A 72,089-nucleotide genomic window follows, 5' to 3' on the forward strand; every position below is an offset into this window, starting at 1 on the left:
CCACAGATGCTCCAGTTTCCAAAATGCATACCAAGCAAGCGCCTTCCGTCGGGAGAGGTCACTGGTGCTAGAGCCCATCATGGAACCAAGATATTTGTGTCCATACAACACCATTTAAAGACTGGAATCATGAAGTTTTGCGATGCCAGATGACGACAGCTTTGGAATTACAACCGGAAGCTTACTGTGACCTCTCTAGCGAAGAGGAATTAAACCATATGGGTTGTTCACACGGTAGTAGCCCTTTGGATAAATTTGGGGACAAACTTGGGGATTGAAATCCTCAAGACAGGTTCACACGGCAGATTTCCCCAAGTTTTTTGTTTGAGAATTGTGTTGCTTAACCCTAACCCCCTAAGGAAGAAAGGAAAGAATAAAGAGAGAAAAGAAGGAAAGAAGTTGTTTGCTCTGGGTGGGATTCGAACCCGAGACCCCTCGCATGCCAAGCACTCGGTTGGCGACACTTTGCCACGGGTCTTGGGCTTCGCTGGCCAGCGAAACCGTGCCTATATATCACTTAGGGCGATTGCGTCATCACACCACATGGGATGCAGGCACGAACAGCGCATATATCAAGTAGTATTTTGTAGTATACAGGCGGGTTAGGGTTAAGCTAAAAACCCTCCATGTGTACGTGCCTATTATCTGCTATAGTCTTGTGACTTTAGGTTATCGTGGCATGCCATCTGCCTGCCTATAGATGAGATATAATGGGTAATCCACACACAGTAAAAAAGGTCCACATTAATGTGAATCAATCAGTGGGAGCAGATGTACAGACTTTCTGCATGTTTACACTGAGCACTCTGTATTTTTACCTGGTATTACCTGGTAACCCACAATCCGATTCAGACAACAACCAGCACGTTTCTACTGATGCTTAAAATAAGGTATGTGGTGTGTACCGGAAGTACTGAAACTGTTTTCCTGACCTCCAAGCTGCTTTTAAGGTCACGATGTGATACATAAAATGTACATAAAAGAAGTTCAACACCCAGCAACCGTTAACCGGTGTGTTTCCACTGGCAGAAATACCGGGTGTCACACCACATGGTCTACCTCATGAGGTGGATCACGGTTGCCCGGTGTCCACACCGCATCACTCTGAACCGATCTGTTTCCACTGAGCACATTAACCGGTAACACTCTAAACTAAACCTCATTACCTGCCAACCATTCCCCAGTAGAAACACACAGTTTGTCATATAAATTCTGTGGGTCAGAAATTGTCCCAAAACACCTCACTACAAACTCCAACAGTATCATGAATATACTGCGCCAAAATAATATCCTTACACTTGGAAGAAAAATCCTAATATTAAAACTAAACCATATTTGGGTAAATTTATTTCACTATCTATTCCTGCACATTATGACACCACATTGAATCCAATGTGACTTCAAGAAGCAAAGTTACAAGTATTTGATTAGACAAAGGTCTCGGTTTAAAAGTGACAAACTGGCCTATTCAAAACTCCACGGACTAGACATCTGGTTTGACGAGTGGTGAATGGCTAATTTATGTGTGCCTTAAATTTAAAACAAAATGAACAAAAGAAAACTGAAACAAAAGAACTGACAAATTAAATGAAAGTTATGAAAAGTACAGAAGTAAAAACTGAAATAAAAACTGCTTTAAATAAAGCTTCATGAAGAAACTGTGTTGTCTCTTTGTTGCGCTTGTTGGAATCTTTTTATGCCTTGTATAGGCCAATTTGTCACTTTTGGGACCTTCGTCTATTCAATAGAGACTGTCAGCCTTTTCCGCGGGATCTGCCATCTTGTGGGTACTACCGTTCTGCATGTCATGCGTTAGACATTACGCCCCCGATTATGTGGAAGTCGCAGCGCGTGACGCACCTCTTCAGTCAAGCATCAACGCGGGTGATCTTAGCAACAAGGCACTCCGTACCCACAAGATGCCGGAGTTGACATCACAATGACTACCTCTATTGCCTGTAACTTTAATTCTTGAGGTCATATTGGATTCACATTGGATTTGTAGCTATGATCTCAATATGGCTGAGGTCATATTGGCTGCTGAGGTCATATTGGATTCACATTGGATTTGTAGCTATGATCTCAATATGGCTGAGGTCATATTGGATTCACATTGGATTTGTAGCTATGATCTCAATATGGCTGAGGTCATATTGGATTCACATTGGATTTGTAGCTATGATCTCAATATGGCTGAGGTCATATTGGATTCACATTGGATTTGTAGCTATGATCTCAATATGGCTGAGGTCATATTGGATTCACATTGGATTTGTAGCTATGATCTCAATATGGCTGAGGTCATATTGGATTCACATTGGCTTTGTAGCTATGATCTCAATATGGCTGAGGTCATATTGGATTCACATTGATTTGTAGCTATGATCTCAATATGGCTGAGGTCATATTGGATTCACATTGGATTTGTAGCTATGATCTCAATATGGCTGAGGTCATATTGGATTCACATTGGATTTGTAGCTATGATCTCAATATGGCTGATGTCATTCCACATTTCAGGTGTGATAAATTTGATTCACTATAAACAACACTTATTATTATTACTGTCCTCAACGATGTGCTCAAAACACTGTATATTTACTATAAACATGTAAATTGTGTACTTCCGTCACCTACATGTGTCTGTGAAGGTTCACCACAATGTAGACTGCATTGTGCGGTAAATACCATACATCGTGGAAGGACGGAGGATACATCTTCCCCTAAATTTTTCCTGGGGGGATGTCCCCCTAAAAATCTGAATAGACAAAAAATAAAGCAATAGTTACCTTGTGCATCTTCCCTTTTAGCGCAAAACAAAACATTTTTGGCCAAAATAAGACAAAATTGCACAATTTTGCATGCTTTGCATTATGAAAATATACCTCAATTTTGGGGAAAAATAGTCTGATATTGAATTTTTTCGCACGCAAAATGTTCTAATAAAAATATCACAAAATATACTTGTCCCCACTAAATGTTAATGCTTCAGCTGCCACTGTGAATGCAGAAAGGCAACGCTCTCCCATTGTAACTTTTACTGCATGTTAAAAATGGTTGCTCCTTGCAAAGGCACACTTGTGTGCTGATGGGACCAGTCTCAACTTTGTAATGCAACACTAAACAAGGGTGTTCCTGTTACACATTGTATGACATGCATTGTACATGCTCTGTACACGCTATAGCATTTCTCATATGTATCAAAATGAATGGAGAAGGGAGTAAGTGGGAAATTAGCTTTTCATGAATGCGCTCTCGTTCTATAGAATTACCTGGCATTTTTGACATAATTAGCCCGTAGCTGCATCACTGTGTGAAATTGGTGGTGTGTAGAATGACGGTCCCAAAGCATAGGCCTGCTATGCAAGTCCATAATTGATCTGGATTTCTATTCCATATGGGAGATCCCAAGGCTCATTATAATGGAAAAGTTTTCCTATGAAAGTCTCTTTAAATAAATTATACTCGACTCCAGTGTGCGCACGCTGTGTGTACAGAGGCATTCGAGGTCAATGCACAATGCATACATTACACACTAAGCAGGGCTGTACGGAAGAGGGTATGGTATTTCCTACGGAACGACGGCATTTTGTAACCAATCAGATTCCTTTTTAGAGAGTAGAATCTGGCAAAGTATTTCTAGGAAATATCGTTTGAGCCAAGTCAATCGGACTGACTATTATCAAGTGAGGGCTGTCTATAGCACGCTACTTTAATGACACGGGGTACTTTAATGACACGGGGTGCATGTCAGTGTATTTCGCCGTAAATCGAGTGAGATTTTGGGAATGCCTTGCGGTGTTTAGTACTCCTGTACGACGAGGTCTTTCATCAGATTTCCTTGAAAATCGGGGAAAGTAAAGTTTAATATATACATGAGACAATTAAGAGTGAGCCAAAAATTAAAAGACTTTCCCTTCATAATAATTGAAGTTGAAAGTGAAAAAAGACAATTTTCTCCCATTGCTTAACTGTGAGACCCCTTTTATTTGAGCAAAAGAGACTACTTTTCCATATGAATTCGGTAAGCTCCTTTCCAGGAAATGTTGGTGTTTAGAGGGAAATACTGGTATTTGGAGGGAAATTGTTTTTTTTTTGTATATGAAAACATGCTATAAATTTTGGGAAATTTAGCTTGCTCCCCGGGAAATTAACATTTTTTTAATCCTTGGAAGTCAGTTTCAGTTGTTGTTTTACTCACCCTGTAAAAGGTAATAATTATAGTTACTCAAGTTTCAAAAAATGACTCCCATGTAGCAGATTGTGTCATCATGTAAAATTATTGGCATTTTGTAACAAATTTTATCTTTGCTTTATCCTTTATACTTGTACCATTGTGAGATTGATAATATGCTGAATAAACTCAAATAAGATAACCTCACAGTAACTTGCAAAGCATAGATGTAGATCGGGGGGTGGGGATGGGATGGGGGATAACCCCACTAATATTTTGCCAGGGGGATAGTCCATACAATCATCCTCCCAATGTTGAGTCCTGTATGTGGGTTTCTGACCAAATTAACCTTTTAGCCCCAAACATGCACATTTTTGTGCACTTCGCTCAAATTTATTCCATTTATGCACCATATTTCATCAGTTTAGCTTCAAAATGGTAAAAATTTTCATGTGCTTATGTACTAAAAACTCATTATGTAGCCAAAAAGTGCTGGATTCACTAAACTTTTAAAAAAAATTTCCAACCCCATCTCCCAATGTCAAAAAGAAATCTATACCACTGTTGAACCTTGTGCAACCTTTTACTGTGTGATGTCTAAGCTTATGTGGAAAATGTCTAGACTGATCAACAAATTGCAGCACAACAAGATTCCCATTAATTAACCTAAAAAGTTAAGTGTCAGTCTGCCCGTCCACTGTGTCCAGAGTCTGCATCCGTTATCCTTGCATGAACATGTAAGCCCCCAGTACAAGCCATCCACTTGATTTAATTGTTGAAATTGTTGAAAGCTTACAATTTTGTCTGTGCATGCTGTGTACATGTTGCTTAAAGGAGTATTTCGTGATCCTAGCATCCTCTTTTTATGACATTTTTCAGTAGAAAACCACGAAAAAAGCTTTCAGTTGATTCCGATTTTGCGTTTGCGAGTTATGCATGAGTATGCGTATTACACTGCTCCATCAAAGACAATGTGTTGTAATTTCGTTCTGGTATACCAGAACGAAATTCAAACTTAATGATATCTTTGCTAAACAAATTAATCTGCAAGAAATTTTTTGTATATAAACATTATGTAGCCAGAGGTTTCCAGTGATATAAAAATCTCAACTTTTTTTGAGAAAAGTGGGGGGATGATGCTGTGGATCACGAAATGCCCTTCTAAGTCCCATTAATTTGCAAGTGTGTCTCAAAATCGAATGCAGAATGTGTTTTTTTTCTCTTTATTTTCTTTCATTTTAGATATAATTTATGACTGATGGGAACCCATTTTTTGTAATATTGCATATAATGCTACCCAAAATAAATCACAGATACAACATGCACGATTTGAATCTTTTGTTCTTCATTGTATGCTGTCGGGACATACAATCATTTAGCTAACTTTATAATATTCAGAAATTGTATCTGTCGACTGCAAAACACAGCATTCTTTCATGCTTTCAACGACAGTTTAGGCATGACTAACACGCACACATTTTCTAATGTGTGCAGGAGCTTTGAGACAAACTTTTAAATGAATGTATTACAGTGACACATTCAGGTGTGTCAATTGCGTCACATTCAGATGTGACATCAACTTGACTTCACACCTATAAAACACACAAGTATCTATAAATAAGAATCAAATAAATAAATCCATAAATAATCCTGTTAATTTTGAATGTTGGCCACTAAGGACCAGTAAATAATTTTACATTTGAGTGCATTTTTATTTTTTCATAAATGTGCCACAGCGAAAAAAACAAACATTGAGAAGATAATATCATTTATCAGAAAATTTGGCTATTCCAGTTGAAATCCACATCCCTCATGGAATACATAGTCTTAATCTCCCACACAGGGAGCGTGAATCCAAATAGAGGTTTTAATTACCTGATTGGGCAACTCCATTTGAAATCTACACCCCCTATGTGGGAGATGACAGTCATGCCTTCCATAGGGGGTGTATGGATGTCAACTGGAATAGCCTATTGCAGCAGAGAATGGAAAGACAAGATACAACAATATCGGATAATACTAGCTATCACTACAAACTATTATTATTATTAGTCAGTAGCATTTGTGCCGTAGCCAAAACCCATGTTTATACACCTTGCAATATTGCGTTATTCCAGTTGAAATCCATACTCCCCCTATGGAAGACATGACCTTAATCTGCCCAAAAGGGAGTGTAATATCAAATGGATTCAGGTAACCCCATTTGAAATTCAAACTCCCTGTGTGGAAGATTAGCAATGTCATGTCTTCCATAGGGGTGTCTGTATTCAACTGAAAAAGCCCACTTTGAGCCGGTTATTGCAGCTGTCCTATAATGGACTATTCCATTTAAAATCTGTGGAAGATTTTGGAAATATCTTACACAGGGGGAGTAGGAATTTCAAATGGAGTTAACACATTAGCGGTTTCATTTGAAACTCACTCTCCCTCAGTGGAAGATTCTGGTTGAATCTTTCTCAGAGGGTCTATGAAATTCAGATGGAGCTGCCTAATGTGTTCATTCCATTTGAAATTCATACTCCCCTGTGGCAGATATTTCCAAAATCTTCCACAGGGGTAGTGTGGATTTTAAATGGAATAGCCCAAAGTATGTCTGCAAAGGGTTAACTGAGATGGGATACCTGTATCATTGAATAACTGTTTCCACCAGTTACTTAATGTCAGTGTCCTCATCATGAGTATAGTCTGCAGCGGAAGGCCACCGTCTCAAGATTTGACCATACGGACGTCTTGTTGTCATAGATCCAGGCTATATAGGTAAGATAGAACAAACAGCTTGTAAACTACAGTATTATGCCCAAATTTGAGACTAAGATGTATTATTTTAATTTTATTATCTCGGGATAATTTTAATTCCTCAAAATAATTTTATTATCCCGGGATAATTTTATTATCTCGAGATAATTTCCCAAAAAATATTTTTAACATCAAATTTTTTTTTTTTTTTTTTAACATGTCACTTCAGGGGCTCCGTAGATATCAGTAAGCGGGTGTAAACAATGCAAATACCACTCGGATTTTTAAATTATTTTGCTTTTTGGTGCACTAAAAGTCTAGGGAAGGTTTCTCATTTTTATAAATATTTTTCAATATTTCAAAAAAATGAGACCAATTTTTTACACCAATGCACCTCCCTGGCTATATGGCTTCTGATTGCATAACAGCCTTTTAAACAGATGTTGCCATATTGTGCATGTAGGTTTACATGTTCCTTACACATGCTTTTTGAAGACTTAATTAATATACAAATATATACTGCCATGAGAGGTTCTGGTTAAAACTATGGGCCCGAGGTGAGATCAATAGTATTAATTGATCTCAACGAGGGACCATAGTTTTAACCAGAACTTCGAATAAAGGCAGTTTATATTTGAAAGTAAATTAAATTAAACTTCAACACTACTTGTTTATTTTCGCTTACCGGGAGCGCTTTCGAGGAACTTCCTCGTCGTCAGCCGATGTGAGATCTGACAATGAGGAAGTTCCTCGAAAGCACTCCCGCTAAGCGAAAATAAACAAGTAGTTGAAGTTTAATTTAATTTACTTTCATTTTATTACCACTACGTATGAATCTGCAATTCTATACAGTATATATTTGTTTTATATACTTCATTAATATGTTCTTTGTTCATTGATTGGTTAAAAGAAAATTATTTGACGTTTTGAGTTTTGACTCTCCAGCTTGAGTGAACAGCACGACCAATTTAAGCACAACTTATATTTTGCCCTTCAAAAAAATCGAATAGGCTGAAGTCGGGCTAACCAATTACAGCAGCGAAATCACGCTATGGCAGTTTAGCATGCGTGAACTGTTCCGTCGCATCGAATCGCGCGCATACGCTTGGAAGGCATGGTCAAAAGTACTATTTACGGCTTGGAGGTACTATTTACGGCTCATCCGGGACATTGAAAATACTATTTACGGCTTAGAAGTACTATTTACGTATAGGAGTACTGATGGTAGAACTATTTTTGGTCATGTGATCCACTTTTAACCAATCAATGAACAAGAATATATTGATGAAGTATATAATAATCAACTATTGCCAGGTTATAGTCAAATGGGGGGGGGCAAGGGAAATTGGGGGCTAAAATCTGAACATTTTGCATTTTTTCTCTCAAATTGTGGGAGTTTCAGTAATTTTTTGCTCTGAGGGTGGAACCAGTGGGCAACTGGGGGGTCAGCCAGGTGGCTAAGACCAAGTTCTTTTTTTGGGCAGGGACAAATGTCTCCCATGCCACTAATGGTGAAATGACGACTACTGTTAAAAAACTACCCACTACTGGTAACCTTGATTATAATCACCATTTACTTTTTTACCAATGTTGTAAATTGTCAGGAGCAGCGAACCTTCTCCGCTTTGTCTTTGTCCATTTGCCATGAATTCAATACTGCATTATCTCTTGTTGAAAACCCATTACAATAATTGTTGTCTGCGCAGGCCCACGATGATCATGGTCGACTGCATGCAGATAAAATGACAAAGTGATTAGAGTGCTTTCTTGAAGACATTGCAACATCACAACCCCCGTCCCTTCATAGCGTTATGATTGTTCTAAATATCACAGAAAAGGCATGTTTTTAAGCATGAGTGCAGACTGCAAAATCATCAAAATAAATCATCATAAAATTCAGAAAAGAGGTATTTTGGGAAAATCTGTTCATCATTTGGAGTAACTATAGAATACCCCAGGGGTGTCGAGTATCGTAAATTGGTAGCTGGTTGTACGGATTCTTGACTTGCGTAGGTGCGAGGGTTATTTTGTTTCAATATAGAGTTATCTGTACATTTACTGGTGTGTGGTGGGGTACGATTTTTTTTTTCAAACTGTGGATATGGATATAAAATGTAGATTTTAGTTTTTATTTTGGCGCAGTCGGCGTAGACGCAGTTGAAAATAGAGTACAGGTCTTGGTTTTACGTTGATGCAGTCGGCATAGACACAGTTCAAAATCCACAGTATCCCTTGTAGGACATGGATGTGGTTGATCAATTCAAGATTCAGCACTCTCTATAATCTAAAATTGTTAATTACTTTAACAACCGTGAAGTAATTGAGGATGGTGCTATAAGGATTGAAGAAAATGGGTGTGTGTCGGGAGGTATGTGTAGAAATAGCTATACCCATCATTATTTTACTGACAAATTACTACATAACTAAAGCGTTGTTCACGTGCGATTTCTCACCCTCGCGATCCTGGTGGTTAGTGATCATCCGCCCTATGGACAAAGTTTGGATTACTCCAAGTTTGTGATCAATGGGGTGATTGGAGGCAAAATATATTGATCAGTGTGTGTGCTTTTATATTGTAACTTTGGTGGATCTATCTAGTTGGATAACGGTGAGAGTATCTGGGAAGGCTTAGACCTTGAAATATCTTTTGAGGCTGTACCCGCACAATATTCCTGGTTTCAAAAGCAAAACATTCTAGGGAGAACACATCCAGGTTCAATGAGAAATACAACAATCGGAGTCACGTGACTACACTACACCAGAATTCTGCATACATAATTGCATGCATCCAACACACATTTATTCTATGTTAACAATAACAATAAATACCGTATTTAGTCAAATAGTCGCCCCCCCCTCAAATAAACGCCCCCACCACTTTTTTCAACCAAGATGTTTCAAAAATGCCGATATTTCCATGCTATTTTGTGTAGTAAGCTTACCAAGTTGCGCACATGGTCGATAATAAGCGTAAATAATTGGCGAAAATCTGGATCAGAAACCGAAGTGAGCCAGAAGTCAGTGTTTCTAGTTCATAGTTCGTCATTTTAGCGTGTGTTTTTAGTTTACCTAATGATTTTAACGGGAATTATCGTTCTAAAATTGACCTTGAATAAACACCCCCCCCTTGGGAAAATGTAACGCCCCCGGGGGCATTTATTTGACGAAATACGGTATTCAGCTTCTCTGGATTAATCAAACACAACACAATACAAACACACAAAAAGTTCAATCCGCATAACATTCTATTAGCAAAAAATGTGGTTTATTTTGAGTCAGTTTGCCACTTGAAGCACTTCAATGAACATGTCAGAATGTATTAGCAATGTCACCGATAGGAACCAACATATCTGACAGGACTATTACATACTAAGAATTGATGCCTTTTTCACAAGTTTATGTATTTTGATCATTAGCAGAATGCAGCACCATTAGTCCCCCTACATGGTACTAATAGTAGAAATCATTTATGGAGGGGTATTGGAAAGAAGCATAATTGTATAGGATTTTTTTACTGGAATGTGCCGGCAATTTAGAACTTAGTTCTGTGCATGGAGACAAAAGTGCTTCCATAGTTTTCATTGTCTTCAATGAAGCAATTTAGCAAACAAATGAACATCACTTTTCAAAGTCCTTTATGAAAACTTTCTAAAACACACACAAAAAATGCAAGCAACATTTCAAAGGCAAGGCCCATGCATGAAAGTTGATTATATGGGCCTGTCACAGATTTTGTGAAGTTGATGAGGTCAGTTTAGACAGCAGAATATCCTTTGGGGCTGTCCCTCATGATATTCCTTGGTATTAAAAGCAAATAAAATGTTTAGGGAAAACTCATATCCAGGTTCATTAAGAAATATTAAAAGCAAAATGTTTAGGGAAAACTCATATCCAGGTTCATTAAAAAATACAAGTGAAGTTTCATGACTACATCAGAATCCTTCATACATAATTACATGCATCCAAACAAATAAAAACACACATTTATTCTATATGTTAATAATAAAACTGAATTCAGCTTCTCTGGATTAATCAAACACAACACAAACACACAAAAAGTTCAATCCGCATAACATTCTATTAGCAAAAAAACAATGTGGTTTATTTTGAGTCAGTTTGCCATGCAGCACTTCAATGAACATGTCAGAATGTATTAGCAATGTCACCGATAGGAACCAACAGATCTGACAGGACTATTACATACTAAGAATTGATGCCTTTTTCATGAGTTTATGTATTTTGATCATTAGCAGAATACAGTGCCATTAGTCCCCCTATATGGTTCTAATAGTATAAATCATTTAATAGAAGGTATTTAGAAATATAATTGCATAGGATTTTTTTACTGGAATGTGCCGTCAATTTAGAACATAGTTAGCATGGTGCATGGAGACAAAAGTGTCTCCATATATTTTCATGGTTGGTTATCTTCAATGAAGCGAACAAATGAACATCATTTCAAAGACCTTTGTGACCCGGCAGCACAAACGAGCCGTAAATTCCCTAAATTGTATTCTGTGTTACGGTGTAAAATGTGTACGAAGGTCGTATTCATCGATAACTTAAGCTGGCCCGACATCCGTCTTATTTTTATAGTCAAAAACTAATCAATAATCCTATTGTTGAAGTGGATAATAAGCTTCTACCTTAGATGGCTATAGAACTTTTAATAGCTCTGGTCTTTGTTTGCTTTTGCTAAATCCTGTTCAAGTGGTGGGTTACCAGGCATTGTATTTTGTACAGGTATGCATAACCAACAATTAACAATGAGAGAACTTTCTTAAACCTCGTTGACTTGGGGATGATTTGAAATGACCGCCAATTATGACTGTTTGATATATATTGCGGCAATGTGGAAAAAGAGACACATGTAAAAGCGTAAAAGCTATAATTTTGTTGAAGGAGCAAAGTTTAACAAACCATAACCCTGCTTCTGGATATCGTTTGAAGTCAAATGATATACCATTTTAAAGTTTATGATGTTTATTTTTAAACACGAAATAAAACAAAATTGACCGGGGGAGGAATTTACGGCTCATTCGCCGTGGACGGTCACCTCTATGAAAACTATCTAAAACACACACGATAATGCAAGCAACATTTCCAAAGGCAAGGCCGGTGGAAGTTGATTATAATTATATATGGTTCCTGTCAAAGATTTTAAAATTGATGAGGTCTCTTTTTATTAATTCACTATTTCACACCATTCATTATTTTTATATAGTTAGTGATAGGCTTAGTCCAATGACCTCTCTGAATCATGCATAGACATGACAAGCAGGTTTTCATATTTCAAAATAAACAAATCACATGGATGATATTCTGCATTCTTCTTCTCTTCAAGTACCATGTCCAAGGTGGATGTCAGTGATCATGGCATTCCATAAAACACGGTTGCGGGTGGCGAGAAGCATCTCTGGCACACTCATGTGATGACCTTCAACAATGCATTTCTTTAGCATTTGTCTTTTTTTCGTCCCTTACTTTTTGTACCGTTGATCTTTCCTGTCATTATGGGTTTTTCAAGACTGTCCTTTCTTAATTTATGCCCGATGAAATACCTCTGTCTGTATAGAGGCCGTCAGCGTGACTTCATATGCCGCCATCATGTGGGTACACGCTGCGATGGACGTTCGATCTCCATGCGTGAACAGCAAAATCACCGCGTTGATCCGCGATAACAGCTGCGTGGCAAGCTGCGCCCTGCGCGTAGTGTCCGACGCATGACCACACAGATCATTTGTACCTACAAGATGGCGAAAGGCTGACGGCCTCTATTGTATTTGATACCAGGTGATTCTTTTGGTGTTTGAAAGCTGGAGTACTTCCTCATTAAAAATGTGGTCGGTCTAAGATATTGTTAAGATTGTGCACAGAAATCATATTTCTGCAGGTTCCAGTCTCTTCACTGCCTTGGAAATAGTCCAGCATCCTGATTAATATAGCATGATGGGTTGAACGTAGCCCGGAGTACTCAAGTCTGGATTTGGTAGGGACGTGCCGCTGAGAATTTGAAAGTGGACCCATAAATATACTTATTTTTCAAGAAATTTGGACCCATTTATATACCAAAAGTCAAAATTTTCGGCCGAATTTAACCCAAATTGTCTTAGTTTTTACAAATTTTCCCCAAATTAGATTAAGGAAAACTTGGGCTATTTTCCGAAAAAATTGAGAAAATTTTGAAAAAACGACCCATTCATATACCAAAATAGGCTTTGAAAAAGGGGTCATTGATATACCAAAAGGCTGAAAATGCTACCCAAATTTGCGGCACGTCCCCGTATGGTCATTTGTACTGAGTAGTCCCCCCCTGGAATGTAGCATGAGCACTGGTAACCTTTAGTCTAGAGACAGTATGCTGTTTGTCATGATGTTCTTCACGTTTGTGAATGCTTCTTTTGCCATTCCTATTCTGCTCTTCATGTCTGGCATCCAAAGTTTTTTGTGTTTTTAATATGCAAAGTTATTGTGTTTTGGGCATCAGCACACCCAGATTACCATTTAAATTGAACACCGGAAGGTACCAATTCAAAGGGAGTAGAAACATCCTAAGCTTAATTTCAATATGCATATTTGCATTGCAACTAAAATCTGTCAAATTCTCTCTATATTTGCATACTCTAATAATTGGTTTACCCAACAGTTTTTATTATACAGACACCTGCACCCATATGCTGTCCCATGTTTTATGTATACATGTTTGTTTTTCTCAGAAATATTAAACCTCATCCGGTTATGATTGCATATCAGGTTATGATTACATCACAATAACATTTTTCGCTGTGTTTAAACTGCAGCTTAAAATTCTCTATAGATTTCATTGACTGGGGAATGTAATTTTCATTTTAATATGTGTGTGCCTACGAAAGTTGAATTTATACTTGAACGGATGAAAGCATATTGGACACATTGCTCAGTGTGCTAAACTAACATTGTTTTTTGCACAATGAGCATGTGTGCAATTGCTGTTCTGTCAAGTATAAATTCAGCTTCCGTTTAAAAAAATAGGGTATTAATGGAAATCTGTACCATAAACTAATCAATGGCTAATATAGTTATATACCCCTAAATTAAACATATCAGACGGTCTATATGAATTTCGGAATATTCCTAACAAAGAAAAAGCACCTTTAATCCTTCGTTTCTGCGATTCAAGGAAGCCTCCATGATAGCTGCTTGCGAATCCTTTCCCCCAAGTGGTAGTGTAACCTTTCACACAGACCCACTGTGGTTCGTTGACGGGCAAATCAATCGTGTGATGCTGTGTGCCATTCGCGACCCCCACAGCGAATTTTGGTTTTTAGTGCTGTTTTTACACGTTTTGTTCTCAAAAGACATTGTTGCTCATAAATATTACTTAAAATACATTTTTTTATGTTCATCTGTAGTTTTATGGGTAAAAATTGTTGCATTTTCTTTTGAACGAATGTTGAATCTGAACTTTGGTAGTATTCGCTTTGTGTCACCAAAGTTCATGAGGGACGAGGCTTGTGGCACAGATTTTGCTGGTTTCAAAATCGGGGTACCGTTACAGCGTAATAAAAAATACATCGGGTATCAATATGGCAGCCACCATGGATTGCAAACTGACCGCTGATCATCGTAAGGAATTAAGAATTTCTCCTTATTTGGATGTATATAAGATTGGGACTTTTACTGTTTGTCGTTTTTATTCTTACTGCAACTATATAGCCATTGATTAGTTTATGGTACAGATTTCCTTTAAGAAGGATGAAAGAAAAAAAAAATTTTGGAGCCAAATAAATAACAAATTGGATGAAACAGACTGAGAAAACAATAATGAAGCTACTAAGTTGCATTAAGGGTACATGACGTATTGTTGGTCGAAGCAGATTTTCATTATTTACATCAATATATTATTGAAAAATAACACTTTGATGTTTTGCAAAAGTTCATTCTACAAATCATATACTTTGAAAACGTGCTTGATTTATTGTTGTTAATGAGTTATGTACGTTTTACAAAAGTGTTGTTGTTTTAGCCCTAAGCAACATAACTCAAGAACCACAGGACCTACAAAAGTATATCTGTGATATTTGAATTCTTCTACACGCTTGCTATGATAGGCTAGCTCACATCACACACTATAGGTGGCACTATTCGTCCATAGGGAAATGGAATGTGCATACACGGTCCAAAAATGGCTTTACTGTGGGGCTCAATGGAGAAAATCACTCAAAATTAATTTTGACAACCAAAACCTAAGTGATGTTGACTTATGTTGGTACTGGCATGATACTGGATTCATAAACTATCACATAGTGCAATCCATGTTCCACCAAGTCGACGCTCGATTTAGCTCAAAAGCAATTTGTGTGTAAATCAAGACCATCCAAAACAGCTTTCTTATACAGTAAAGAATAGGAGGTCATCTGGTGTCACATACAGTAGTGTGCATTGTACATGTGCCTGCTGTCACAATTTCACACACAAAATTTTGGGCAATTAGATGACACTATTTTTGTCTGTAACTTCAAAAGTATATGCACTAGAAACATGATTGACCCCTTATTGTTTAGGTAATTTTTCAGCTAAAAATATTGAACTTCAAAATTTTATGAACATCAATGCAATTTTGCCAAAGCTCACTACCATTCGCAAGATGCTGTGAACTACCAAATCACAATAGTTTAAAAAAGTTGCTAACCTTAAAAACATGCATGTTTTGTTTGTCCATGAATTATTTTGTTATCATGGGAATATTTGACAAAATCCTCTTGATCTCATGCTAAACTTTAAAAAATAAATACCAAGAATGTACTTGCTGATACAATAATTACATACAACATATTTTCTAGAGAATGTGCCCATTGAGATCGCACCAACTAAACCTCCATTTTAAGTAATTAAAAGGAGTGTGGCCCAATTTTTTCATCTTCTGTTTTCTATTAAATTTATGCTTATCATTAAAACAAAATGTTTCCAATTTGTTTACGGCAAATGCAACTCTATTGGCCATTCTGAGAGTGCCTGAGAGGAGGTACTACTGGGAGTCAATGTACTTTTTGCAAAAATACTGTCAAAATTGCCTAAAAATCATCAACAAGTTTTGACATCACTCAAACATTCTTACTCCAAGTTTTGAGATAACTTACTCAAACACATTTATTCATGAAGTTATCCACCTTGAATATTGTATGCCTCCTGAGAGGTCACTGAATAATATGTGACGTGTCATGTCAAAAGGAGACACTTTTGGGCAGGATCGTACATGGAGAAATAGCCAAAAATCTGTCCGGGGTGATTTTTTTCACAATTTGGGTTTGTTCTTGAATTTGTGATGTTATTAATGTTTAAAATATTGTCTGATAGTTTCAGACCGGAATATAACTGGCATCTTGTATTTTTTGAGACATTTTTCAAGGTAATTCCTACTCTCAACATTGTTAACAATATTTTTAATGGCCGATATCTCAATTTCCAATTTTATAATACCATAATTTACTAACTCAATATCTTCGCTTAGGAATGGCCGATTTCATTGGGGAAAACGGTGTTGTGGAGCAAAATATCTCTATATTTAAGATATGTAAAAACCTTAAAATTCATATCCTGCCCAAAAGTGTCTCCTTTTGACATGACACGTCACATATTCTTGTGTCTTCATATTGTTATGATGCAACATGCTAGCTCTGCATCAATATCATCTTATTAAAGTATCATAAACAGGTATGAAGATGCAGAGACATGAATATTGTTCAGCTTCTCACATTTGTACAACCTAGCACCACTGACCTCCTGCCTTTCATGTGTGACTATTCATTAAACAGTTTGTCATGGGTATGTTACAATTCCTGGCAGAGAAGATCGGCACTTGTTTACATTTTGAGAGCTTATGCAGTGTAAACACAGAAGTGGTGTTCTGATTGGCCAATTCAATCATCTGACAATCATAACAACAGACAGGTAATTTGATTGGCCGATTATACGTCAAAGTAGCAATTGGCGCAGACCAGCGTTCATCAAAGCCTACGATAAGTCGCTCATTAACAGGGTGTGTGCGTCAATCAGAGCAAGAGAATGCTGTACTTCTCTGGAAGCTAATGCAGGTAGGTAAAACCTATTTTCAGAGGAAGCATTAGGATATCAATATCAGGTTTCAAATTCCAAGCATTACTCATAATTTACATCAGTAAGCTTTGGCAATACTTTCTATTTCTATCAGAGCTGTTGCATTATTATTATCAGAGCTATGATCAGAAGTAGTTAAACGGTAGCTATTATCAAAGATTGTTCAGCAGTGACAATGATTGCAAGTATAGCTGAACACTTACAGTAGCCACATGTTATTATAGGTTCAGCATTTATTGAAATCAGAGCTGACAGCTGTGTTTTAACAAAGCTCAACAGTTACTCTGGTCAATAATTCAATAGTAATCAGAGGTAGTTCAACAGTAACTGTGATCAGAGGTAGTTCAATAATATATGTGATCAGAGGTAGTTCAACAGTAACTATGATCAGAGGTAGTCCAACAGTAACTGTGATCAGAGGTAGTTCAACAATATATGTGATCAGAGGTAGTTCAACAATATATGTGATCAGAGGTAGTTCAACAGTAACTATGATCAGAGGTAGTTCAACAGTAATTGTGATCAGAGGTAGTTCAACAATATATGTGATCAGAGGTAGTTCAACTGTGACTATGAGCAGAGGTAGTTTAGCACTTACAGTAGCCAGCATGTGATCACAGGTTCGGCATTTCTTGCAATCACAGCTGAAAGCTGTGTTTTAACAAAGCTCAACAGTTAGTCAATAGTTCAATAGTAACTGTCATCAGAGGTAGTTCAACAATATATATGATCAGAGGTAGTTCAACAGTAACTATGAGCAGAGGTAGTTCAGCACTTACAGTAGCCAGCATGTGCCCAGCAAACACAAAAACGTTTTAAAAACGTTTTAAATAAGTTATATTTTGGCTTTTGGTTTAGGTAAAAATGTTTTAATAACATTAAAATGTCGGGTTATATAAAGGTCATGAAACGTTTTAAAACGTTTTGTATGAAAACATACTACAACAATATTGTTTAAATGTTTTCAAAATGCTATTGTAAACTATTTTTGCAAACATATTTTGCCTAATATTTTGTCAACACTTAAGGGATCCAAAATGAGCGTTTATTGCGTTTCGACAGTATTTTTTGTGGGACATGAGAGCACCTCAGACCTATCGAATTGCATTCTGAATCTGAAGCATGTCTTTCTGATATCAAATAATTTTCATTTTTTAAAATCACAATATAATACAAATTTTATGACAAATTATAAAAATTTGATATTTTTCAAATTTTGATATATAACAGTCCTCATAAAAGTAAATTATATAAATCTAATGATATATTCTTAAAGTGTATGTAGCAGGGAGGAAAAGCCGACGGTCAATTGAAAATTTTGACCTTTCATATTGAAGATATGGATTTTTTTCCCCAAAAGACCTAATTTTTTTTTGTGTTTTGGGGAAAAAATCCATATCTTCAATAATGAAAAGGTCAAAATTTTCAATTGATCGTCGGGCTTTTCATCCCACCACATACACTTTAAGTATAAATCATCAGATTTATAAAGTTTACTTCAAGTACTGTTAAATATCAAAAATATCAATTTTAATGATTTGCCATAAAATGTGTATTAAATTGCGAATTTCAAAAATCAAAATTATTTGATATCAGAATGACATTCTTCATATTCAGAATGCAATTCGATATGTCTGATGTGCTCTAATGTCCCATAATAAATACTGTCCAAACGTTCATACCCCAGCCCTTAAATAACATAATGTTAAAATATTTGCACCCAGCAAACACAGAAATGTTCTTAAGATGTTATTTTCAAAACGTTTTAATAACATTTAAATGTCAGGTTATATAAAGGTCATCGAAACATTTTTAAAACGTTATTGCAAATATTTTGGTCAAACATTTTTCGCAAAACATTTTTTCAACCCCCCAAATAACATTCTGTTTAGAATGTTTTGTATCAAGTTTTCAAAATTGTTTTTTGGAATGTTATTAAAACGTTTTTATACCCTTTATATAACCCGACATTTAAACGTTTTCTGTAAAACATTTTGTGTTTGCTGGGCAGTAGATTATCATAAAATGTTTTTTTAATGTTATGAGAAAGTTTTATACCCTTAATATACCCTTTATATAACCCAACATTTAAACATTTTCTGACAACCTTTTAAAGCCTTTTGCGAATGATGTCGAAAACGTTTTGTGTTTGCTGGGTGATCACAGGTTCAGCATTTCTTGCAATCAGAGCTGACAGCTGTGTTTTAACAAAGCTCAACAGTTAGTCAATAGTTCAATAGTAACTGTGATCAGAGGTAGTTCAACAATATATGTGATCAGAGATAGTTCAACTGTGACTATGAGCAGAGGTAGTTCAGCACTTACAGTAGCCAGCATGTGATCACAGGTTCAGCATTTCTTGCAATCAGAGCTGAAAGCTGTGTTTTAACAAAGCTCAACAGTTAGTCAATAGTTCAATATAGTAACTGTGATCAGAGGTAGTTCAATAGTAACTGTGATCAGAGGGAGTTCAACAGTAACTGTGATCAGAGGTAGTTTAACAATATATGTGATCAGAGGCTCATCACAGTAACAGGGATGTAAGTAACCTTGAAGAAAAAATACGGAAAATTGGGGAAAAAACACGTAAATTCGGGCTAAAAAGCCCCAAAATGGGCTGAAAATAAATATTGCGTAAATCTGGACTACAAAAAAACCTGAATTTTGTAAAAATACAGAAAACTTCCATCCCTGCAGTAACTATGAGCAGAGGAGTTCAACAGTAACTGTTTACTGATCAGAGGTTGTTCAACAGTAACTGTTATCAGAGGTAGTCCAACAGTAATTGTGTTCACAAATATGTGATCAGAGGTAGTTCAACAGAAACTGGAAACAGAGGTAGTTCAACAGTAACTGTGATCAGAGGTAGTTCAACAATAACTGTGTTCAGAGGTTGTTCAACAGTAACTGTTATCAGAGGTAGTTCAACAGTAATTGTGTTCACAAATATGTGATCAGAGGTAGTTCAACAGAAACTGGGAACAGAGATAGTTCAACAGTAACTGTGATCAGAGGTAGTTCAACAGTAACAGTTATCAGAGGTAGTTCAACAGTAACTGTGATCAGACGTAGTTCATCAGTAACTATGATCAGAGGTAAATCAAAAGTAACTGTGATCAGGAGTAATCTAACAGTAACTGTGATTGGGGGTAGTTCATGTGATCAGCAACAGGTTGAATTCCAAACTTAAATAACAGTCATGTCAAATGACAAAACAAATTTTTTATAATTTGCAAGTTGTTTTCAGGGTAGTACAACAGCAACTGTGATCAGAGGTAGTTCAACAGTAACTGTGATCAGGGTAGTTCAACAGTAACTATGATCAGAGGTAGTTCAACAGTAACTGTGATCAGGGTAGTTCAACAGTAACTGTGATCAGAGGTAATCCAACAGTAACTGTGATTGGGGGTAGTTCATGTGATCAGCAACAGGTTGAATTCCAAACTTAAATAACAGTCATGTCAAATGACAAAACAAATGTTTTTATAATTTGCAAGTTGTTTTTCCTTTAAGGACAAGAAATTTGTATTAACCATTGTGATGTCTCACTCTGTACTTACATGTAGTCTTCATCTTTTTGTTTTGGTCAACTTTTAATATAAAAACTGAAATCCACCTTTGTTTACAACAATGATAAAATCAGTGGTTAGTGCACTGATTCCATAGAGAGACTGGTACAGGCTAGTTCAATTATATTGAGATGGAATTACCTTGGATGGATTCTGTTTTACTATAGACTAAGGCTTTACAAAGACTTAATTATGTGCACCTTGTCTTGACTCCCAATAGCACTTGTTTCGGTATAATTTTGTTATACTTGATGGTTAATTTGGTCAAATTAACATAACATTTTTATATTGTTGTTTTACTTTTATTATCATATACCATGTTTTCTGATAGACACAAATTCGTCGCTGTTTTGACATACTGTCGTATGACGATTTTTGGGCAAAATGAGTTCTATAAACTTTCAAAATCTGTGAATGAAACTCTATATATTCACAAAGTTTTGAGACCTAAATGTAATTAGTTAATGAGATATGGCACTAATTAGTGTGATACGACATGTTTTTTTATGTATACCCCACCCCCCCCGAAAACGTCATTCTGTATTTTAACATACAGTCGTATCATGATACATCGCCATAGGCCGTGTAACTGTGGTTGCCTATTATTTTGACATACTGTTGTATCGCAATGTCGTATCATTATTAATACATAGGTTTTCAAATTGTGCATATTTTGGCATACTGTCGTATGAGTTTGCAGATTAATTACTACTAATTAGTGAATGAATAAACAGTTTGTATTATGTTGAGAACAAAGACATATATATTATTGATTATATTCTTTGATAATAATAAACGTATTTTACTTTGGTGCTCTCCAGTGGGTCTTCAAAAATTGGAAAAACTTTAAATGCGATTTTCTCAAAACTGCATTTTTCGTCATACGACAGTATGTCAAAATAGCGACAAATTAATTTCTTCTCTCTTTCTATCATCACAATCATCATTGTCATCATCAACATCATCATCATTAACATCACTGTCAATCAACGTTTGCTTAAACCTTTCATTTGCTTGACTAAATAAAATGGCAAAAAACAACCTCCAAAAATACAGAAATCATTCCTGCCTATTGCATGCTTGGTTTGGTCTCCTAGAACAGGAGCCATCACTAATCACATTTCGTGATTCACTTTCACCAAAAGACAATTTTGTCAATTTCTATTAAGGCTTTCTAGTGACTTTATTGAACTAAAGGTCACCTGTGCCTGTAGACTTAGGCTTTACCATGGTAACCAAACATCAAGACAGAATAGAATTAGTTGATTTTCAATTTGATACCCAAGCTAACCGAATGATTATATGTCATGAATGTGCCAAGGTCTAGTACCGTAACCACTCGGGTATAAGCCCACTCCCCTAGATGGCGGATTTCACTTCAAAAATGGGGGTGGGCTTATAACCGGGGAAGGGCGAGTGCTTGAATTTAATAATAAGAACAATCACCCCCATTTGTATATGCCTAATGTACTAGTAATTTCTATCATCTATGTCAATTTCTTAAAATTATAAGTGTGAAATGTTAATTATCAAGTGATTTTTTTAATATTTGTTCTTAAATATAAGAGCAAAGCATTGATTTGATTTAAGAACTTGGCCAAAATTTAGTACTGGGCTTATACCTGAGTGCACCCTTGTTCCCAGAATGTTTTGAAAAATAGGGGGTGGGCTTATAGCCGAAGGTGGGCTTATACCCGGGTGGTTACGGTAATAAAATTACATGTACTTATAAAGAAATTATTGGGTTTCTGTGTATGACTTTTTATCCAATTTTATTTACTAAACCATTTACATTTATCTTCCGAACTGTGGCTGTGCCAGGCATGGTGACATGTGTGTAATTTAATTACAATTGCTGACCTTGATTTTTGCAAACTAATTACTTACTTTTGGTACTGGACCAGAACTCATAATTTACAAGTACATGTCAGCTGTTTGAGAATAAATCCGAGATTTCTTTATCTGTTTTTTTTTTCTTTTTGTCAAGGCAAGACTTAGGTACTTTTTTGGTAAGAATAGTGAAACGTTTCTATTTCAGTGGATGTTTTCCACCCTCTCATGTCTCTTGGAAAAATAATTAATTAAATGTAAAGATTGGATTAACAACTCTAGCCAGTAACCTACAGATTACATGACCAACCTATATACCACTATGCTATGCAATTCAAGCTGACAGAAAAAAATTTCAAATAGTTCAGTCAATACATTTATGAAATAGGTTTTAAGCCCAAAACATAATCATGAACTGCTCTGCTATGAGCAATTCGAGGGGTAGTTCAACAATAACAGCTATCAGAGGTAGTTCAGCTGTAACTGTGATCAGAGGTAATTGAACAGTTACTGTGATAAGAGGTAGTTCAGCTGTAACTATGATCAGAGGTAGTTGAAAAGTTACTGTGATCAGAGGTAGTTCAACAGTACCTGATCAGAGGTAGTTCAACAGTAACTGTGTGTGACCAGAGGCAGTTCAACAGTAACAGTAATTAGAGATAGTTCAACAGTTATTGTGATCAGAGGTAGTTCAACAGTACCTGATCAGAGGTAGTTCAACAGTAACTGTGATCAGAAGTAGTTCAACAGTAACTGTGATCAGGGGCATTTCAATAGTAACAGTGATCAGAGGTAGTTCAACAGTTATTGTGATCAGAGGTAGTTCAACAGTAACAGTGATCAGAAGTAGTTCAACAGTAACTGTGATCAGGGGCATTTCAACAGTAACAGTGATCAGAGGTAGTTCAACAGTAACTGAGATCAGGGGCAGCTCAACAGTAACTGATCAGCAGTAGTTCAACAATAACTGTGATCATGGGTTATCCAACAGTAACTGTAATCAGAGATAGTTTCGCAATAACTGTGATCAGAGGTAGTTCAAAAGTATTGTTGTGTTCTATGATATTAATAAATGATGGCTGGAACAAATTAATGACCAATTTATGCAATTTTCAAACAAATAATTTCTAATTCATTGTCAATTTGCTTTAAAACACCATAATAATATTTATGCATTCAGAGATGGCCCTAAATTGACATTACTTCCCTACCTTAATCCATACCTCCTTATTTCTCCTCAAGTGTGAGTGAAATAACATCCATGTTTATCTCCTTGATCCAGCATATGTATTTTTTCCATGAGTGCTTTCTCTATCTAACTCCTCCTTAAATGCATGTCTAGTCCAGTGCATAGTCCTTGCCATCTGCAAACATTAAATTATAAATAATGCCAGTTAGTTCTTGCACAATAGATTTTAAAAACACATCTTTTTCATACGTGGAACATATTCCAGGAATCACTGAATAAATTTAGAGTTGATGTCTTTGCAAAGCCAGAACTAGAGTAACAGACAGGCAGGTAAATAGCACTGGAGACCTTTTCAACTGTGTGGGCAACAACAATGGAGCTGCCCACCTATAGATGAAATGAATTTCACTTGTTATTTACCTCCCTGATAACAGACATGTTTTTTATAAGTCCCCTTTTTATAAGTCTCCATTTCAAGGAATGTATTATGTACCTTTAGTATCAGGAATCACTAAACAATCACTAAAACTGTTGTCACTAGAAATAGCTTGCACCAAAATGTCGTTTGTGCAACTTTATTTCAATAATTATGTTTCAGGTCACAATATTCCTTATGTTGACTCATTTTAGCATTAAAATTTGAACAGATTGTGTGCAAAATGCATTCAATTGTCCTGGTCATGCTGGTGGAGCAACAGCAGGATGATTTTACAATTTTGCCCCCCGTCCTGTATACTTAGCCCAGTACACCACACAAATTTCCAGACAGGCAGAGACTGAGCACAGAAAGTCATCTAATCTAGAATTCACTTCACTTTGACAGATGCCTGCAAAGTGTGAGCACATTATGCTACATGGCTCCTAATCAAGGTACTATTAGAATTTTGAAATCATGTTGTTGTACGCACATATAATTTATAGGGGCTTGTTTTGAATGGTGCAGACAGCTTCTTAATCTCTTGCAGTCAAAAGGCTACATTATTGTCTAGTATTACCACCCGTTTTGTTTTTAGTAATGGGAGTTGTCTGTTGTGATTCACTTTACAGGGTGATACAACAGACCCAATGTTATGTTTGCAATTATCGATGCGATGTAAATAATGGATACACAGGTTGGATACAAGATGATACAATTATCTGAGGTAGGGGATTCTAGGGGCAGATTCAGGATTTGAAGTTGGGGAGGGAGCATAAAGTGTTATCTACTAGAGAGTCAGGTGGAGGTAATGGCCGGCGTGGGTGGGGTACTGGAATCCTTTTGTCTTTTCACTTTTTAAAGTTCTTTTACTTCTTATATTGTTCTTTCTTCTCTTCCTCTTCTTCCTTCATTCCTTAATTTCATTCATTATTCTTTTTTTCTTTTAGTAGTAAAAGCAGCAAAAGAGCAAATTAATGGAGCTATATTACCAAACTGGGTTATTCCAAATCAAATCCTCCCTGAAGTCACAGCCATCATTGCGGTGAAAATGAACAACCAGAATTCACATGTCAGCAAAAGACAACATTTACCTGCTGGAATTTCAGTATTTAAAGTAAATTTGATGGACTTTTCTTAAATTTACTACTTATTTCGCTGCTATTTCACACCTTTAAGTAGCCAGAATTTCACATAATGACTGTCTTCCATAACTTATGCTAAAAATGTCAGCCAGAACTCCAGGCTTATTCTCAATTCCAACTGGAATGGCTGTTCGTCAGGAATAGCTCATTGTGTGAAGAAGGTGGCATGGCACTCTAACTAAACTCATGAAATTGGTCAATCAATTCCATGGACAACTGATAATTTGTCATCTAATGATAGCTATGCAACCTTTTCAACATACTAATTCTCCTCCCCAACTATACCCAACTAAGGAAGTGATCAGAAGAAACCTCATAACCTCGGTAAAATTTAGGTCGGAGATATATTTCCTTCACCAGTGGCGTAACTAGGGTTGGTAGTGCCTGGGGCAAGAAACAAAATTGGCGCCCCTACCCCCACCCCAGAATATCTTAGATCCGGGCAGTGGCGCCTAGCTAGGGCTTGTCGCACTCAGGGCTAAGGATACATAATGGTACCACCAATTCTTGAAACAATTGCGCGTGGAGCGCGAGAAATTTTTGACAAATAAGGTGTACCACTAATTAATTTTGATTACTAGATGTAGAATATCGGTCTTAAAATGTACTTTCAATTAATTGACTTAGTGATGAAATGAGGGCGAAGCGCGTGAAAATTTTGACTTTCATCGCTTGGAGGGGTGCAGAATCGATGCTGAATTTGTCCATTTGGCATCCCCCTAAGGGTGGCACCCAGGGCACGTTGCCCTGGTTTACCCCCTGCCCCATAGTTACGCCACTGTCCAAGATATTTTGTAACCTAGTTTTATGAATCAACTTGTAGTGATGTGAGTGCGTAGTGCCTAATATTTAGTGTAAAATCTGCAAGTGAAGGTTTATTGTATAGATGTTATTGTACATAGATTGTAGGTACAGCTTATGTGATATCAGGAAGCCTTTACTACATTGAGGGCATCCTTGATAAAAGTGGTCATAATAAATGGCTGTGAAGGGGATAAATCGATAAGTACAGTTTATGTAAAATCTGTAAGCCTTATATTGAGGGCACCCTAAAAGTGATTGTCACACACAAGTGGTAAACAGCCACATACCTTCTCATGGTTTGAACAAAACAGTTGTAGCCTCTCTTCCTTGGTTACAGAGTGTATAATGTGCTATTCCAGAAATTAAAGGCACCCCCCTATAAGAAAACATGGGATTCCCAAATTTTTTCACCATTTTTTGCTCTGGGAATTAAAAAAAAGTCTTCCACAGGGGTAGTGTGGATTTCAACTGGAATAGCCCATTGCAGCATTCTGTAATGTTCTATGGGTCACTGTGATACATGTTTTTGCTTCTTAAATCAAATCAAATAGTTTGGGAGATAGGCCTCCATGTAAGTAGAACACACCATGAAACAAGCTTTTGTTTTCAGTGTGTAGTTAAAGCCACGCTTTGAAAATAAAAATAAATGTGGAAATGAGAGTATGAACTGACCTGGGGAACTGACCAGTATAGATACCAGAGTCCTACTAATTCTTTGTATGGCATATTAGATGGCCCGGGGAAGCAGCAAGACTATCCATGCCTTCAAGGGGAAATAATCCCACTCAACAGTCTGGCCTGCTGTCTGCTGTTTCATTTTCCGGGAAAATTATGATTCTCAATGTGGGACTTTAATGAGGAGGTTCTTCCGTATTCTGAATTAGTGATATCGAACCTTAGAAGTAGCGGACTTTTTTTTAGGTATAGCAAACCCTTTTCTCTATTAGAAATAGCGGGATTCTCATCTCCATAGACTTTACACATTAGTGATAGCGAACCTTAGAGATAACGAACCTTAGAGACAGCGAACCTTACAGATAGCGGTCCTTAGAGATAGAGGGATGTTGCGAGAACAGCACCACAACAGAAAAAAAGAAAACACCATATGAAACAATATTATTGGACCAGCCCTATATTCTATACAATCTGCATGTAATCTACCCCTATTAGGTAAAACCACAGGACCCAAAATGGCAGGATACAGTAACCATAATCTACAGTTTAGAGTGTGATATGGGGGATAAAGGCCATATCTTATCCATTAGGACTATATATACTATACATTAGAGAATATATGGTATGCCTACGTAGTTGTATTTCCTCTTTCAACAAAATAATGTAAACCTCATCAGGAACATACAGCAATTTTCAAAAGAAAACTTCCAGCGAGAGAATACTCTTGTCAAATAAGCTTTGAATATCTGGTCTATGCTTTGAGCCAAAAACCAATTACCAAAACACAGCCACAAAATAAGCACACATACAAATCAACCAAACCATCGTCAAATTAGTTAAATGGGAGTGTGTCACTAATTACATGTACTATGCTAAGTTAACATATGTCCCAATTTAGCGACTACATAATTACCATCATCACATTGTATTTGATTACCTGCAATCCTGCCTGTAATTCTTAAGGCAAAATAAATCTTTCTTACCCCAACCAGCTCACTTGTAATACTACATGACTACCCTACAGCAACACATACATATTACATTCCAGGCTGTCTATATCACTCATGTAAAATTATCCCTACTTTTTAGGGAATAGTCACAAAATAAGTATCTTACCCCCATTATTATTCTGTAGTTAAAGCCACACTTTGGAAAAAAATAGATGTGGAAATGAGAGTATGAACTGACCTGGGGAACTGCCCAGTATAGATACCAAAGTCCTACTAATTCTTCGTATGGCATATTAGATGGCCCAGGGAAGCAGCAAGACTATCCATGCCCTCAAGGTGAAATAAACCCACTTATAACAGTCTGGCCTGCTGTCTGCTGTTTCATTTTCCTGGAAAATGATGATTCTCAATGTGGGAGTTTAATGAGGAGGTTCTTCCTGGTTGAAGGATGTTCCACAGTTTTGGTGTACCTTTTCAGCGATTTTGGTATATCGATGGGTGGGTGGGTGGATTTTCAGAGGAGAAAAATGCACCCAATTGGGCGCATTTGGGCAAAAGTTCCCTTAAAAGCATAGAGAAAGGTATAGAGAAAGTTAGCATCCAAAAGTCTGCAGTCTACAATCCCGGACATAAATAGTTCGAACACTTGTGTCAAAGTAGGACTGTTTGAAACCGTATTTCTGTTATACTTGACATATTAAAATCTCGCTTTTTTGGTGTGAAGTTTGAACCATTTCCTACTACTACAACCCTCCCCCATGCCCCACCAATCAATGTTGGATGTTTCTAGGGGTGCATGACCAAAAAACAACTAACAACATTGATCGGGGGAATGGGGGCATGTTTGAAGTACCCATGTTAAAGTGTTCGAACAATTTTGACCGGGATTGTAGTTTAATAACATACAGGTTCTTCTGCTCTATTATCAGTGATGGTACCAGGGAATATGACCACTTTTTAGGCAAAAAGATGCCATTTTATGCAAAATATGAATTTTTGAAAAGTTCTTGCTTCCGCTCACCTTTTTAGGCAAGTCAGAAAGGCAAAATTGTAGGCTAATTTAAAAAAACAATACCCCTATGTTCTTGTCCCCTTTTACCACAGAAAAATCCTGGTGACACCACTGTCTATTATAATGAAGTGCCAGAATGAGGGTTTGTTTATCTCCTTTCCCTTTGACAGTGTATAATATCGAATTGATTAATTCGAATTAAACAATCATGTTAGCACTGGGTAGTAGCCATTACTGCCAGTAGACAGGAAGTCTAGAAAGTTGACCTCAACGCTGTAGGCGGTCTTCCTGTACTTTTGAATGGGACAGCAGTAACCTTGGGCATGTTTTAGACCAAAATTTTGGATTTTTCAGATTTTTTTCTAAGTTTGTGAGAGCATAACAAGACTATCCGTCGATAGATTTTTATTTCCGTTGGTAGATATTTAAAAAAAAGATAAGATTCAAACCAGGCTGTGGACTTAACACCCATGGCAGACAGTTTGTTACACAAGATTTTATGGTCAACACTGTCAAAAGCCTTCTGGATATCTAATAAAATCATCCCAGTATAGAAGCCAGCAGCAGTTTTCTTTCTGATATGATCTTGAAGGTGAATGAGGCAAGTGTCAGTTGAGTATGATCCTCTGAAGCCAGATTGGAGTTCATAAAGAAGTTTATTTTCAACCAGGAATTTGTTCAATTGGAAAAAGACAGCCTTTTCTAAAATTTTGGAGACAACTGGGAGAATGCTAACAGGTCTATAATTACCTGCATCCAGCCTACTCTTCTTTTTGTAGAGAGGGATGACTTTTGCCAATTTCATTTGAGTTGGAACAATGCCAGACCGAAGAGAAAGGTTGATAATGAAAGTGATTGGCCCTTTAATAGCCTCTGCCGCATCTTTGATAAAACGTGCTGGAAGGTTGTCAAGTCCAGTGCTCTTGCTTGTATTAAGACTGTTTAATTCCTCAAAAACAAACTCCTCGCAAACCTCTTGAAGTTCAAAGGAGTCAGCCGGAACATTCTTATAAAAATCTTTAAATGTGTCTGTATCAACACTATAATCAAAAGTAGATTGTTTGGGAAGTTTACCAACCAGATTTGAAGCAATTTCAGTAAAAAAATGATTGAAATGATCCGCAACATCCCTTTTGTCAAAAAGCTTTTCACCCTCAACATCTAAAACAATACCGTTAGATTCCTTAGTACTTTTCTGATACCCAAGGGTTTTAAGTTGTTTCCACAATTGCTTTGGATTATCCTTGTTTTCCTCAAGTTTATCAACAATATAATTTTGTTTTGCCTTTTTGATGTCATTGTGTAATTTATTACGCAACATACGGTACATATTGTAGTGTTCAGGGTCATGTTTGTCTCTCCGTGATCTATGCAACCAACTATCCCGTTCCCGAATACTCTCAAGAATTTCAGCTGTGATCCAGGGCTCAGAATTGTAGGCTAATTTAAAAAAACAATACCCCTATGTTCTTGTCCCCTTTTACCACAGAAAAATCCTGGTGACACCACTGTCTATTATGAAGTGCCAGAATGAGGGTTTGTTTTTCTCCTTTCCCTTTGACAGTGTATAATATCGAATTGATTAATTCGAATTAAACAATTCATTGATGTTAGCACTGGGTAGTAGCCATTACTGCCAGTAGACAGGAAGTCTAGAAAGTTGACCTCAACGCTGTAGGCGGTCTTCCTGTACTTTTGAATGGGACAGCAGTAACCTTGGGCATGTTTTAGACCAAAATTTTGGATTTTTCAGATTTTTTTCTAAGTTTGTGAGAGCATAACAAGACTATCCGTCGATGGATTTTTATTTCCGTTGGTAGATATTTTTAAAATTAAGTTTTTCATAACATATTAAAAAGGCAGAGACCCTGATGTATAATAAATTAGCTAGGTAAGTTTTGAGTAACCTTGATGAAAATTATCAAAAAAGTGCCTATTCAATTGTGTGGGTACGATCCATCACCTGTCAATTGGTAGTCTTGTAACATGTCTAATGGCGCTGCCCATGGCCACTCGATGAATTGTTTAATTCGAATTAATCAATTCGATATTATAGACTGTTTGATTCCTCTTTCCATTAACTATTAAGGAACTTCTTTATTCTCCTGTTCTTGATTGCCTTATCAAGTTGACTCAATTTTATACTCAATTTCTGCATGAAATCAACATGTTGCAGTCAACAAAAATATAAAAAAATGGCATTATTAATGACCACCTCCTTACTATGCCCCAGACCTTTATGCCTCGTGTCAAATTTGAGATGAAAATAGTCCAATTTATAAGGCACTGCACAGGCTAATTTGTGAAACACAAGCCTGTATCTGGTATAAGTTACCAGGCTGGTATGCTGATCTATAGTAGAATTAAGTAAGGCTATGAAATACTGGAGGAAATACTGAATTATGGCATTGAGAGAAATGTCATCAAGGCGGGGTTCAGAGAATGTGAAATTTGGGGTTTATTGGGGGAGGTGAAATAGTCTGATAGAGATACAAAGATAAATGAGGGAAGGAAGGAGTGAAAATGAGAGAAAAAGTGATTGAAAAAGAGGGAGAAAAGGGAATATGAAAGAGAGACAGATGACAGTCAGACAAATTTCAGTAAACTTCTTAATATTAATACATTGATCTTAGGCCAAAAAAAAGAATGGTTTGTCTCAAAGCTCACGAGTGGTTTGAAAACAAATGCGAAATGCGATTTTTTTAATGGTATTTTGAGAAAAAAATCTGAATTTCGCCGAAATTTATCTGGAAAAACTAAAAAAAATATAAAAAAATTTGAAATAAAAAAAAATTCTGCATTTCTTTTTTTTCAAATCTCATGATTTTACAAATGCGCGTGCGAGCTTTGAGACAAACCTTTTTTTTTTTTTGGTCTTACAGGAAATGAGTCACAGAAGCCAATAATTGCATTTATATTTCCATAGGTCTTGTACTTCTTGATCAAGTTATGGTCAATAATATATCAACACAAAAGTTTTGGGTGTTTTCCCCTCCCTAAAATATCATGCGCATGGGGTAGAAATGATACACTTTATATCAAGCCTTAATCTCCTTTATGAAACTCATACAATTCTTCTTGTATGCCAGCTTTATTTATTTCAATATTTGAGTGCAGTAGGGGAGAGCGGGGAGTGTTCGCCCTAGGGGCAGGTTCGCCCACCCCTTGTTTCTCAGCACTACGGCTATCGCGGGATTTGGTGATGGCAAAATTAGGTGACATAGGTCATTATAAACTACTCATATTAGCTACGCGACATATAGGGACGTGTTCATCGAACTGCAGCCAAAACAAAAAAATTACACCAAAACGTAATTTTTTCTTGCATTAATAATGTTGTATTATCATTGATACATAAATACAAATGGTTTTAATGGAAATCTGTATTTGGAACATATGGGATTTGTTAAAGATTTAATGCAGTTACAAACTCCTTATTCGATTTGTATTTTGCATACCCTGAAAAAAAAACAAAAATGTGCACAAGGGCACGTTAAGCCCTTTGAGGATGGGGCATGTTCACCCTCTATCTTCCCGGGCGGACTTACCCCAAACTGCAGGGCGGACCTGCCCCATCAGCGTATTATGCAAAATATTGATAATTATACCATTATACAAGGTAAAACTACTGAAAATCATGTTTTTTAAAGTTATGTGATATCAGTATTACTCATACCACCGTTTATGTCCTAATCCATACTCCCCCTGAAGTTGTAAACATGATACGTTTGAGCTCACTTTGGACCCCTACATTTTACCCTGACCCGACCCCTGCAACAAATTTAGTGATTCCCCAGAAGAGAATGAATGCCCTGTATACACTTGCTAAATGTTTGCATTGAATATGTTATTGTTACGCAATGTTTACACCTTTTCTTGTGATTAGGGTGAACTTACCCCACCATATGGGCGAACCTGCCCCAATATGGGGCAAGTTCGCCACTTTGCAAAACTTTTTTGTTTGCTCTATCCTGTTGCTATTGTAAGGCCTATAGTTCTGGGATTGTGGTCGTATATAGCTAAGACATAGGGCTTTCACATGGGCTAATCAGGTCATCCCTAACCTTAAAATTGACATCGCTAGGCTGGTCAGAAAAAAATAGGGCGAACACTCCCCGCTCTCCCCTACTGCTCCCCTCTGATCCACCTTAAAATTGTATTTTTGTTCTCTATGAACAAAGAGAGCCTTATATCCACTCATGTTGGGGCAAATATGAAATGGTGTATTCCAGTTGAAATCCATACACCCCTTATGGAAGACATGACCTTAATCTCCCACACAGGGGGTGTAGATTTCAAATGAAGTCACCCATTCAGATAATCCCATTTGAAATTCTGTGTGGAAGATTTGGCTCATATCTTACAGGGGTGTAAGAATTTTAACTGGAATAGTCCAATGCAGAAAGAAAACAAAAGATGAAATCCACTCACAGACACACCAACAGGATAAAACAGGATTAATTGCTGAAAAAAATTATAACAAAATAACACGTGAAAGGCAAAGTCGAACACAATGTTCAATATGTTACTTCAGGAATGAATTGAAATATATTATTTGACATAACCAGAGAAATAATAATGATATAGCTTCTGAGAAAAATAAAAGTTAGACATAATAAAAGTACTTGCTCTAATAAATGGATGCCTAAGGACATCACTGTGAGAGATGTTAAATTAATAAGTATTCTCAGTGTTCTGAGCTGTCACAAATCTCACAAGTGCATTTTGAAATGTGTGAAAAGTGTACTGCATCAACCTTTTATATGCGAAGCAAACTCTACGAGGGGGTATCCAAAAGTTTTTGACATCACCCAGAAGGGAAGGAGCTATATCGATGAAATTTTGTCAGTGTAATCACTGGTCCTTATGTACATTATGGTCCAAAATGGTCTCATAAGTATGTTTACTTTCTTTACAGGTGGCGCTAGATGGGCAGTAGGCGATAACCTTTTCATGATAAGATCCTCCACTTTCTTGAGTTTCTTCACTGAGGCCGCATCATCCGAAAGTGATGGACGCCCACTTCTTGGCTCATCTGTGAGGGACATGTGGCCAGTTTGGAAATTCCTTTTTCAAAAAGCAATAGTGCCATATGATGGGCAATCATAAACGTAGATAGCTTTCATTTCATTATAGATTTTCTGAGCATTGTAGGCCTAACCCTTCAAATGCAGGAACTTAATCATGCTGCGTGCCTCAATTTTCACCATTTTACAGGTTATATGCGCCTACTGCCCATCTAGCGCCACCTGCAAAGAAAGTAAACATACTTATGAGACCATTTTTGGACCATAATGTACACAAGAACCAGTGATTACACTGACAAAATTTCATCGATATAGCTCCTTCCCTTTTGGGTGATGTCAAAAACTTTTGGATACCCCCTCGTATGTGTGATAATGAGTTAGATGTTGATGATATCCAATCATGGCTTGGGCAAAAAAAAAGATAACTTGGTCTTATCCTGAAACTTATTTTCATGACATAACTCGTACGATGCACTATTCTTGATCTCACCCAAGTAAAGTGTCGGATATGTGCCGTAAAGACCTTAAGGCCTATGAAATAGTAGGGGCCCTAACACCATTTTCCCAAAAACCTCTAAATCTAGTGTTGCTGAGGTATTCATCAGTGCTGGCAAAATTTCTACTTTATAGTAGTAGGGCGCTACTACTATAAATTAGAAATACTTTTTAAAGATTTTAGGTATTTTTGCTGACTTGGTGTTTTAGCCTAAGCCCATGAGCCACAAGACATGTAAAATATACATGTTTAATTATTTTAATTCATTGACAGACTCCATCTAAAATGAACATACACATTTTTATAAAATCTTTATTTTTCTAAGAATAGTGAAAAAGTATTAAAGGGCATTTGAGTTTAAGATGACAATACTCCCTCAACAGAATATATTCTATTTAAAATTCAGTTGGCAGATCACGAAATAGAAAAATCAAATATTAAATGGTTCTACCCGCTAAACATATATTATTTTTTAAACCAGTGTTGTTTCAATGGTGAAGCCAGCAGAAGCTTTTTGAGGGAATTGCCATGCTATGGCATTTGAGTACGCACAGCCATATAGCATGACAGTATTTTATTCCGTTAAACAGAGAATAAAACATGTTCAGTTTTATTTAAAACTTGTTCAGGTTTTTTTTGAAAGTTTTGAATTTGGTCAGAAATGGATAATATTCTTACAGTATAATAAAGTTCAACAAAACTCAAGCAAAGACTATTATGCAAAAGATCATTATTAATAATATTGGTTTCATTATTTTGATGGCAAAATACAGTACATAATAAAAAAGAAAAGAGATAGAGTATGCAAAAATAACTTCTCTCTCTCTCTCTCTCTCTCTCTCTCTCTCTCTAATCGTCAATCTTCCTTTATTTCTCACCACCAAGAATTCAACCATGAAAAACAGCCTTGGGATCTCCCTTTATAGAACCCATACATTCCTCTTGTGTGTCAGCTTTATTTGTCTCAATATTCGAGTGCAAACACCACTAGGTCATGCTCCTCTCCAACCCGCATATCATAAATCACTCAAATTCCATAAGATAGCACTGTTAAAGCCATATTATAACATTTGCTGAGGAAGACACCCTCACTGAATTTTTAAAATTCCTTTTTTTACACGATTAAATTGTACTTTATTAAACCAATATACCCTGCAAAAATCAAGACTCTAAGTGCGGTAGTTTTGTCAAAATCCGTGATTTTGAATTAAAGGCTGATTCAGCGCTTTATTATTACGATGGAATTATTAGTCGAACGCATACACGATGTTCATAACACACAGTACGTCACGGCGTGCAGGACGGTGATATACACAACAAAGGGTCGTACCACACAACATGACCGAAGGAGTGGTATGTATCAAGCGCACATGTGCGCTGGTAGTAAATTACAATTTTCTTTGCTTTGCCGTAGTTGTTCGGCTCAAAAATAAAAGGGATATATCTGACAGTAAAAGCTAACATTTTATGGCAAAGAAATGCTAATCTATTTTGTTTGAAAATGTTATAATATTGCTTTAATATAACTGGATTTAAATTGTTCAATACAATTATGAAATTAAACTAAGAAACAGTGTTATTACTGAGCTTCACCTATATTGTGATGAAGCCAACTTTGCGGTCCATATTGATTTCCCATGGAAGCTGCTATCATCATGATCAAGAGTGGGTGGGTGTTGTACGTTGTCCAGAATACAAGTTGCTTGTCTTCATGGGGCAATCCACAGAAGAGCTTCCCACAATGCATTGTTTTCATTTCAATGTTCCGTGCTGATATGCATTCCAGTTCAACATGGGTCGGTAGTGACGAAAGCTACCTCAATGACAGTGCATGTAGCACCAGGATTTTTTGGGAAAATTGGGAAAATTCATAAAAATAGGAAAAGTTTGCTCAAAATGGATGATTTTTGCCTAAAAGAGGGCAATTTTCACCCAAAAGAGGGTAATTTTTACCCCAAATATGATAATTTTCACCCAAAATATGCCAATTTTTTCCAAAATATGGCAATTTCCTGCAATTTTCCCCCCGCTGACTATATCCTTTAGCCAGTCTATTCTCAACTTAAAAACAAATGGAACATACAGCTGAAATGAAGTGATGTATCATGTTGCAAAGGATTCTGGGAAGGGTACAATATCTTCTCTGGGGGAGTCTACACGGGATACTAAATCAGCATCAAGGTGGACTTCCAAAATCCAGATTAAAGTGGATTGCATCTTGGCTCAAATTTTATCCAGTATATGAAAACAACAGTTTCACGTAAATGCTTATCATGTGATGCGACACAAAAGCATGCCTTACGCGTTGCACTGTAATATGCAGTAATATAGTCACGCTGAGATAGCGTAGTGTTTACGCATTCACCACACTGTGCGGTATCACCTTACGCCCATAGTACATAATGCAAGCCAGAGAAGTACACATTGATACACATTAATGTGGACGGATCTCCACTCCTGTGAATAGCGCTCAGGTTTGCAGCACTTATCCTGCTAATCTCGGGTCTGAATGCGTTTGGTACATAATCAGACAACTCTACAGGTCTTTAGGGAATATACTGATATAGGGGGATGTACTATGACTTTTCACTTAAATTTCTCATTTGGCTTTGTTCTCAAAAACAATAATGTAACATTTACTGAGGAGTACACCCTTATTTCTTTTGTAGAGTACTTTAATAAACTAACATACCCTGCAACAGGGCTTAAAGGTGCTGTATTTGTGATCAAAGCTAAATATTTTACGAAAGGGACTAAGGTGTTTCAATTATCCGATCAAATATTAGTCAAACACATGCGCAATGTTCATATTACTGCACTATAGTCATATCGACCGACAGCAGTTACGATCGACTGAGTAACATGTATTGGCAACATAGGCGCTGGAATTGAAAAATGATTTAAAAGAGGACATTTTTATAAAATTGTATTATTTATGGAAATGTTACAATAATGATTTAATTAAATGGTTTGGTAAAAAATATAAAAGTACAGTCTGTCATACATTTTGAATATGTTGCTCATAATTCATAGATGATATCCATGTACCATATCTCACATAAGTTTTTGAAAAGGCCCCTTTCAACACTCCCCCCTTTTGCATCTGTTGAATGCAACTGAAAATCACACAACTTAGATGTTCTAAGTTCCTACATGTAGTATTTACTTTCAACAATTAAAAATTTAGCTAAATGTTCCGGTTTTGTTTTTCACAACATATGGGGAACTTCTTAGGTCAACTAATCAACCAATTGTATATTGTAGAACAGTTTTTTGGAAAAAAAGACATAATTTTGCTCAAAAAATGTGAACCAGTTTTGCAAAAAAGAACTATATCAATTTAACAAGCAAAGCAAATCGTGTACTGCGCCCTTTTTGTGTTCAACTATACAAGCCAGTTCAGATTTAATTGAGATGAAAACTCAGACAAAAAATGTTGACAACATAATGAATTGCTGGAAAATGTGACAAACATACACAACATGCTCATCTATCAGGGCACAGTTATTTACCCCCAATACATTTCTACACTCATTGAATGACCTTTGAAAATGTGGGTACAAAAACTCATACTCTGCAACTTGAGGTCAAATTTTGCACTATGGTTGTTTTAATTGAGGTTATTGAACTATGCCATTGGGATGAGGCCATTTGTGGTCCATAGTGATAATGAATTGGAGGAACATTGGATACAGGTAGCAAGAAATGCACAGGAAATTGCTCACTGCAAGAACATGGTGAAGGATGCAGTCGTAGACAAGAATATCTCAAGCCAAAAGAATGAGCAACGGAAGTTTTGCTCTCAACATTCTCTACACATGAAAAGGACCGAATCATGTGAGCTTGGTCCAGGGGCCACTCAAGATTTCTTTTGGCAACCAGGTTAGAAAGACATTTGACATTTTTAAGGTCTGCCGGAGCAGAGCCTGAGCTACTGGTGTTTGTGCTCAAATATTGAGGAAAAATAAAGCCCACACTATAAAAAAAGGTATGGGTTCAATATGCAAGTTTCCATGGCTCATTGTATTGGGTTTTATTTTCCCCCATGTGCATGATTTCACTGGGAGGGGAGAAATAGCCAGAACTTTTGTTTTACCCTATTATTTGTCATAACTCATCAACTACAATCAGTCTATAATATCAAATTGATTAATTCGAATTAAACAATTCATTGATGTTAGCACTGGGTAGTAGCCATTACTGCCAGTAGACAGGAAGTCTAGAAAGTTGACCTCAACGCTGTAGGTGGTCTTCCTGTACTTTTGAATGGGACAGCAGTAACCTTGGGCATGTTTTAGACCAAAATTTTGGATTTTTCAGATTTTTTTTCAGAGCATAACAAGACTATCCGTCGATGGATTTTTATTTCCGTCATTAGATATTTTTAAAATTAAGTTTTTCATAACATATAAAAAAGGCAGAGACCCTGATGTATAATAAATTAGCTAGGTAAGTTTTGAGTAACATTGATGAAAATTATCAAAAAAGTGCCTATTCAATTGTGTGGGTACGGTCCATCACCTGTCACTTGGTAGTCTTGTAACATGTCTAATGGCGCTGCCCATGGCCACTCGATGAATTGTTTAATTCGAATTAATCAATTCGATATTATAGACTGACAATACATAAATTATGGAAATACAAATGTGACCAGCTCCCTTGACTCATTTCCTAAAAGATTAATGTATTACTCTGCAGAAATAAAATGTAATGTAATAATGTAATAAAATGAATAAAATAAACCAAACTGCAAAAATATGACCTGAAGGTTCTCGCTCACTTTAAAAGTTACAAAAAAAAACACTTATTTTTAAGAAAAGGAATAGATTTTCTAATAATCCTTTTAATCCTTTATTTCAAATAAAGTAAAAGTAATCAGTAAAAGTTGCAAAGATATTGCGGCACAAAAAGTTCTTTTGGAATAATATCAAGTCAGACAAGAGTTCTTGAGAAAAATCTATTGTTGGTGACATTTCAAGAATATCCCACCCCAGGCCTGAACTGCGTCTCCATATAAGGCTGTGGTTCTACAACAAAATCCCATTAACCGCTTGCCTTTTCAAAGCATTGTCACTACAACTGGCAAAGTACTGGCTAAGCCCGCTGCTCTCAGCTATGGAGGAAAGCATTCTGATGAATGAATGATGATAGACGAGCCTTGCTGAATAAAACTCTCTGTCTGACAGACTTGGCTAAGATTTCAAAAATAGGTTTAAATGTAATATGGAATAGAATGATGTTACAGGAGCAAGCCTTGAATATAACATGTATATCGACTGCTCAGTGCCAGAAGTGGGTAAGTGTATAGCTGCCCTGTGAACATTTGGCAATTTACAGAAAGTATATTATACTCATCTACACATGGCAGCTACACATGGCAGCTATTGCATTTACACACTTCTTCCACTGAGCATTCGATATGCAACATAATCTGATACATTCAGACTAAAGTCAAACATTTTTGAAACTTTAGTTATTACCATTTCTAACTTACTCAGTACCTAAGCTTGCTGATGTTGAAATCCCCATATTCCTGGCAAACATGGTTGTAAAGTTAGTAACTTTTTACATGTAAATTTTCTTACGTTTTTCATCATGGTGTGCTCCTTATTTTTGCCTACATTATCTGAATTCATTATGACTGACTTTGGTATGATTTGTGTGAAGCAGGAACACATTTTGTCTTAAAAGTGATCTAAATTCTTCTCAAGAATACCAGCTGTTTTCTGTGATGTAGCTAATGGGTGGCTGCTTTATACAAAGAATTTTGCTCAAGATAGAATCTGTGATGAAACTCTGCTTTTCTCAAGAGAAACCTTTTTTTTTTGAACTTGCAGTGAAGTGTCACTACAGAACGTTGTAACCCCAAATCACATCAGCAACTGAGAGTATAACATTATCAACAGCCAAAATAGCCCTACTATAGGGCCTTTTAAACACACTAAACCCGAGAACTGCTGAAACCCAGTGACCGCTCCACCCATTTTGTTTTTTTTTCAGGGGAGCAGTCTCTGGGTTTAGCAGTTCTCTGGATATAGACAAATCCAATTTCACACATTCCTACTCCTCAATGGCAGCCATAGCCGCGACGGGGACCCAACTATCTCACCTAAAATGAGAGATGATGCGGCCTTGAAGGGTATTATAAACTGCATTCTATCACCCGTGTTACACATAGACAAAAGAATGATGACAGTTTACAACACAAAAGAATCTAACATCGAATTTTAAGCGGGTTTAATCCACCCAATTGGGCACTCACAACACCTGTTTGGTGCATGCGGGGAACCAAATATGGCCGACCAAATCATGACCATGACTTGGCTCATTGGATTTGATCGTTTAGTCTATAGCCAGGGTTTATGATATAACGTGGTTTTGGATCACCACAGTCTAAAGGCCCTATAGTAGGGCCCAGTCAAATATGTGATAAGATTATCATGTTTTAAATGGCAGTAGAATAGAATAATAATTTCTTTCACCTGACACCATACGACAACAAGTCATCCATCACTATACCATCTTGAGATGATATTTAATACTTTTCTTCAAATGTTCTTGCCTGTCATTTTTCAGCCCCTATAAGAACCCCGTTGGAAATAAGTTATTTTTATGGCTTTCATGGGTGATTTGTTTCAATCTACAGTATTGTTTATTTTAAAAATTGTATTTTGTGGTAAATATGCCTCTGGGTTTTAATGTTTTTCAAAGATTATTTTTACAATGTATTTTTACAATGTATTTTTACGAGGTATGATAATTCTGTGCATATTTGTTATCTTTTAATATTAATCATTTGAATAAAATCAATAAATCCCAAAAAAGCACATATTGTGTGCCAGAAATAATCTAAGGCACATTTCAGAGATTTTGAGTTGAACCATTTTTGGACAAATTTTAATTTATGAAGACCCTATAACATTTTCAATGTTTAGAGTGGGGGAAACCATTTTTGGCATGTCATTTTGGCATGTAGTATTGTCATTAGTGCCTTCCAAAACCTCATACTGGGATCAGGATCACAATTTTGTTTTTGTTTTTGGCTGCTATGTTATCTAATATCTAGTTCAGAAAAAGCTTGCAAACACACATTTTTAACACAAAACATGATCTTCAAAAAAGAAATAGTCCAAATCCTATCACAGGTTATTACACCTTCATATGTGCCTGGACACCTCGAATAAGCCGTAAAGTCCCCCTCTGGTCATTTTTACTTTTTTACATATTTGCAAAGAGCATGTCTCAGGGATTAAAATGACACCTCAATGAACTTCATATGACAATCAGAAGCGAAGTTATGGCTTGTTATAGGTTGTCATGAATCAAAACGCGAAACCGAGAAAACCGCGTTCAAAGTTAGGGAAGCAAAATGACCATTTTTGAAATGAAAACCAGCATATTTGCATAGTAACCAGTATGTTCCTTACATCCTAATTGCTTTTACACAGACACGTTATGGGTATTATTACAATAATACAACAAGATTGAGACTAATATTTTATTGTTTTGCACATTTAATGAGCTCTGTTGTATGTTTGTTTTATCTATTTTGGAATTTTTTTCATCAGATGGGCTTCAGAAAATGTTGATTATTTCATATTTCCACTTATTTCTTTAAAATAAAACTTTGTATGTGTTTAGAAGAAAGCTGAAACATTTCAAATCTGCAAAAATCTTAACTTCGCTAAAATACGAGATTTGCATATATTTTCACCTGTAGCTCGAAATGAAGTTTGCCGAGTTTATGGCTCATTCGCCGCGTCCAGCCACATATTTGAATAGTGTATAATGTATGAGCTGATGAAAAATGTTCAGATCAAATACTTTTCATAACAAACTAAACATGTTGTTCCAAATTTCATTTAGTATTTTGTGTTAAATTAGGTACTGAAAAGTGGAAATTTTTGCGGCACATTAATTTTTCGACCCTTTTCACATGCAACACAGCTATCGCGAAAAAAAAACCCCACGAATATGTTCTTTTAATGTACAGGTCTATGTAAAGAAATTCAAAATTGTTAAATACAAACAATTTAGTTCAAAGCGCAAAAAATTATACGCGCAATCACCCCTACAAGATCTGTCCTTTTAAGAAGAAATTATACCCAGAAACTATAGAAAGCAGGCTCAGAAACCTGACAGATGCTACATATGAAAAAACAGGGGCGGGTGAATTTTTTTTATTACCAATGCAAACCTATCACAAATTCCACTGGTTTGAGAGCAACGGCAAGTTTCTGATCATGTTTTTCTGTTGTCTGAAGTTTTTTTGCACACATATATAGGCCAGTGGCTTGCCAAATTAGGTAATTTGTGCAGGTATTAACACTGACAAATCATAGTATTTACTACATCCTGGATGACAGGCCTACCCCTATTAACTCACCTACATTTAATAATAGGCTAAAAAAACTATGTCTCAAAGCCCCGTCTGCATTCATTTTGCTTAGCATTTCTGTGTCAGCTGAAATGGCAAATTCATTTTTTCTTTCTTTTTTTTATAGTTTTTTTATAGTTTTTTTGCTGTAAAATCATAAAATTCTGAGACACATGTTGAAGAAAATTTACTTGATCTGATGCTCGCATTGTTTAGGTATAAAACATTATTTGTACTGATACATGCGCCCACTTATAGTAGACTATTCCACTTGAAATCCTTTCACTCCCTATGGAAGATATGACTTTAATCTTCCACATAGGGAGTGTGAATTTCAAATGGGGTCACCTGAATGGGTGACTCCATTTGAAATCTGCACCCCCTGTGCGGGAGATTAAGGTCATGTCTTCCATGGGGGGTGAATGGATTTCAACTGGAATAGCCCATTAGGCAATCATATTTATAACAATGAACCTTTGGGAGATAAATGATGATCTTGGGATTAGGAAAAAATGAGATTGGATGAAAGATAAACAAGAACAGAATTAGAAAACCCATGAGTACCTTGACTCTCATGCTGTTGGTGGTGGCAGTGTCAACAGAGTGTCACTATTGACATCATAACACTAGATTTGTGATCTATATACAGGTCATTTCACTTTATCCATCAATTTCAAACACCCACCCGTGGCCAGTATAATATATAGTATGACATTTTGCATGCGTTTTGTGGTAAGTGCATAACAAAAGCACAGTTTTTGTCAAACTATAATGCTGGCCTGTAGACTGGTTTGTATTTAATTTTTGTCAAACTATAATGTTGGCATATAGAATGACCTGTAATTCATTTTTGTCATACTATAATGCTGGCCTGTAGAATGGCCTGTAATAATTTTTTGTCAAACTATAATGCTGGCCTGTAAAATGGCCTGTAATTAATTTTTGTCATAATTATTATAATGCTGGCCTGTAGAATGGCCTGTAATTAAATTTTGTCAATAATGCTGGCCTGTAGAATGGCCTATAAACTATTTTTGTCAATAATGCCTGCACTGTAGAATGTAATTATTTTTTGTCATACTATAATGCTGGCCTGTAGAATGGCCTGTAATAATTTTTGTCATACTATAATGCTGGCCTGTAAAATGGCCTGTAATTAATTTTTGTCATACTATAATGCTGGCCTGTAAAATGACCTGTAATTAATTTGTTTCATAATGCTGGCCTGTAGAATGGCCTGTATTTGATTTTTGTTAAACTATAATGCTGGCCTGTAGAATGGCCTGTAATTAAGTTTTGACAAAATATAATGCCTGTCTGTAGAATGACCCATAATTAATTTTTGTCATACTATAATGCTGGCCTGTTGAAAGGCCTGTAATTATTTTTTGTCATACTATGATGGCCTGTAGAATGGCCTGTAATTAATTTTTGGCATACTAAAATGCTAGCTTGTAGAATGACCTGTAATTAATTTCTGTCATACTATATTGCTGGCCTGTAGAATGGACTGCAATTCATTTTTGTCATACTATAATACTGGCCTGTAGAATGGCCTGTAATAATTTTTTGTCAAACTATAAATGCTGGCCTGTAGAATGGCCTGTAATTAACCAATAATAAATGAAAGAAAGAATTTGTACAAACCATGGATGAAAAAAAGCTCCCAATGAGTCGCATCTCATCTGACTAAAAAGTAGTTCAGGAAAAAAAGGCTGGAAATTCTAAATGTCACATAAAGTTACTTCCTGTTAATTTACTTCCCATCTCAAAACAAGGTCACAAAGTTACAAGATTCTTCGATGACATTTTCGCACGTCAAACATGTATTCTGTTATACCCACAAACCTTACACAATTTCAAAAATGTGAACTACCTAGTTGTACTTTTTTCTCAGTATTAAGCTATTTTCTTGTTCTGGGAGTCAACATGCAATGTCACAGACAGAGTGAATTTGGTAGTTACCTAACTTGATTATCCTCCCACCATGCATAGTATCTAATTGACTAATTAGATCACCGAGCCTGCCGATGGGCATCCCAACACTCTACCACAAATTTATAGCGCTTCTTTCTTTTGTAAGAACTTTGTAATGAGTTTGTAGTTACAAGAAATAAAAAGATTGGTCCCCTGTGACTTTCTTTTCAGTGCTGTACTATATGTTGTGTACAATGGAACCAGCGGAAGCCTGATTTTGTGTGTGTCCTAATTCCAGCCAGGCCCAAATTGAATCACGTATGTAGCATAATTTAGCAGTAACCGAGTGAATTTGTGTTTCGCTGTCAAGTAGATCCGGAAATGAACACGGGAAAAAGAACTGAAAAATATTTAGACTTTTTGTTGTCCGCAGTTAAGCTCTTCAAAAATATTACTGTTGTCAGAAAGTGGCACAGTTAAGGACTTTGACCATTGCACAAAATTGGAAAATCAAAATATCATTGATCTCTTTCTTTGGCACAATAAGACTAATGCATTAAATAAAAGTACAGTGATTTATAGAGTGGCAAAAACCCACAAGCCCCAGCATACCATATATAATCTCATGTTAATGAGCTCTACAATTGATCTTAACACCTGTGTGCAAAAATACAGGTTACTCCACACGATTGTGAAAATAATAAAGTTTACTTTCAAAAATTCCATTGCGCTTCTGTGTAGTTCTACCTCAATGCGTTATAATTGAATATAGGTCCCAGTGATCTATTTACCCATAGAATATGAATGCACGCTCTAAACTCCGTTGTATAATGAATACAATTTTGCCCTCGTTACTTGGTTTGAATTATTTATTGTCTCGCTTGATATTTTATTTATAACGCTACTAAACTTTATAGTCGCATCAACTTGAATTACCATGGTAGCCACCTGTTCCAATATCATATTGCACTGACCAAATATCAGTTATGCATTCCACCGCCATTTAGAGTATTTATTATTGAGTTAAGGGGGTACTACACCCCTGGCCAATTTTGTGCCTATTTTTGCATTTGTCTCAAAAATTATAGCACATTGGTAACAAGTAAGATATGTATATTATAGGGGCAAGGACTACAACTACTGTACTGAAAATTCAGCAACTCAAAGCAAGTAGTTGTTGATTTATTGATCAAATATTGGTTTTCCCTCATTTTTGACTGTAACTCCACAACTGTTGTCTGTGCTGAAATAAAATTTCCAGTGCAGTAGTTGTAGTCCTTGCCCCTATAATATACATATCTTACTTGTCCCCAATGCACTATAATTTTTGAGAAAAATGCAAAAATAGGCACAAAATTGGGCAGGGGTGTAGTAACCCCTTAAAGAAAAAAACTTATATGGTCGTGGCCCGCGAGACAGTCGGTGAGACGAGGACTAGCAAACATTTTTCTCTTTGCCTAAACTAAAATATATTCTGCAAAATTCAAGGCTGAGCTGTATAAAAAGATGTGTCCCATTGTTTTATTCTCACAATCAGGATATTAGTTGAACGCGTACGCAATAATCATAACACTGTATGTACATGCCGTACATTTTGCCCTCGTTACTTGGTTTGAATTATTTATTGTCTCGCTTGATATTTTATTTATAACGCTACTAAACTTTATAGTCGCATCAACTTGAATTACCATGGTAGCCACCTGTACAAATATCATACTACACTGACCAAATATCAGTTATGCATTCCACCTTCATTTAGAGTATTTATAATTGAGTTAAAGAAAAAAAAGTTATATGGTCGTGGCCCGCGAGACAATCGGTCGGACGAGGACTAGCAAACATATTTCTTTTTGCCTAAACTAACATATATTCTGCAAAATTCAAGGCTTTATGTGCTGAATAAAAAGATGTCCCATTGTTTTATTCTCACGATCAGTATATATTAGTTGAACGCGTATGCAATGATCATAACACTGTATGTACATGCCATATAGGATAGTCAACACACATCAAAGGACCGCCCTCAGTCATGATAGACAGAGTGATATGCATTGGCGAGATAGACGCTGGATTTAAATAGCAATTTTCTTTGTTTTGCCTCATTCTTCTGCTCAAAATTAAAAGCGGATATACCTGACAATGAAAACTAACATTTTGTGTAAAAGAAATGCAAATGTATTTCTAATGTAAATTCTACAATATGGCTTTAATAATACTTGTAACATTAATTTTATTCTCTATTTCAAACAATGGTCCAGTCCCAATACTTCAATATATGGCAAACCAGCATTGTTTTGCAATTATGTCCGCATGTTACAGCAATGCAGAACATAATCTGCTCCCCTTTTGGTATTTCCTCATCTGTGTAAAGTCATAAAATTCAGAAGCCCATATTAACATATTAAAAGGGACAGTTCCTAAATGCTGTGTGAAAGCTGCCGAACATAAATTATATTATTTGTACAACAAATACAAACTTTTGTGGGGTTTCAAACAAATCTGTGTACATGCTAATGATCTTTAATCAGTATTCAGTATTTCTCTTGATCACATAAAAATAAAACACTTTTCCCCAACAAACATGATTCCAAATATCCCTTTAACCCACTTTTCCTGTACTGAGCATCCAGCAATTAATTCATTTATGTGTGTGTGTTGGTGGTACTCTATCAGTAATCAGCGATTCCTTGGAACACTATTATTGTTGAACTACTTGATGGCAATAATACCACCGCCCTACTTAACTTGAGATCACTGATAGTATTAATAGAGGCCATGATGAATCTGTCTCAAGCTATAAACTAGGACTATGTCAATTGTTGATCTTTACATAAACCAAGTATTTACATAACCAAACCAACTCTTATTAAATGTTTTTACACCTAAATATTTAATATCGCTTTGTAATGACTATGATAGAGTGTATTAATTAATGGTAACATTTTGGGAAAACTAAAATAGGAGACTGAATAAATATTATCATGATTGAATCTGATTCTTTCTTAAGTGTTTGATATAGCTCTGATTACAGCTTTGTGGGAAAACAAAACTAGGTTGCAATGAAATCCCCCTACAGTTGAACTACTTCTGGTAGAACTTAAAAACAATATCCTAATTACTTCTAATATTGAACTACATTTGAATACAATTATGATTGAACTACCCCATATGATAATTACTGTTGACCTATGTTGGATCGCAGTAATTCTTGATCTACTAATGATTACAGTTACTGTCAAACTACTCCTGATTATTGTTAAAAAGCAACACCCTAATTACTTCCACTGTTGAACTACATTTGAATACAATTATGATTGAACTATCCCAGATGATCATTACTGTTAATCTACCTAGGATTGCAGTCATTCGTGATCTACCAATGATACTACCTCTGATCACAGTTACTGTTGAACTACCCTCTGATAACAGTTATTGTTGAACTTCTTCTGATAATAGTTACCGTTCAACTATTTCTGATAACAGTTATTGTTGAACTACTTCTGATAAGTTATTGTTGAACTACCTCTGATCACAGCTACTGTTGAACTGCCTCTGATCCCAGTTACTGTTGAACTACTTCTGATCACAACCACTTTTGATCGAACCACATCTGATCATAGTTGTTGAACTACCTCTGATAACATTTACTGTTGAACTACCTCTGATAACAGTTACTGTTGAACTACTTCTGATAACAGTTACTGTTGAACTACTTCTGATAACAGTTATTGTTGAACTACCTCTGATCCCAGTTACTGTTGAAATACTTCTGATCACAACCACTTTTGATCGAACCACATCTGATCATAGTTGTTGAACTACCTCTGATCACAGTTACCATTGAACTACCTCTGATCACCTGTTGAACTACCTCTGATAACAGTTACTGTTGAACTACCTCTGATAACAGTTACTGTTGAACTACCTCTGATAATAGTTACTGTTGAACTACCTCTGATCAAAGTTACCATTGAACTACCTCTGATAACAGCTACTGTTGAACTACCACTGATAACATTTACTGTTGAACTATTTCTGATCACAACTACTGTTGAACTACCTCTGATAACAGTTACTATTGAACTACCTCTGATAATAGTTACTGTTGAACTATTGAACTACCTCTGATAACAGTTACTGTTGAACTACCACTGATAACAGTTACTGTTGAACTACCTCTGATAACAGTTACTGTTGAACTACCTCTGATCACAGTTACTGTTGAACTACCTCTGATTACAGCTACAGCTGAACTACCTCTGATCTCAGCTACTGTTTCAGTACGGGCGCACAGACCTTTTGCGGACTTTCTTACATTAGAGGATGTCTTCAATAAACAGACATTAAAGTTACCATTGAACTACCTCTGATAACAGCTACTGTTGAACTACCACTGATAACATTTACTGTTGAACTATTTCTGATCACAACTACTGTTGAACTACCTCTGATAACAGTTACTATTGAACTACCTCTGATAATAGTTACTGTTGAACTATTGAACTACCTCTGATAACAGTTACTGTTGAACTACCACTGATAACAGTTACTGTTGAACTACCTCTGATAACAGTTACTGTTGAACTTACCTCTGATCACAGTTACTGTTGAACTACCTCTGACCCCAGTTACTGTTGAACTACTTCTGATCACAACCACTTTTGATCGAACCACATCTGATCATAGTTGTTGAACTACCTCTGATCACAATTACCATTGAACTACCTCTGATCACAACTACTGTTGAACTACTTCTGATCACAACCACTTTTGATCGAACCACATCTGATCATAGTTGTTGAACTACCTCTGATAACATTTACTGTTGAACTACCTCTGATAACAGTTACTGTTGAACTACTTCTGATAACAGTTACTGTTGAACTACTTCTGATAACAGTTATTGTTGAACTACCTCTGATCCCAGTTACTGTTGAAATACTTCTGATCACAACCACTTTTGATCGAACCACATCTGATCATAGTTGTTGAACTACCTCTGATCACAGTTACCATTGAACTACCTCTGATCACCTGTTGAACTACCTCTGATAACAGTTACTGTTGAACTACCTCTGATAACAGTTACTGTTGAACTACCTCTGATAATAGTTACTGTTGAACTACCTCTGATCAAAGTTACCATTGAACTACCTCTGATAACAGCTACTGTTGAACTACCACTGATAACATTTACTGTTGAACTATTTCTGATCACAACTACTGTTGAACTACCTCTGATAACAGTTACTATTGAACTACCTCTGATAATAGTTACTGTTGAACTATTGAACTACCTCTGATAACAGTTACTGTTGAACTACCACTGATAACAGTTACTGTTGAACTACCTCTGATAACAGTTACTGTTGAACTACCTCTGATCACAGTTACTGTTGAACTACCTCTGATTACAGCTACAGCTGAACTACCTCTGATCTCAGCTACTGTTTCAGTACGGGCGCACAGACTTTTTACCGGACTTTCTTACATTAGAGGATGTCTTGCAATAAACAGACATTAAAGTTACCATTGAACTACCTCTGATAACAGCTACTGTTGAACTACCACTGATAACATTTACTGTTGAACTATTTCTGATCACAACTACTGTTGAACTACCTCTGATAACAGTTACTATTGAACTACCTCTGATAATAGTTACTGTTGAACTATTGAACTACCTCTGATAACAGTTACTGTTGAACTACCACTGATAACAGTTACTGTTGAACTACCTCTGATAACAGTTACTGTTGAACTTACCTCTGATCACAGTTACTGTTGAACTACCTCTGACCCCAGTTACTGTTGAACTACTTCTGATCACAACCACTTTTGATCGAACCACATCTGATCATAGTTGTTGAACTACCTCTGATCACAATTACCATTGAACTACCTCTGATCACAACTACTGTTGAACTACTTCTGATCACAACCACTTTTGATCGAACCACATCTGATCATAGTTGTTGAACTACCTCTGATAACATTTACTGTTGAACTACCTCTGATAACAGTTACTGTTGAACTACTTCTGATAACAGTTACTGTTGAACTACTTCTGATAACAGTTATTGTTGAACTACCTCTGATCCCAGTTACTGTTGAAATACTTCTGATCACAACCACTTTTGATCGAACCACATCTGATCATAGTTGTTGAACTACCTCTGATCACAGTTACCATTGAACTACCTCTGATCACCTGTTGAACTACCTCTGATAACAGTTACTGTTGAACTACCTCTGATAACAGTTACTGTTGAACTACCTCTGATAATAGTTACTGTTGAACTACCTCTGATCAAAGTTACCATTGAACTACCTCTGATAACAGCTACTGTTGAACTACCACTGATAACATTTACTGTTGAACTATTTCTGATCACAACTACTGTTGAACTACCTCTGATAACAGTTACTATTGAACTACCTCTGATAATAGTTACTGTTGAACTATTGAACTACCTCTGATAACAGTTACTGTTGAACTACCACTGATAACAGTTACTGTTGAACTACCTCTGATAACAGTTACTGTTGAACTACCTCTGATCACAGTTACTGTTGAACTACCTCTGATTACAGCTACAGCTGAACTACCTCTGATCTCAGCTACTGTTTCAGTACGGGCGCACAGCCTTTTTACCGGACTTTCTTACATTAGAGGATGTCTTGCAATAAACAGACATTAAAGTTACCATTGAACTACCTCTGATAACAGCTACTGTTGAACTACCACTGATAACATTTACTGTTGAACTATTTCTGATCACAACTACTGTTGAACTACCTCTGATAACAGTTACTATTGAACTACCTCTGATAATAGTTACTGTTGAACTATTGAACTACCTCTGATAACAGTTACTGTTGAACTACCACTGATAACAGTTACTGTTGAACTACCTCTGATAACAGTTACTGTTGAACTTACCTCTGATCACAGTTACTGTTGAACTACCTCTGATCCCAGTTACTGTTGAACTACTTCTGATCACAACCACTTTTGATCGAACCACATCTGATCATAGTTGTTGAACTACCTCTGATCACAATTACCATTGAACTACCTCTGATCACAACTACTGTTGAACTACCTCTGATCACATGTACTGTTGAACTACCTCTGATAACAGTTACTGTTGAACTACCTCTGATAATAGTTACTGATGAACTACCTCTGATAACAGTTACTGTTGAACTACCTCTGATAACAGTTACTGTGGAACTACTTCTGATAACAGTTACTGTTGAACTACCTCTGATCACAGTTACTGTTGAACTACCTCTGATTACAGCTACAGCTGAACTACCTCTGATCTCAGCTACTGTTTCATGTGTTTTATTACCTCTTACCACATTTCTTTTGTGTTTCAAAGAATTCTGTGTACATGCTAATGATCTTTAATCAGTATTTCTCTTGATCACATAAAAATAAAACACTTTCCCTCAACAAGCATGATTCCAAATATCCCTTTAACCCACTTTTCCTGTACTGAGCATCCAGCAATTAATTCATTTATGTGTGTGTGTTGGTGGTACTCTAATCAGTAATCAGCGATTCCTTGGAACACTATTATTGTTAAACTACTTGATGGCAATAATACCACCGTCCTACTTAACTTGAGATCACTGATAGTATTAATAGAGGCCATGATGAATCTGTCTCAAGCTATAAACTAGGACTATGTCAATTGTTGATCTTTACATAAACCAAGTCTTTACATAAACCAAACCAACTCTTATTAAATGTTTTTACACCTAATTATAATTTTGTAATGACTACGATAGATTTTATTAATTAATGGTAGCATTTTGGGAAACAAAAGTAGTACTGATCTGCATTCATTATCCAAAATAGGAGACTGAATAAATATTATCAGGATTGAGTCTGATTCTTTCTTAAGTGTTTGATGTAGCTCTGATTACAGCTTTGTGGGAAAACAAAACTAGGTTGCAATGAAATCCCTCTACCGTTGAACTACTTTTGTTAGAAGTTAAAAAACAATACCCTAATTACTTCCAATGTTGAACTACATTTGAATACAATTATGATTGAACCACCCCAGATGATAATTACTGTTGACCTGCCTTGGATCGTAGTCATTCTTGATCTACCAATGACACTACCTCTGATAACAGTTACTGTTGAACTACCCTCTGATCACAGTTACTGTTGACCTGCCTCTGATCACAGTTACTATTAAACTACCTCTGATAACAGTTACTGTTGAACTACCTCTGATCACAGTTATGGATGAACTACATCTGATCACAGTTACCATTGAACTACTACTGATCACCAACTACTGCTGAACTACCTCTGATAACAGTTACTATTAAACTACCTCTGATCACAGTTACTGTTGACCTGCCTCTGATCACAGTTACTATTAAACTACCTCTGATAACAGTTACTGTTGAACTACCTCTGATCACAGTTATGGATGAACTACATCTGATCACAGTTACCATTGAACTACTACTGATCACCAACTACTGCTGAACTACCTCTGATAACAGTTACTATTAAACTACCTCTGATCACAGTTACTGTTGACCTGCCTCTGATCACAGTTACTATTAAACTACCTCTGATCACAGTTACTGTTGAATTACCTCTGATCACAACTACTGTTGAACTACCTCTGATCACAGTTACTGTTGAACTACCTCTGATTACAGTTACTGTTGAACTACCTCTGATAACAGTTACTGTTGAACTACCTCTCATAACAGTTACTGTTGACCTACCTCTGATAACAGTTTCTGTTGAACTACTTCAGATCACAGCTACTGTTGATTGAACCACATCTGATCATAATTGCTGTTGAACTACCTCTGATCACAGTTACAGCTGAACTACCTCTGATCATGCTTACTGTTGAACTACCTCTGATCACTGTTACTGTTACTACCCATGGTCACATTTAACTACCTTTGAACACTTACTGAACAGGTACTGTTGTACTACCTCTGATTACAGTTACAGTTGAACTACCTTTGATCACAGTTGCTGTTGAACTACCCATGATCACATTTAACTATCTTTAAGCAGTTACTGTTGAACTACCTCTGATCGGGTACTGTTGAACTACCTCTGATCACAGGAACTGTTGAGCTACTTCTGATAAAACAGCTACTGTTGAAGTACCTAATCACAGGTTAGTTAAACTATCACCGATAACAGTTACTGTTGAACTACCTCTGATCACAGCTACTGCTGACCTACATTTGATCATATTTACTACTGACCTGATCATAGCACCTGTAGAACCCAAGTCATTAAACAGTCTTCACTTTACTGACACATGCCCTATTTGTGACTCCTCGCCACAACTGAGCCCGGATGTCGCCAATCATCATTTTTGAGATATTCAACCAAAATATTCTGCTTGAAATTAGCTTTAAAATTATGTATATCATGTCTATAGTACTTGACATTTAAGTAGTGAAAAATCAATAAAACAGTCAATAAATCCTTTCTTTCCTATTGTTTATTGTTAAGTTCGATGGAGCATATCTCAATAGTGGCACTGGCGACATCCGGGCTCAGTTGTGGCGAGGAGTCACATTTGGAAGTGACACACCTGTCGCATCATTTGTTTTACATAAAGTGAGATACAAACTTATAGCTTTACTCATGCTTAATCATTATTTCATAGTTTATTATTGATAAGAAACCGGAGTAGCTTGCTACAAATTTTAAAATTACGATTTTAATCTGTGTGTGTACAGATTTCCTAGAAAACACACATGACAAAAGTAATACAGGACTTCATCCTTTCTGCATGCAACAAACATATCAGCTTTAAAAACCAACAATCAATTTTGACCAAATTTACTTGACATTCTATGAACACAATACACCCAACATGCTGACCTAATGAGCAACAGACTGTAGTTACTTCATTAGCTAAGGTTGCCAGGAGTTTTTGCACCAAATGTGTGGCAAGCATAACATCATGGTGGTGGCAGGTACCGCCCAAGGAGCCCAATTTCTTAACAGTGGAAATGGCAGCTAAAATCCTGCTTCTATTGAATCTAATGAAGAAAACACCCAATTGGGCTGATATTCATTCATTCATTCATTCATATTTTATTTGTTTTCTGTTTGTGTCTGTTTTGATATCCTCTTGAATGAATACATTTCTCAAAATTTAGGTGTTAGTAATTATAGAAAACTTTTTCTTAAAGGCACCATGCCTTGTAAAATTTTACATCATTTAAATAATTTTGGAAATAACTTTCAACATTCAACTTTTAAAACATATGTGAATTGCTGAATATTAATGCCAAGTTCATAATATATGCCCAATACACAAGATTTTGAATTAAATCAAATACAGGAACTTACAATTTTTACAACTTGCTACATTGCGTCTGAGACCATCAGACTTCATCAGGCAACTGACCCGCTGGGCTAGTCATGTGATACTTTGAGACGGCTAGTCACTTAATAAGAAATGGGGGACTGAGACACAACTTATATCACGCATGGGACCGGGCCATCAAGACAATCCTTAGTCGTCTCAAGTGTCACATGACCAGCCCAGCATGTCAATTACCTGATGAAGTCTGTTGGTTTCAGACGCAATGTAGCAAGTTGCCAAAAATGTAAGTTCCCGTATTTGATTTAATTCAAAATCTTGTGATTCTAACGACTGGATGACTGGAGTCTGAGAATATTCACTAATATGCCCAATACAATTCACCCAATCAACATTTCCCTGATGCTCATTTCTTCATTAATTTGCAACTGTGATTTGTCACTAATACACCCCGATGTTCACATCCATTACTATGTAAAACACCTGACAAAATGAAAGCATATTAACACCATAAACTGCAAGCCTTGATACTAGCAAAAGTATCCCCCCCCCCCCCATTACCGAATGGTTGTGACTTTTTCTGGGATGCAACAGGCACTTTATAATTAGCCCAACTGTTCCAAGTAAGGGATGTGGCAACACTGTCATTAGATAATAACAAATCTGTCCTGTTACATTTTCACCATCTAACAATAAAACATTGAGTGTGTTTAAAACTCCTGCATGATCAAATTTCATGGCTGACAAGTAGCCATGAAAAGAATACAAATTGTGGTGACAATATTACAACAAGGAATTGGCTATTTTGATTGGAATGCATACACCTCCTATGGAAGACATGGCCTTAATATCTCACAGAGGGAGTGTGAATTTCAAATGTAGTCACCCATTCCTGTAGTCCCATTAGAAATTCACACTCCCTGTGTGGAAGATTAAGGTCATGTCTTCCATAGGGGGTGTAAGGATTTCAACTTGGATAGCCCAATCTTACAAACCCCAATACGTAACAAGCACTTAACAGTATTAGTTATTCGTGCCCGCTTGTCTTTTAAGTGACAAGCACAATACTGGCATGACCTAGTTACATTACCCAACATCCAAATTACACTGCAGAATTGGGCAACTTAAAACTTGCCTGCAAAGGCTGAATAAAGTGAACGGTGATATAAAATTTGATTGAATGAGCCCATATTTATTGGTTGAGCTACGAGTTTTAAAATATTGGACAAGACATAGTTAAATCCAATATTTTAAATCTCATAGCCCAACCAATAAATATTGGGCATAAAGCATCCAATTTTACACTATTATGTTTTGGATCCAATATTTTCACATACTTGGATTCATTAAAATATAATAATGTCAAACGTTGGGCTACTTTGGCTGTTGAACTACTCCTGATCACAGTTACTGTTGAACTACCTCTGATCACAGTTACTGTTGAACTACCACTGATCACAGCTACTGTTAAACTACCACTGATCACAGTTACTGTTGAACTACCTCTGATCACAGTGGCTGTTGAACTACCTCTGATCACAGTTACTGTTAAACTACCTCTGATCACAACTACTGTTAAACTACCTCTGATCACAGTTACTGTTGAACTACCTCTGATCACAGTTACTGTTGAACTGCCTCTGATCAGTTACTGTTGAACTACCTCTGATTACAATTACTGTTGAACTACCTCTGATCACAGTTACTGTTGAACTACTCCTGATTGCAGTTACTGTTGAAGTACCTCTAATCACAGCTACGGTTAAACTGCCTGTGATCCCAGTTACTGTTGAACTACCTCTGATCACAGTTACTGTTGCTGTTGACCTACCTCTGATAAGGCCATCTTAATTAAATCCTGTGTCTCAAAGCTTGTGAGAATTTGAAAACCTAATGCGGAATGCGGTATTTTTTTACTTTTTTTTTTATTTTAATTTTTTATGTGTCAGTACAGGATTTCGATCAAGTATTTTGTGCAAAAAATATCCAATGTTGCAAATGTTGGAAAAACAGACAAAAAAGTCACTGCATACAAACTATTATTCTTCTCTCTTATTATTTTTGTGTCCAAAGTTTGCAAAAAAATCAAAAACTTGAAATCAAATACAAATTTAGAGTTTTATTTTTGCCTTTTTAAAAAAATAAAATAAAAAGAGATAAAAAAAAAATCTTGATTTTCGAAGAGGACTACGCGCACGATTTTAATAACGCACGCGGCAGCTTTGAGACACAGGATTTAATTAAGATGGCCTAACAGTTACTGTTGAACTGCCTATGATCACAGTTACTGTTGAACTACCTCTGATCACAGTCACTGTTGAACTACCTCTGATCACAGCTACTGTTAAACTACCTCTGATCACAAATACTATTGAACTACCTCTGATAAAGGTTACTGTTGAACTACCTCTGATAACAGTTACTGTTGAACTACCTCAGATCACATCTACTTTTGAACTACTTTTGATCATGGCTACTGCTGAACTACCTCTGATGATTATTATTGTTGAACTACCTCAGATCACAGCTACTGTTGATTGAACCACAATTGCTGTTGATTGCTGTTGAACTACCTCTAATAACAGTTACTGTTGAACTACTTCTGATCACAGTTACTGTTGAACTACCTCTGATAACAGTTACAGCTGAGCTACCTCTGATCATGCTTACTGTTGAACTACCTCTGATCACTGTTACTGTTGCTACCCATGGTCACATTTAACTTCCTTTGAAAAGTTAACTTACTGATTAGGTAATGATTAGGTACTGTATGAGCTATCATTTATGAGCTATCTACTGTACAGGATGTATCAAAATGATTGGTACCCATCTGTTTTGATGGTTATTTAAAAGCCTGTTTCTGCCGAATACAACATTGGGTTCTCCTGAAATGACCAGAATGTATAGTTTTATAACCTACCACAACAATAATAAACAAATTAGGTGGATATTATGTTGGATTTTGGCATCGCAGCTTTGTCCATAATAACAGGAAACTATGAGTACCAATCATTTTGATACAGCCTGTAGATTTTAATAACGCACGCGGCAGCTTTGAGACACAGGATTTAATTAAGATGGCCTAACAGTTACTGTTGAACTGCCTATGATCACAGTTACTGTTGAACTACCTCTGATCACAGTCACTGTTGAACTACCTCTGATCACAGCTACTGTTAAACTACCTCTGATCACAAATACTATTGAACTACCTCTGATAAAGGTTACTGTTGAACTACCTCTGATAACAGTTACTGTTGAACTACCTCAGATCACATCTACTTTTGAACTACTTTTGATCATGGCTACTGCTGAACTACCTCTGATGATTATTATTGTTGAACTACCTCAGATCACAGCTACTGTTGATTGAACCACAATTGCTGTTGATTGCTGTTGAACTACCTCTAATAACAGTTACTGTTGAACTACTTCTGATCACAGTTACTGTTGAACTACCTCTGATAACAGTTACAGCTGAGCTACCTCTGATCATGCTTACTGTTGAACTACCTCTGATCACTGTTACTGTTGCTACCCATGGTCACATTTAACTTCCTTTGAAAAGTTAACTTACTGATTAGGTAATGATTAGGTACTGTATGAGCTATCATTTATGAGCTATCTACTGTACAGGATGTATCAAAATGATTGGTACCCATCTGTTTTGATGGTTATTTAAAAGCCTGTTTCTGCCGAATACAACATTGGGTTCTCCTGAAATGACCAGAATGTATAGTTTTATAACCTACCACAACAATAATAAACAAATTAGGTGGATATTATGTTGGATTTTGGCATCGCAGCTTTGTCCATAATAACAGGAAACTATGAGTACCAATCATTTTGATACAGCCTGTAGATAGCTTCAATGTTGCTATCTGGTATAGTTAGTTCATAATTGGATCATTCTAATGTTGATAGCTTCGGGTGCAACCCGTCGCTCAGAAGACCCGGTAGTCAGAAGACCCACTATTCAGAAAACCCATTATTCAGAAGGCCCGCTAGTCAGAATTTTCTGAGTAGCGAGCCTTCTGAATAACAGACTTTCTGAATAGTGGGCTTTTTGTTGTATTTTATGTAAAAGTCACGCTACTCAGAATTATTTCTGACTAGCAGGTTTTCTGGCTAGTGGGCTGTATCCATTACCCATAAGACCTGCATTCTATCCATTACCCATAAGACCTGCTACTCAGAATGCCCACTATTCAGAATTCTGACCAGTGGGCTGCTTTAATCATTTGAAAGAACTGAGTTAGCCCAACCCTAACCCTGAGAACTGGGTTTTCTGAGTGGTGGGTTGTCTGAATAGAGGTGTGATTCTACAAAGGGCCCATTAATCAGAAGGCCCGCTATTCAGAAAATATTTTCTGAGTTGTGGGCCTTCTGATTAACAGGTTTTCTGAGTAGTGAGCCTTCTGGTTAATGGGTTTTCTGATTAGCGGGTCTTCTGGTTAGCGGGTCATTAAAAAATTTTAAAAGCCCGCTATTCAGAATTCTGAATAGCGGACCTTTTGGGTGATGGGTTTTCTGAATAGTGGGCCTTCTGAGTAACAGGTCTTCTGAGTGACGGTTTTCCCCCAATTACAGCTTAGTTACAGTAAATTAGACTCAATGTGTGAAACATTAAAGTTGTAAAACCCACCCACTTAGAGATCATTTGTTTCCCACATGATATTTGATCATAATTAATTATTAAAATTGTTTGAAAAAACTGCAACCTGTAATTAAACTTGGTGTTTACAACATGTTTGGATAGATTCTGTTTGATTGTATTGGGAGTAAACAAGTATGTGGTGTACAGCTCATCTTGCATGAAAACGGTTTTCTAGTATTATTTATCATATACAACTATTTAGTAAAATGCCAGATTTGATCAAATAACACTTTGATGATTGAAATTTAATGCATTATAAGCTATTTTATATACACCAGTGTTAATTCTCAGACTCATGGTATGATACCATTTAGGCACAGTGAAACTGATATTTGGCACAAGAGACTTAACATTTCTAATAACAAATTCACCATTTATACCAAAAATACAAAAAAAAAAAAAAATTAGGAGAAAAACTTTTGGCATACCCAAATTCTGGAGTGAACACTGATGGTGTTTTGAGCTTTTCGGACAGGAATTGTATGATTTGGGTTTTGCGGATATGAGAGATGAAGGTTTTAATGTGCTTCAAAAAATTAAACAATGGAAAGCTTTGCCAAGATTTCATCAAATGTAGTTCTGACCTCTTCAGGGCAAATTCTGAGTAAAACCTTCAATGTACATTTTTTATGTTAATGAATTACTACTTTGTTTCTACATATCTTGAGATTTATGGATTAAAATTTGTTTTTGCATGCCACCTAGCATGTAATATTTTAACATTTGTTGATGAAGTCACTTGTAATGTACTTTAATGAACGGATTGAAAACCATGGCTGGGTTTGGCCGCTACCTGGCTTGATCTGCATCAATGTTTTTTTAAAGATGTGCACACTCAAGTGTACTGCAACTGGCCCTGACTTGGGATGGGCGAAGGCGGGTTGAGTGCTTTGGTCCCAGGAACAACAACAACAACAACAACAACAACAACAACAACAAAATTGCATTTATATAGCGCCTTACGAAACACCTCAAGGCGCTTTACAGAGAATATACTAAAATACTTAACTTACAACTTAATACAACTTAAATTATACAACTATATTACAAGATGTGAATAAAATACTAGTTAAAAGACCAAATGTATGTACAAAAATTAGTTAACTCTTAAAAGAGATAAATATACGCATGAAAAATACATTAAAGAAACCAGATAAATAACCATGCAGGAATTCGATGTCGCTCAGTCAGGAAGGAGGAAAATTCTGGAGGCAAACACAATATGGAGAGCGCACAAAACTGTGATATACCGTGACTGAAAGCAAAAAGCACAAAATGCAACCAGAAAAAGCATGAATGAGTGACATCGAATCCTCAGCAGAAAAACATATACAATATAAAATAGTAATCATTATACGCAATGCACAAGTTTTGGCAAGATCAGGAACAAGTTCTCGGTCGTCTGGCAAGTCAAAGAGGTGTGTCTTGAGCAGCGATTTAAATTTTGCGAGTGAGTCTGTAGCGCGAATGTTTGATGGCAGCTTATTCCACAACTTGGATGCTGCGGATGTGAAAGGAACCCGCAAACCCTCCCTTTCCAGCTGCAGATCTGTCATGCAGGCCCGTACACAGAGGGGGGGGGGCTAAATTTGGAAAAGTATACAAAAAGTGCCAAAATGTCAGAATTTGCCAGCATAGCGAGCAAAAAAAATCAGGTTTTTTATGCTTTTTTGGACAAAAAAAGGTCCAAATTTTGACCACTTTTACCAAAATTGCCCCCCCCCCCCTGGAAAAAGGTCCACTTTTTCAAAATCAGTACCCCCCCCAAATGAAATCCTGCGTACAGGCCTGCTGTCATGACATTAAAAGGATTTTTCAATCTAAAAAGGATTACTTCAAATACACAGGTTGAATATCTCAGTCACAGCCCAGCTAACCAAAAAAACATACCCTGCAAAAATCAAGGCCTTGGGTGCTATATTTGTGACAAACAACATGATCGATTAGATGAATTTGCGAATGGCTGAAATGGCTTGCTGCTCATGTAAATCCTTGGAACATAAATGGATGTTCTTTTTTTATGTTATACGTCTTATTTATACACCCATGTGTATATCTATGGGATATTCATAATTTTGTGTGCTGGAATTAAATAGCAATTTCTTTGTTTTACCATAATTGTTCAGTTCAAAATATATCTATCTGATAGTGAAATAAAACGTTTTATGGAGAAAATAAAAATCTATTTTGATAGAAATGTTACAATATTCTTGAACTTTTTTCCTGTTACATACCCCTCTTTATCTTCAAAAAATTCAACCCAATTTGTGGGTCAAATAATTGAAAAAAACTTGCCAAATTTTTCTCTTAACCATTGGCTTCTATGGGACAGTAAACTATGAAGTCATGGGAGATAATGGTGAAAAGTCATCCAATTTCTTTCTCAACCATTGGTTTCTGGGGGACATGAAATTGTCAAAAGTTGCAGGGAAAATATTCAAAAGTCACCCAATTGGGCTACCAAATTGGGAGTTTGGCAACCCTGTTTACAACCTTGGAAAGGATTATCTCTAAGAAGAGGAAAATTTGTCTTTAGGTAAGTAAGAATGATTGAGACTTTCCTTAGTGCCATGATGATGATGGTCACATGGACAATCATTGGTGTAGTCAGCCAGGGAACAATGTGACAGCTTCACCAACCCCCCTATGAAACTTCTTGTACCTCCTCCATCTTTGCTCCCCCTTCTGAAAAATTCTAGTACTTAGGATCTACAGGAGCTGCTGAATTACAATTTTGCATTCCCCATTTTTTTTTGCTGGATGAGATTCCCTGGCAAACAAAAATTTCAAACAAATAATAAACACTACTTCCTACAAAAATGCTATGATTCTTTTTAGAAAACTAAAAAAAAAGGATTTGTAGACAGCCGGATGTACCATGCTCTACAAACTCCCTAATCTTTAAAGGTTACTCTCAGAGTTTGAGCTAAAACAATAAGCAAAATCGTCACATATTCATTCATATGCAGCATGGATGATTGTCTCTTACAGGCATGGAATAGTCGCATAAATATGTCCAATAATGTTGGATGCCACACTGTGAATTCGTGCGTGAAACTTAGTAAGTTCCGGCATTTAATCTAATTTTTCTTACTTTATATTCAACCTATATGCCAGACTATGCAGAAAAGATGTGGAAAAAATGGAAATAAGCAGAGCAGCTCTAAGCTTGTGCCTCATTTATGAATACATCATTGGAAGCGTTCAGATGCAAAATGAGAAGCCATTGCTGCCTTGTGTTAGTTGGGCTATTCCAGTTGAAATCCATACACCCCCTATGGAAGATGTAACCTTAATCGTCCACACAGGGGGTGTAGATTTCAAATGGAGTCGCCCATTCAGGTAACCCCATTTGAAATTCACACTCCCTGTGTAGGAGATTAAGATCATGTCTTCCATAGGGGGTGTATGAATTTCAATTGGAATAGTCCGTTATACCATATTCTTACTTACAGTTTTACATCATTGTTGAGTGTACATAATTATTTTTTGAATTGACATCAGCAGTTTGAATAAACTTCTAGATCTTGCTTAGGTACATAAAATAACTACATAAAATATGTGACCATCCACCACAACTGAGCCTGGATGTCTCCAGTGCCACTATTGAGATATGCTCCATTGAACTTAACAATAAACAATAGGAAACAAAGGATTTATTGACTGTTTTATTGATTTTTCTTTTTTTATTTGTCAAGTACTATAGACATGATATACATTATTTTAAAGCTAATTTCAAGCAGAATATTTTGGTTGAATATCTCAAAAATGATGATTGGCGACTTCAGGGCTCAGTTGTGCTGGATGGTCACATATGTAAAATAACAATATGATATATGGCTATACACAAAACACTACATAAAATAAAAAAATAACAATACAAGGCAGCCTTTGAACATATCACATATTGCATCTAAACTATTTACTTGTATTACCTGCAGCCTGCCCATTTGCTTCGATTATTTTTAAACTGTAGCTCTCATTTCGTCTGGTATATAAAGGACCAAATCTGGTAGTCACGTACAGTATATAACATGTATAATGAGAGGACATGTGATCACAATTATGAGATGCTGTACAATAATTATGAGCCCTCCCGGGCTTACCATCCCCCTCTCAGCCTGACAAAAACCTCTTCTCCCCTCTCGGCCAGTCAAAATATTTCCCCCCTCTACACATGTCAAATTGTGGGATCCCAATTTTGCAGGCCTTAACTGGTCTAGATATATATTGCAAGTACAGCGAGCAGTAAAATTTGGATTTTAAGTTTTCCTAAACTTGTTAGAGCTAAAAGGCGCCCATGAATGTGTACCAAAATTTCTCCCCCCCCCCACCCCCGCTTGCCCAAAATGATCATTTAAAAAAAATATGTTTGTGTTTTCTAAGGTCACACAACTACATCGACTAAAATTATGGTCATGATTGTTAAGCGCTCCACAGACTCCGAGTATTGTACGTACAATATTGTATGCAACATATCTACGTTATTTTATCTATTGCCATTTTATATCCAGTAATGTTTAAGTTCTAACGAATGTTTGATGAAAAAAAATCGATAATATGTTACATGTAATATCTAGTAGAAATATATTATCGATTTTACGTCATCAAACATTCGTTAGAACTTAAACATTACTGGAAATAGAATGGCAATAGATAAAATAACGTAGATATGTTGCATACAATATTGTACGTACAATAAAAAGTCTGAATACTGCTTTAGTGAGTCCACACCACTAATAGTAGACAGATGCAAAAGCAGTTGGACCTGTTGAAATTGGCAACAGTTGCCTTTGTGAGATTGAGACCCTATTGGTCTGTAAAAGCCAATCGATTATAAGCCTTACTATTAGTATACATCATAGCCCCAATCACATGCCAGAGGACATAGCAGTGGAAAGGTCCTAATAGGAGGAAAACGAAAGCAATATATATAATTGCCCTGTGCACACAGGCTTCAATCCCGGGGGGACAGGGGACACTTTTGGGCAAAATGACCCATTTTTGTTCTTTTCAGCCACTTTTAACAATTTTGGCCGGTTGCCTCCTCGCACATCAAGCCGGATTGGCGCTAATGCCTGTGCATCATCCTTTTTAGCGCCAAAAAACTTAAGTGGTTTGAACCAAAATATTTTAAAACTGCAGTTTTTTCATGATTCGCACACACTGGCCCATCAAATACCAAAATTCTCCTTCATCTTGGTCTGACATTGGAACATATTTTGTGTACTTCCCGTGCAAATGTCCCAGTAAAACCGGCACAAAATATGGTTGTCCTACCTAAATTGAAATGCTTCCACCACCACTGTACAGGACTAGGGCTAGAAGGCCCCATCTGCCATAGCTGCCAGATGTCACATTTTAGATCTTGTATAATATAGAATGTCAAATATCTATATGGCAGCTATTGTAGATAGGGCCTTCATGCACTAACTCCTTGATATTGTCTTTGTCTTAAGGCAAAAAAAAAAAATTGTTTGTTTGTCCACGTCCGACCGACCGTGTACCCTGGTCCCGACTGTGTTTTTTTTTTTTTTTTTTTTTTTTAATTTTAAATTTTTTTTTTTTTGGATTTTTTTATATTTTTTTTTTTGGGATTTTATTTTTTGTATGGCATCGATGGGACACCGTATAAAACAGTGGTTAGTATAAATTAAAGAAAGAAAATGTAAAGAAAATGAACAGTATAACATGCAGAACCATCTCCAGAGTTAAACCAGTAAAGTGCTGTGTGTTTTGACTTATTTACCAGTCTTCAAATTGCCATTTCTGTTTAACAAAAAAATCCGACCTACCGACCCAACTGTTTCATAAGCCTCTATGGACAAACAAACAATTTTTTTTTTTTGGCCTAATTCTACCAACCACCTTGCCCCAACCAGAGAAGATGAGACTCATCTTCTCTGCCCCAACTAAACAAGAAAGACGAGATAGCCACAAAATCTGACAACTCTGTTTTTAGTGTTTTGAACATAAATCAATTAACATTTGGGTATTCCTTGGTGTCTTCTAGATACAGATCCCAGAATCTTCATGTACAAAATTGATACTAGTTGACAGAATCAGGTCCATACATAATACACTTAGATTAGAATGAGGACTGAGACATCTCTGTTTTCTGAGATTGAAGGAAAGCCTTAAGGTAGCTGTGTACTCTCAGATACGCATGTAGTAAAAATGCCATAACTTTGTAATTATTCACGCAAGTCATATAAAAGTATACATTTTTATAAAGGCAAGACATCAATAAATCTCAATATAAGTACAGTTTTGGTGTAAAAACAACAATTATGAAGAAAATCACAAAAAAGTGAATTTTTGGCAATTTTTGTTCGGTACATCATAATAAAAAAACATTCTTTCCAAAAATGTTTGTTTTGCTTTTTTCCTAATCTTGAGGCACCATTCCAAAAACGTTTTTTTTAGTTTTTTGATATTTGCCTTATTTTGTGAGATATTGACCATATAAGGCATCAAAATGAACTTTTTAAAATTCACAAACGCCTATTTGCACAAAATGATGCCTAAAATCGTAAAAAGACCAAAATATAAAAAAATGAAAAAACCGTTTCTTAAGGCGATCATGCTTTTTATGATGAGCATAATTGCTTATCAATAGATGCTGTATTTATTGGGTTATCGTGTACCTAAATCGTCATTTTACCGAGAAAATGAATATTGAAATAAAGGCCGTTGAAGTTTAAAGTGGTCACATTTTGCACTTTGATCGAAGATTACAGGAGAATGCGGCAGTTCTCGTTTTTCTACCTTACATTACGTGAACATCGGGTAAATCCACAGCCCCTTGAGAAGTTTGGGAAAATGAACAGTATAACATGCAGAACCATCTCCAGAGTTAAACCAGTAAAGTGCTGTGTGTTTTGACTTATTTACCAGTCTTCAAATTGTCAGTTTCAAGTGCAATGTCTAAAAAAAAATTTTTTTTTAAATCCGACCTACCGACCCAACTGTTTCATAAGCCTCTATGGACAAACAAACAATTTTTTTTTGGCCTAATTCTACCAACCACCTTGCCCCATTGTCAGATCCTCACTATACGAGGGGTGGTCATTAAGGCATGGGAACATTAAAGTAGCGTTCTCCGAAAAGTTTTTCGATAAATTCATTAATTTCTCAAAAAGTAAAAATCTCAGTTTAATAAATAACGGTTAAAATGAAAGCCATTATTGGGGGCCTAATTATCGTATCATTATAATAGGTCTGGCACCAATGCAAGCATTTGTTTCGTGTCCCAAATTCATAGTAAAATATGCTGACGCTATTTTTTACAAATCGCCTAGAATTGCATATTTAGGTTTCAGCGATTGCTGAAAAAAGACGGGTATATTTCTGAAAAGCGTTTTCGCTTGGAATGTAGATGCCTATTGTGGAGCTTAATGTCCGTGATTTTAATTTATAAGCTCTTTCATTGACAATTTGCAACGTCTTTTGCACACCATGCTGGTCGCCTGCTTGAATCCCGATATTTTAAAAATTATGGTTTTTTTTAACCAAACAACCAGAAAAAAGAGTTCTCTAAACTGTCCTTTAACCGCAGATAACATTAGATCGACTGTGCTGTCGGTAGAATTTTAACGAGAACCAAAAGTGTTCGCCAAAGTCCGGTAAATATGGACTATCGCGGAATATGGCGTTTTAGTAAAAAGTTGCATTTTTGCCAGTGCTTTTTCTGTTCTTACTATGAAGAACATTATGAACTTACCTCAAACGTAGAACATAGTTGGCAAATATATTCCGGTTCGACTATGACTTATTCCAGATCATCGATCTTTGCTATTGGCAAACTTATGAGCATATTTGTATTTTGTAAAATGGCGTAAAAAATTGCAAAATTGGGTAACTCCACCAGCCATACTTTAACATCTAGTTAAAGCGTGTCATAGGTTAGGTTGTCCTTTCCGATTTTGACAGAATGCCGTAACAAGCGTATTCAGATTCTTTCCTATATTGATTGATTTTAAACAATTGATTCGAACCAACGTCCTTGATCCTACTGTAAAGTGTTCAGAAGTTTTTGGATTTTGATCAATTGTACAACAGCTGTGCTCAGTCTGGCGATAATAAGCGTCTCTTTGTTATTTACATTAGATAAATGAATGGGAAATAAAGAGAGTTTATTATCGTGAGTTCTATATATGTTTGTTGGTTTAGTTTATCACTATGCACAGCTCCAAGATATAGTATACAGTGGGTTTTATTTTTAATTCATCCCATTATTTTGGCTTCAAATGGACATAAACCATTTTTACAGTTATTACTGATATAATTTCTTCACTTTTGGTAAACCGAAATAATAAACTATAAAACCATTAACTTATGGAATATATTTCCTATAAGTAGCGTGAAAGTCGATACCGAGTTTATCGTTCCCCGCCAGCAGTAATAACTTTTGGAGCGTCAAATTTTCAAAAATGCCAAAATAATTCATTATTTCCAAAGTATCAGTGTTTTCAAAAATTTTAGCAATAATATTGGAAACATATATTTTTGTTTGTAAAACATATATTCATAACTTGGAAACAAAACCAGGCTCTTTTCTAACTTTCCTAGTCCTTACCCATATAAAAACATGTTTATAAATCACATGTATGAGTTTGGCTTTAAATCAACACGCATTTTAGGTCAATAATGAAATCTGATGAAATAGTGAAAAATGAAAAAGTTACCTCACCAACCGGGAAAAAAGGGACGATAAACTCGGAATTGACTTTCATGGGCCTAATCTATACTGTCATGTTGGTGCAAAGTAAAGCATTTGAGATTGTTCATCAGGTGGTAAAAGTTGTTCCTGAGAGAATCTTAAGTCCGTTGCCTTCAAATTTCAAGCCGTAACAGTATCAGAAATGTTGAATGATACCAGGCAGCTGTTAATTGCCTAACCCACCCCTCCCCCATAAACCCCCGGCCATAAACACAACGCATGCCCCTCACATCCACACACCTCACTCTGCTTTCACTTTGCAATGAACTCCCCATTAAGAACTCAGGAAATCATTTTGTATTCTTACATGTCAAAACTAAGCATAAGCATGCCATATCTTGCTATTCGGGGGGAGCACTTCAATTATATGAGATCTACTAATGAGGCCTACTAATTTCAAAAGACTATTCGGCAACATCATCAGGGATAAATATAATAAAGGTTGTAAATGAAACAATAAAAGCGTCTGAATCAGGATGACGATAAATCCAATGGGAAAAAAGTGTGTGTGTGGGAGGGGAGGGTGGTGGATGACAAACCATGTGTTCTGGGTGATAGCGAAAGGGGGGGGTCTTAATTTAAGGGTTATTCAGTGATCCCAGCGAAAGTATAAAATGGTAAAACAGATTTAAATTGTATATATAAAATACCTAAAAGTGAAGGATAAATCATTAAAATTGTCATTAGATATTTTAAAACGTTTTGGCGAGAACCGATGAAAAGCAGCAGTATTGATACAGTTGAAGCCCGCCCGCTCAAATGCATGTAGCTAATTTCTCTACTAAATAGAGAAATTACAGATTCATGTACAAAATAACTTATGTTATCTTTAATACAGGGCTTAAGGTCCTTCAAATTAAAATCTTAGTTTACTGTTCAAGATTTTCAAAAAGGCACGAGGTAACTTTCAATTATTAATTATTAATTACTTATTATTTTCTTTATATTTTGAAATGAGTGGTTACAGCCCAATATGAACAGCACATTTTGGCACTGCATGGATTTAACTATTTTGCAATTATGGTTGATATTATGCATTGATGATAATGTATAGTTAGGATGATCAAAGTTTAAAGAAACTAGCAAATAAATGTTATTAAAATGTCATTTAACAGAGAAAATGTCAAATAAAAAGAAAATAATTAAATATTTTGAATTTCTCAATTTTGGATGCGGAGGGAAACAGTAAACTCAAAATCAATTTTGAAGGGCCTAATGTTTGCACATCGAAACTAACAAAGGTGCTGGGCAAGGTGCTAAAATCTAAATTTTGCTGATTCATGGATTTCTACATTCTCCGGATGAAATCACTGAACAGGTTTTATAGGCCTACTACGCATCAGTCACCTTCATCATATAGATCCTAGAAAATAACGCCACTGAGCTCCCCCCGGACAAGACAAATTTCAGTACCATTTAAATTGAGAGGTACTTGCCCACTGAAGCATGATTAATAGCTGCTAGTATTGCATAATATTATAAAGCGTTTTCTATCGAATAAAAATAGTCTGATCAGTACTAAAAGCGCAGAGTGATTTAAAAATATTACTATAGTCTGGTCAGTACTAAAAGCGAAGAGTGATTGTATTTATTGTATTTATAATTAAAAGAACCACTTTTTAGGTAAGTTACACAGCTGAAGTTGTGATAGTATTGAGATACAACAATATCAGTACGACAGCAACTTCGTGACCTCTTTTGTTCGACAGAAAATTTATACGGGTTGGTGAACACGGGTTACGTAACACAATGTTGAAATTTTAGCCGCAAACGCCTTTTATCAAAATAGCTCCAGAAATGGAAGACACGGGTCGTATTTTGCTCCATTTGTGTACCCTGACCTTAGATAAGATATCAAACATTTGTGTAAAGCAACAAATAACGCGTAAAAGTTAAATTAAATGGAAAATAAAGAAGCTCGAACATGTCCAAAGTAGCTCGGAAAATGAGAAAAATTGCATGTCACGAACACAAAAATGTTCATATCATCAAGCAAGAAAAAGCGCCGGAATCAAAAATGGGTGTCATGTTATAGTATAACTAAAGTTACCTTGCCTGAAAATTTCGTGAATTTTGGTTGGGGTATATTTATAGTCGTATATTGAACATGTTGAAATGTTTATCTTTGTGCGTGACTACTGTCACGCGATATATTGTACGGCCGATGTTTTTCCTGCAAAGAAACTTTCATTGTCAATCGCCCATTGTTGGTTATTTACCTTGAAAATAATACTCCCAACGTTCAAACAATTTTAAAGTCAGCATAAAGGTTTGTGTTACATTATTTGGACGGTGTTAATTCATTCCAGAAATGAAATACACGACTGAGCCACAGAGTGGGAATAACATTGCTATTATTGTCACCGAAGTTATCATATCTCTGGTATGGCTTAGTGGTAAGTACGTGCATTTGGAAGGTCGATCTTGGTTCGAACCCCGCTTGCACCTCTCTTTGATTTTTGATTTGATTTTAACTCACATTTTTAAATCCTATTTTTCATATTTTTAATAAAGCCATGATATACGATTTCGTGCAAATTTGAAGTTTTGTTATTCCAAAAATTATAACACTTATAATATTAGTAAATAACTGTCAGAAAGGTTTTCACGTTACATTTGAAGCAGAAGTAGCGAGATAAAAATGAAAGAAAACACTTTAAAATATCTTGACCGCTTAACTGTGGTGTTCTATGGGGGATTAGTCTTAATAATACATCAAAGTTAGTTGCTCTATCTAGACAACGAACTTGGCTGATTCCAATTAGGTGTAATCCAAGGTGTAAGTTGGACATTGTGCAAAAATTACAAATATACCAAAATATTAGGTTTAGGCCTATATATATTCTTGAACTTTTAAAAATTACTTAAGTTTGACTTGCTTTATTTGATTATTTCATATTGAAAGCTACTGACCCTAAATGTATTTTTTTTAAAGATATCAACTCGAATGTAGGATTAGCCCTAAACATGAACAAGAAATAAATCATAAAAAAGTGGGCCTTCAATCTGACATTCATTAGGCTTATATTATTAAAGACAAAATGGAGAGGAAAAAAGAAAAGAAAAAAAAAACCAGAAAAATTACACATTATCGATAAGATTACATGGGAATCGAACTCTCAACCTTCTGCACTGCACACCTCCGCTCTGTCCACTTAGCCATCGCATCTTGTTCTGGCAAATGGTATTATTTTGCCATGTTATTTCTCGTTCAACATGTTCAAGGATCTCGCTCAACAACAATCTTTTCAAAACTGCTTGTACTTCAGTTAAATGAGATGATACTACCTTCTTTGACGACTACAATATTTTGATATACAATAGAGTATTTTGCATTTATAAAATATATAACAATATACGTTTTTAATTGCTATATTAATCAATATAACATGTATAATAGCTTATAATACTAGACAGCGCCGGCTGGGATCCATTTAAGTGAAGCATCGTGACACTTGCAACGCAAGCGCCATGACACGAGGGCTCAAAGAACGCAACTTTTCAACCTACGACTAGGTTGTTCCACCGCTCATTTTCGCTGAAATTTTAATACAAGCTCTGGTTAATTAATGTTAATCATAACAGAAAAGCATTAGACCGGCGTTTCCTCGAAGCTGTAGATATAACCATTTTAGTGATCGTGACATGCATTTTCTTTCATTTTTAGGCTACTTGCGCTTTCAAAAGCATTCATTTTTTCCACAATAATTCAACTTTTACACGTTATTCTTTACCTTATACCCTTGTTTCATATCTTATCTATGGGCTCAATATGGAAATGAAGGGAGAAACAACTCGTGTCTTCCATTTTTTGATGTTTTCTGAAAACCGTATTTGCCACCCGATTTTCAACATTGCGTTACGTAACAGCAGAGGTCACACCGGTAAAAATTACCGGAAGTGAGCCAAGTTGCTGTCGTACTGATATCATGGTATAAACAAGAATATGATCCTTTGGT

The sequence above is a fragment of the Amphiura filiformis genome, chromosome 4 (assembly GCF_039555335.1).
Source record: "Amphiura filiformis chromosome 4, Afil_fr2py, whole genome shotgun sequence".
NCBI lineage: Eukaryota > Metazoa > Echinodermata > Ophiuroidea > Amphilepidida > Amphiuridae > Amphiura > Amphiura filiformis.